The sequence below is a fragment of the Xenopus laevis genome, chromosome 4L (genome assembly GCF_017654675.1).
Source record: "Xenopus laevis strain J_2021 chromosome 4L, Xenopus_laevis_v10.1, whole genome shotgun sequence".
NCBI lineage: Eukaryota > Metazoa > Chordata > Amphibia > Anura > Pipidae > Xenopus > Xenopus laevis.
The window spans coordinates 89,798,959-89,867,949 of record NC_054377.1 but is presented as its reverse complement, the minus strand read 5'-3'; the positions used below and the strand labels follow the sequence as shown (position 1 = coordinate 89,867,949).

General features: G+C 38.0%; 1 protein-coding gene across 1 annotated transcript; it reads right to left on the bottom strand.

The window, feature by feature from the left end:
• Window positions 1–10,391: 10,391 nt before the first annotated feature.
• Window positions 10,392–43,067, bottom strand: slc5a9.L (solute carrier family 5 member 9 L homeolog). Its single transcript, XM_018258397.2, has 15 exons — window positions 42,722–43,067; window positions 41,309–41,380; window positions 33,969–34,073; window positions 33,660–33,824; window positions 32,736–32,841; window positions 31,652–31,732; window positions 30,617–30,822; window positions 29,275–29,410; window positions 27,051–27,158; window positions 25,588–25,738; window positions 23,820–23,988; window positions 22,607–22,822; window positions 21,027–21,153; window positions 19,111–19,182; window positions 10,392–11,294 (listed from the first exon to the last, which is right to left on the bottom strand). Exons 1-15 carry the CDS (start codon window positions 42,833–42,835, stop codon window positions 11,086–11,088), a joined length of 2,037 nt encoding a protein of 678 aa, XP_018113886.1. The 5' UTR covers window positions 42,836–43,067; the 3' UTR covers window positions 10,392–11,085.
• Window positions 43,068–68,991: the final 25,924 nt, after the last annotated feature.

Genomic DNA, 68,991 nt, shown 5'->3' with positions numbered 1-68,991 from the left:
TCCGGCTGCAGCTCCACCATCATTTTTAACAGATGCAAACATTACACTGTGAGGCTGTTATGACTAGTTCTATTTTCACTGAACATTTTGCCTTTGAAGATTATAGTTACAGAAACGTATTGCATCGAAAAATACCCACTCATGATTTTAGGTTTTTCTTTGTTTATTTTGAAATCTATGTCAAGCAAACTTGAGGGACCATTGTTAAATAGAATGTTAGCTTAGATGATTGTGATAATGGTGTCCTGTTTATGATCTTCTTACTTTATGGAGACTGCAGGAAGGTTGGACATGATAATGATGGTGCATTCTGACATCATAAAGTACACTGTCACAAACTTGAGCAACTAAAAATGAAATCACAATGATGCATACAGTTTTTTATTGACATTGTTTGTCAATGTTTTTACATTGTAAAGGAGTGGTCTTTCACCCAATTTGGGCACTAACAAATAGGGAAAATCTGACTGATCTCATTGTTCAGTCGAAAAATGGTTCAGACGCAGGCGTCAAACTTTTATGGACGTCGTGGATGGTTACGACGCCGGCGACTATTAATGGACACCCATTGATTTGAATGGGCATTCAATGTCGCCAGCGATTGGCAAATTTTTCGGCCATTTCTCGAATTTCACAGGAAATTTGCAAATTTCGTGGCGAAGTGAAACGGGAGAAATTCACCCATCGCTAGTAGGGAGAATCCAAGTTGGCAGCTGGTATCAGCCCAGGTAAGGGTAGCCATAATAACAATAATAAAGTATATGCTGTTTCAATTTAACTGGATAAGATACTGCAAAAAGCAGGGAAAGTAAATAAACAATGATCATTTAGAAAACAAGAATGTAATTGTACATGATTATAAGGTAACCAGCAGGAGCACTCCTGCCATGAATTTGAGGCAAGAGGAGGCAGTGCCCTGCAGGTTACCTTAAACTCATGTACAATTACAAAGGAAGAAGTTTGGCAAATTCTGATAGCAAGGTACAAAGGGGTAATGTAAAGGGTTTGGTCACAGTCTAGGTGCCGATCAGGGCAGGTAGAGTTCAAGAATAGTCACAATAATATGCCAAAATCCAACACCAGGAGATCAGATCAGTAGTAATGAACACTGACAGATTCAGGCTGAAAAAGACCAAACAGGCCACCTCAGTGGGAGTTTTAATTCATTTGCTTCATGTCACTCTCTTTGATGCTATTTAGTTATGCCTAGACAAGTATACACTTGCCAGAATAGATGCAGTGCTATAATATCATAGCAGCTTGACACTCCCAGAAGAGAGAGATACCCCTGTGCATGGCAACCTTATACAAAATGTAAAATACATACTCTCCTATTCACCAGAAAGTATCCATTACATGTATGCTTAGCTGCAGTGCAGATCGCAAGGCGCCATTTAAGAAATACTTGATAGGCGTGAGAGCCCCAAAACAGACCCTTTGTAGGTATGACCTTTTTAGAATATTACAAAAAGAGCAGGGCATGCAATGCACTATGAGGCACACTTGAGGTATGCACCATATACACCTACATATCTGCCTAGCAATCCTCTGTTCTAACAGAAAATGTGTCCCTACAGAACATGGCCAAGGGCAGATGATATCTACATGGGGTGAGAATTACTTACACAGTGTATAATCTTGTGTGAGGGAAACTCAACTAACAATGGAAAACCACCAATTTCCTTATCCAGAAAAGATAATCCCAGTGAAAATCAGAGCAACTACCTAAGGAAATAGAACCCTTGTTGGATGGCAGAACATAATTTTGGGTAAGGTATTACTGGTTACCCATAAAGGTTTCCAGGTCCATAAATAAAACAACCAAAGCAATGCTAAAGGTCATCCCATGAGCCATGGAGGCAGGCTGCCGCACCTGGGCAGATGCTCTGAATCACACAAAACCAGTCTGCCTTCATCCTGCACATAAGGAACATATCTATATGTAGAGAAAAATCAATCATCCTACACCATATGAGTTCCATCAACCAAACTGACCCTTGGACTGGTCATATATATCTTCCAGTAAGTGTCAGATGGGCTTCTAATCCACCAGCCTAGAGCCATATTGGGTCTAAACTAAAGTACTTGAAACCAAAGTGTATCAGTAGGGGCTGAGCCTCACAAGGAAAGACATACTTCAAAAGAACAACCTAACGTAAAATCCAGAAAAACAAAGCAAGACTAATAGGAGTGGCATTTCTAGAAAGTTACAAATAGGACCTTGATGAATGATGGAAAGTTACAAATAGCCAGAGCACATCCCACTGCAGAACAGAATGAGAAAACATTGCATCCCAGCCCATTTAACTATATTCATTAGGGCTAATGATCTCAGGTGTGCAAATAGCTAGAACTCAGTACCACTACAGACCAGCATAGGATCATATTGCATACAAGCCCAATTTATCATTTTCATTAGGGCTACTGGTTTAAGGTGAGCAATTATCTAGAGCTCAGTGCACTGCAGAACAGAATAGTAACACATACATTATCTGCTGCTCATTATACCAGGCTGTAATCAGGTCCCTAAAAAGTCACCATATTGCATGAGACCAGGTTCTAATGACAGTCAGACAGGCTTCACAAGCTTACGGAGAACAGCAGCACTTACCTGAGGCTCCTGGAACCGCATTCTGGTCTGAGAGTGAGCGGGACCATCTCCATTTCCTAATGCTGGGAGTTAATCAGCCAGCAATCACCTGATTATACTCAGCTGGGGGTTACATAGCCAGGGGAACCCACTGATTATACTCAGCTGCCGTCTGCATAGGCAGGTAACCAAAATCAACTGCTGAGGTTACACCAATTGGAAAATTGGTGTTAGTGCCTCCAGCAAGGGCCCACGTCTGCAGCCATTTCTAGTTGAAAGGCTATAGAGCAAACTTTTTTTTTTTTTGAATCTACCTCCATATTAGAAATGTCTGTTGAGGGATGGAGCTGGCAATGAAACATTTCCTCCATTAAAAGAAGCAAATATCCCCTGTACTGTGAACAAAGAAAACAAAAAGTAACAGGAGGCAGTAAGGTTCAGGTCTAACTAATTATGCCTAATTACAGACTGACCCTAAGCTAACTGCTATGTCCCTCGCCCATCAGTAAAAATAAAAGGGGGTGTAAGGGCCATATACACCACTGCTGCCGGACGCCTTTTAGGCAGGCCAGGAGGGCACCTGGATGGTTGGGGACAAGCAGGTGCCGCCAAATGCTCTGACAGCAATACAGGAAGATGACACGGGAAGATGTGGAGTACAAAACAGAGCAAACCAGTGCCTTACCTGTTCCAGGAGCTGAAGCGCAGAAGACGACTCCAAGATATGAGGTAATGTGCTGGGGAACAAAAAGGTCCCATGGACCAAAAAACACTGTCCTAGGATGCCTTATGGGCAGGCCTAATGCTTTCCCAAGGTTAAAAAGGAACATTTTGCTTCCAACAGGAGCAGAAGAACCAAAAAAATGCTGGTAGGTGGGTGTGGTTATTTTTTTTAAACACAAACCACACCCACTTGATAAAGGGCTGGTCAAGCCCTAAAACGTTGCTTCACTTGTTGCACAAATAAATTGTATTTTCACTATATCAGAGTGCTGCTGAAATAAGTTTGGAAATAAGTTTTTTTTAAAGATTTCGGGAGGATCCTTCTGATTTTACAGAGTTCATCAAGGGAAGACATAATGGTTGAGTTTATAGAATATGATCAGCTTAAAGATACATTTGTGTTATGGAAATTATTGTAATAGTCTACATATTTCTTACATTAACCCATTACCCTACAGTGTTTTGCAGCATCCTTTCCTTAATCATACCTCTTCTAATACAATACAGCTTTCCCTAGTAATCTGTGATTTTGACAGGCTTGCCAACAGATAAACATTAAGCATTTTCTGATGGACACCGTACTAGCTCTGTACACTTAAGAGAAAACATTTGCTGGTATCATTAATAATATTTGCTGCCAGTGTTCCTGAACATCAGTTCCAATTTTGAAAACTTGCAATGCAAAGCAATGTTCTGCTATCAGGATGGCTTGATTTATCCTAGCGAGTGAGAGAGCAGTGGCTGTTTGTCATAATGTTGATATGTCATTTCTGAAAAATTTCATATACAAAATAAAGCGCAGTTTCATGAGACTTCAGTGTCTATTTATCATGCTCCATGACTCCATTTCTAAAGGGACATTGTCATATTTGGATTCATTTGCAATGTGTCTATTATTTCAAAGTAAGGACAAGATCTTAGTTATTCCTTTCATTTTAAGATGTGCTGCTCCCTAATTCACCTTTAGACTAATGACATATGCTGTATTGTCACTGTAACTTTTCTTTTGTAGAACCTTTGACTTCACCCAATAGTTCCTGTGCAGATTAGGAACAACAGCAACAATTTTCATCAAAAGGACAAGGTAAGTGTAAATCACCCCAGTGATTACAATCGCTAACCTTGACCCCTGAGCCATTGCTTCTCCTAAGTTAAAAATGCACCAGCTTGGGTTTGGACTTTAGCCTGGATCCAACAGATGTTTAGGTTAATAAGAGAAGTTCACAAGCTTAAGGGTAGAATGCCATAGTTTCCGTTCGCCCGACGCCCTGAGATGCGCAGAATCTAAGGTAAGTAATATGAATGTCAGATGTTGTCGCTGCATGCATCCGGCACGACACAATTGTTGGATGAACACACAACATGTAGCATTCGCATCCGACAGTTGTGGACGTCCGACATTCCTATTACCGCAGATTTGGCAAATCCAACGTGACGCCAACAATTCATCTCAGCCCGCCAGAACGGAAGCTATTGCACTTAAAATCCCCGTGGAGTTCTACCCTTAACGGAGAAGGAAAGTCGTTTCACACTTGGGGGTGCCAAATGTTAGGCACCCCCAAGTGCATGTATTTATTTACCTGGAAACCCAGGCTGGTGCTCCTATCAGCAGAAAACTGCACCATCCTGGGGTTATTCCAGCGAGCACCACGGAGCGATCCTCTTCCGGCTTCTGCTTTTTTCAAATTTCGTGGGGCAGGCGCATGTGCAGTAGAATGAAACAGCCGGCTTTTTAGTTAAAGTTCGGCTTTTCACTCTTGCTTAATTTTGCATTAGCAATTGAACCACTAGCAGATAAAATGAGGGAAAAAGACGCATATTATTCTGTGCCTTCAGTCAATGGAAGAGAAAAGTGCTTCTTTTCTTAGATCTTTCTTTTAACTAAGCAAGAGAAATAGTGAAAAATAGTGATAGTGACTATAAACCCTAACAAAAGCTATTTCTCATAAAATAGGATTTCAGTTATAGTGATAAACTGCCAGTTTAGGTCTTTAAAAAACATTTCGGTCATATGTTCTGTATTATTTTTTATATATAAACAAAGATATGTAGGATTGCTAAATTGTTGCTATAACAGCATTTATTTGGGTAGGTTATCGGTCAAGGGTTTTGTAAACAACTGAAATGAAAGGGATCCATCATACAATTACTGATTTTATCAAGGGACAAATAACTCAATTATAGCAATACAAAGCCTAAATACAGAATATATAGGCCCATGTAACTGGCCATTATTCTTGTAATGCTTTCATTATTTATCTTTGGCAGGAAACAATCAAAAGGCTGGCTGTCTACATTTGTCTTTGGGGGTTATTACTATTCAAATCACTTTCTGCAGTTAGCACTTTCTTTACTAAAAAACTTTTTTAGTTATATTGCCGATTAGGTTAATATAAACCACAGGTCATTTCCATTGTATTGATCAACCTTAGATAATAGTTTGGGATATTCAGCTGAACCAATCACACTTTGGATTAGATAATGATCAGATTTGCAGTGTTCTGAGTCTAAAAATGTAAGATACTGAAAATTAAGAACAGTAAGCCGTTGTCACAAGTATATCATTCAATTAATTGAATTCGGCGATTATTATTTTTTGGTGTAATATTGGGTCAGATTTAATTCTACAAAAAAACATTATTTTATGGTTTATCATATAAAAATGTATGGGTGAGATTCAATTTGAGGAGAGGATACTTTTCTCCTACCTCAGTTTTTTTCTATAGACGTCATGTGATTAACAGTGACATCGTTTTTTCTCTTTGAATTGCATCTGGCTCTATGGAAAATATCTGGAATTGAATTAGGAGATAAGCTTCTCTCATCAAATGGAGTCTGGCCCATTGTGTGTATTCAGTGTTGATATTTTTACTTAGCCTCTCCCTCTGAAAAAGCGTACACACATGCAAAGTACTACTGGTAGATTATATGGGTCATTCAAGAGCAGTTGCACTGCTGCCAATTTCCCTGCAGTGAGTAAAACGCAAAATAATTAAAAATTGTATTCAAGGTACTTGCACCAAAATGCAAAATTTCCACCTCTGTATAGTTGTGCACAGCATTGTTCATTGGAAGTAAATGAACCCTTATATATTGACGTATTTGACAATAATTATCTTCACCCAGGGCCAGATTTACATAGCGGGCACCCCCCAGACCCGCTGATGTTTATCACCCGGTCTCCTCCCTTTTATTCACGTAAATTTTCATAATCTGGACCGGAGCATCGGGGATTTTCGCACGACTATTTTATCTCCTGCGCGTCCTCAGTGTTTCTGAACCAATGTCGGTGTGGTTGGGAAGCATGCCGCCCCCTAAAATACTGCCGCCAGGCCTGGATTTGGGGAAAGGCCACCTAGGCCCAGGCCTAGGGTGGCAGGATTTTAGGGGGGCGGCATGCTGCCCAACCACACCGACATTGGTTCAAAAACACTGGGAATATGCTAGAGATACAATCATTTTTTAAATTTCCCATGCGCCAATCACCATTGATGATGAAAATTTGCATGAATAAAGGGGGGGTACAGGGGCGACGAACGGCAGTGGGCCTAGGGGCACCCACTATGTAAATCCGGCCCTGACTGCCGCCCTAGTCCCAGGCCTTGGTGGCCTCTCCACAAATCCAGGCCTGTCTTCACCTGGCTTGTAATGCAAAATCAGCTACTTTTATTAGGGTGAGGTGATACTGAAAGGCATGAACTATAGTGAAACATTTTTCTAGAATGCATAAGGGTATTGCAGTGCTTGCTTGTTGCATGTGGTCCTATCCTTATTGATCTCTGCTTTATATAAATTGTATAAAATTGTGAGCATGTTTCATTTTGTGCACTATATAATACACATCGCAGATACTGGATCTTCTGTAAAGCTCTTTTTATTCACTAGACATTGCTGCCATCTAATGATTAGTCAGTATACTGCACAGAATAAGCTTATGTCAAGTAGACAGGAACATAGTGTCAGGGGCTCCACTGTATGCCATGCCAATAGACAAAGTAAGTGTTTCACAGGGAACTATGCTTGTTATTACTTTGCTTGGCCTTGTAAGTAAACTAAAATACCCATCAGGTTGCCACTTAGCAGGTTTTATTAAAAAAAGGTTCAATTAAAAACGCAATCTCTCAGAAACTGAGTTGTTGCCTACTTTCAATTTTTTTTTATTCCTTATCTTCCGATTTAAAAATTTTGCGGGGAAGCAAATATTCATTTGTTGATCCATCAGATATAAGCACAAGTCGGCTGGGAAAAGGATTTTATTTGTGCCTGAAAATAAGCCAGCTTAAGCAGATGTTACATGTGTTATGCAAAATAAATATTTGCAACTTGATAATAAGTGTCTAATAAAGAATATTATATTGTAACAACCATTTTATTCACTAGGTGACATTCATCCTCTGCATGTTGCTTGTTCAGACATCTTTTTAGTTTCAGGAAGGAATATTAGCAATGTGTTTGGCTGCATGGGACAAGGAAAGGGTAGTGTTGGTTGCACAGGTCTAGTCACCCAAAGAAATGAGTAAGCTGGACCTAGAAGAAGGGGGATGTAGGATCATAGCAGCAGCTCTGTGCTCTATGCTACCATACAATGATATTGTATGCTCTAAATGTAGCAGCCTAATATGTCTGTTAAATTCTCCATGGCTTCCACGTGAACAACTGTGTCTGCACAGAAATGAAAATACTTTGTTTTTATAGTAAAGACGGATATTAGTATTATTTAAAATGTTGTAGGTCTGAAAAATGATTAGTATACATTTTCAGGGACCTTTTTGTAAGCTACAAGGACCTTCTTCCAGTTGTCTCTCTTACCAAATGGCACTTAAGCACTTATGTGGTGGATACTTTTAAGTCTGAAATTTTGTGTATGTGCCCCTTGCTTTGTATGTCACTATACAGTTTAGTTAGATCAGTTAGGAGTCTCTCTGGACTTGGACAGGGGAGTCAATCATGTAAACTGCACCTAGTTTGTGATGGCAAATTTGTCCCGTTTTGCTTCACCCTGAATTTTGCGAGTTTTCCGCCGGCAAATTTTTGCCTGCGAATTTTATCTGCAAATTTATTTGCCGGCGGCGAAACTCACGAATTCTCAGAGTATTCACCCATCACTAGAACTAGTCTTTGATGGCTTATTACTATTTCAATTACATAGCAATGTAAGAATTAGTATATGTTATTATAGACCTTTATGAACTGGATATGATGGATCATTTCAAGTGAGGTATGAGTATGATAAAATAAGAACTATTTTTTGTACTGTATGAATGTATACAGGGAGTTTAAGTGCTCTTATATTAGTGTCTATCCTCTCTCCTGTCTGTAAACCACACTAAGAGCCACCCCTTTCTTTTGGGTTTTCAAAAATGTAGTGCTGACAAAGCAAATGTGCCTGAAAGACAAAGCAGAGTAAAGAGAAAACAAATGTAGCATAACTTTTTCCCTTTATCAATATTACTCTTTTTCTGGTTTAGCTAGCGCTACTTTTATGCAGGGTGAAACAACAGACATTAATTATCCATTTCCTTACTCTTAGGGGCATATTTATCAAGGGTCGATTTTCGAATTGAAAAAACTATGAAGTTTTTTTGGGTCGAATAGGTCCGAGTTCGATCGAATAAATCTGCATTCAGCCGAATTAGAATGGAACGAATTGAAGGAATACCGCATTCGATCAAATTCGATTCAAAGTTTTTCCCAAAAAGAACTTTGATTTCTCAAAGTCCACCAATTAATTCCAAAAGGGTTCTAGGAGGTCCACCATAGGCTAAAACAGCAATTCGGCAGGATGGTGAATGGTCGAAGTCAAATTTTTAAAGAGACAGTACATGCTACATTTCGATATTCGAATTTTCGATTTTTTTTTCAAATTCGAATCGAATTTGGACTATTCCAAACTATTCCAAACTAGTCGAAGTACACAAAAAATAGCTCGAAATTCTATTTTTTTTTTTGTATAATTTTTTATTTAGTAAGAAAATTTACAAAATTAACATCTGCCTAACGCTATTTTTGATTAAAAATAAAGAAGCTTGCTTAGGTTAATGTTTAGGTGAAAGAAATGATTAAAGGAACAAGAATGAACCAGTGCATTATACACTTTTAAATATAGAAGGATGTGCTTGAAAAATTAGTGTTTGGGGTTGATTTATTGAACATTTCAGCAAAAACCCTACTAGTCTGCCCATCTGTTCCACTTCCTGCTGCCTCCTTTCCCAGGCTGTGCAGGGGACCCGGTAGCAATTAGCACACCACACTATTGGATAGGAACCAATCAGCAGCTAGACTGACCTGATAAGAGAACTGAAGCCTGTCTTTTCTTGTGCGACTGCACGGTTGTAATTGGCTATCCCCTCCTACTGTGCTTCCGGCTAGGATCGTTAGAACACGCCCACCCTTCATTTGAAACACAGCCCCAATAAAGGGGTAATTTTTGAAGTTGAAATCATATTTAGCCCACAATAAAACCAGCACCATATATTATTCATTATTGCCTACAAGGTTGGTTTGTTTTTTGTACCGTATACATCTAAAGAAATGTTAAATCCAAGTTTATAATAATGATATCAGAATTTTTCGATTTTGTGAATACACTGGTGTCATTGTAATTAGAGGTATTAAGTCCTCTGTATATGGTTAGTCCAAAGAACATAGGAGTGGCCAACAAAGCAAACTTGTCAGGCAATGCAGAGTAAAGTGAAAACAATTATAGCAAAGAGTGTTGCATCATATTCTTATTCTGACATAACTTCAGACAAAGCTATTATAGTCTAATAACACATATATAGTAACTTATGTCTATGTAGCTCAAACCCCTTTGCTGTATCTTTTGTTGAAGCAAAGAGAACTGAACTGAGAATGGGCTAAACTAGGGAATATGTTTGTCAAGTGGTTGTCAAACATATATGAAATCCATTGAAAAAATAGACCCAGTGCTTCCTCTTTATACCCATTGCTTTTTAGTGCCCCCTTTCTGTATGTGAAAAACAAAAGAACCACATGAACATTTATTATATAAAAGAGGTTGAATAAACCATATCAAAAGTGTTGTTAATAATGTTAAGCTCAAGACTATTTAACGTTATTTCAATTGGCAAAATGCTTTATTATGTATTGCTAAATAAATTCTTATGAAAAAAATGCATTATTATTTGTGAAAACGTTTTATAAAAGGACATTTTTAAGAAGGAGCATGCATGGTCCATGTTGCAGTTGGCTATATTATTTACACATTGGACAAGTGTGCCCCTGTAATGTACTCAAACTAAGATGAACTCAAGGTCAGTTCTTGGAAGGGCAATAGGACCCTAGGCACATACAATTGCTAAGTCATTTAACGTAGGCCCTGCAGAGGTGTCGAGAGCGGGTGGGAAAGAGGAGTTACCAAGCATGGAGCAGCAGTGTCAGTGGACAGAGGAGGTGCCGTTATATGGCGGCCCAGCTCTGTTACATAATATTTCCATTTTAAACTAGTGAAAAGTCAACTAAGGTGTCTCTGCATGCACAGGAAATAAACCTGACTGTAACAAGAGTGGAACTACACATCTTATGTACAGGTGGTCATAACCATGACAAATATGGTAGATTCCCAGCCATGGACTATGAATTGACCTGTCTGCCCATTGTGTCCTTTCATTTCAGTTTATCCCATTACAATTGCATTTAATCCTTTGAAAGAACACAGAGGTAAAATACTCCAAAGAACGCAGTTTAGTTATTTTTTCTTGCTCCTTATCAATTAAAATTTCCACCCACCTAAATTTACAATTCTTATTCTTTTACCCAAAATAGCCCCACAGAAAGACATTGAAAGCCAAAAGAACGATTGCATTAATATCACAAATATCTCTCCAGAAAGGCTTTTCTTCAATGCTGGTTAGCTTCCTTTGCAATATCTTTTGCTCTTCACTTGACAGTTTGACTTCTGGATGGATGGATATTCCGCAAAACCAGAAATATATTTTCTTCCACCAGGCATACTTTGTAACTTTAAAAAAAGAGAGAGAAAACAATTTCACAAAGTAAAATTTTATCTTTTTCCGAATCAATATAAAGGTTTTGTCCGGAAAAGGGATCAAAGTGGGTGGTGTTTAGGTTGGATCAGGAGTTTGTTAGGGCTTAATTGGATGCAGACATGGCCTACATTTTTAAGTGAAAAGCAAAGTGGGATAAATATACAAATGAATACTGTTGCAGGAGAATTTGTGCAATAACAAGAATTCAAAATAAAACATGATTGAATAAGATTGCTTTATTAGCAATTTACAAAAAATGTAATAGGGGTCATTTACTATGTGCAAGGCAGGGTGAAATGTGCAAAAAAACAGACTCATGATTTTTTTGGACTTTGTGCCCTACCCTGCAGTTGGTAGAACAGGTCTGTAAAGCCATCTATATTCACACCATGCATACAGGGCTACCTGGATTCAGCAGTGCTGTATTCGTGAGGGGCAGTTGGCATAGGACATGTAGACATACCTCCTCCTGCTGCATATATGTCCCGTAACTTGTTCATCATTTAGACATATTAGGGTTTCCGGTGCTGTGCTCTGCACTTAGCACTGGTTGTCCAGTCTGGCAGGTGCAAAGTGCAGCCAGACACTGGGCAGAAGTGTTTTATAAATGACCACTAAGGTGAGCATTTTTGCACCACTTAGTTCCCTTGAACTTGTTTCCAGGGTAAGAGTAAACAAACCCTATACTGGTTTATGCAGCCAAAATAAATTATTTGTGGAAAGGAAACCAGCATAACTGGCATATTAAGTCCAATTTAATTTTCAGGCAACAAGTGTCATAAAATTCACTTGTGTAGCATAGTACAGAAGTACAACAAATACTAGTCTTTAAAGGAACAGTTTAGTGTAAAAATAAAAACTGGGTAAATAGGCTGTGCAAAATAAAAAATGTTTCTAATATAGTTAGTTAGCCAAAAATGTAATGTATAAAGGCTGGAGTGACCGGATGTGTAACATAATAGCCAGAACACTACTTCCTGCTTTTCAGCTCTCTAACTCTGAGTTAGTCAGCGACTTGAAGGGGGGGGGGTCACATGGGACATAACTGTTCAGTGAGTTTGCAAGTGATCCTCAGCATTCAGCTCAGATTCAAAAGCAACAGTTATGACCCAAGTTCCCCCCCCCCGCAAGTTACTGATTGGTCACCAGGGTAACTGAACGGAAAAGCAGGAAGTAGTTTTCTGGCTATTATGTTAGACATCCAGTCACTCCAGCCTTTATACATTACATTTTTGGCTAACTTAACTATATTAGAAACATTTTTTATTTTGCACAGCTTATCCATTTACCCAGTTTTTATTTTTATACTGAACAATTCCTTTAATGTCATAATATTTAAATAAAGAATGTCGGCAAAAAAGCAGACACTTTTTGTATCAGCAGAAAAATAAAACAAAATTATTATTTAAAATATGCACATGAAGACTGGTGGAATTTGTATCAATGTAGTGAAGTCTAAAGTTTTAAATACATTTCTGGTTATCAAATATAAAGCCAATCTATATGCAGAGATCTTAGAATCACTAGACAAGCAAGGACCTGTCCTAGCAGAATCAAAAATGGATCCATTTCTTTGGAATTCATCTTTCCCTACCCTGTGAACATGAAGGTGGAATATAATTGAAAGATATCAGACCTCATGATAAGGGATGAGGTGATTTTGCACTATATACCACCACAATGCAAACCAGATTTGCTCTGTTATAACCCCTTTGACAACAATGCATGTTTCTATTTCACACTTACAGGGATGCTACAATGCTCTGATAGGCTACAGATGTCTTATATTGGCACTCTATTTTATCACAGACTTACAGTATACCTTCCCTAGTCTAGACTGAAACCTTACACTTGTTACGGCAAAGCGAGTGTGGGAGCTGCTTAGCGAGTGTTGCATGTGATCGAAGTGTTGCATGTGAATTAAGTGTTAAGCAGCGTTAAAAACCTTAAGGTGTTGGTGTTTGCTGTGCATGCTGGGAGTGCTGGGTGCAAGGAGGGAGTAAGTGCAAATAACTGACTGCTGTGTGTTATGTGAGTTATCTGACTGAGACAAACAGCTTTTTCTTTTCTCTCTTTGGGGTAAACTAGTTGATACATTAAGTGCATTTACTTTCTTTTTGTGTTTTAGCTTTAGAGGTCTAAGGGGAACATAAAAAAAAAAAGTTAATAAGGGTTTTTATTTACTGCTGGTAGCAAATAGCATTTTTTTTTCTCCTTTCCCTCTTTCTTCTAATTAAGGGGGAGGGGTTAATCAGGTAAATTCTGAACAGGCTTTGAGTGCTCTGGTTGAAACCTTACACTTGTTAAGGCAAAGCGAGTGTGGGAGCTGCTTAGCGAGTGTTGCATGTGAATTAAGTGTTAAGCATCGTTAAAAACCTTAAAGGAGAAGGAAAGCCCCAGGGCGCAAAACCCCTCCCCCCCTCCCCTGTGTTGCCCCCCCTCCCTCCTCCCCCCTGGCCTACCTGTCCCCCTGGGCAAATGCCCCTAACTTGTTACTCACCCCTCTGCGCAGGTCCTGTCCACGGAGTTCACAGTCGCCATCTTCTCCCACGCGCGTCTTCTTCCTGCTCTGACCGGCGTCTTCTGGCGCATGCGCAGTAGGAACAGGTACCGGTACAGCTCTATTGCGCATGCGCCGAATGTCACGAAGTGAAATCGGAAAACTTCGTGACATTCGGCGCATGCGCAGTAGAGCTGTACCAGTACCTGTTCCTACTGCGCATGCGCCAGAAGACGCCGGTCAGAGCAGGAAGAAGACGCGCGTGGGAGAAGATGGCGACTGTGAACTCCGTGGACAGGACCTGCGCAGAGAGGTGAGTAACAAGTTAGGGGCATTTGCCCAGGGGGACAGGTAGGCCAGGGGGGAGGAGGGAGGGGGGGGCAACACAGGGGAGGGGGGAGGGGTTTTGCGCCCTGGGGCTTTCCTTCTCCTTTAAAGGAAAACTATACCCCCCAATCAATGTAGGTCTCTATTAAAAGATACTGAGTAAAACAGCTCATGTGTAAAACCCTGCTTCATGTAAATGAACCATTATCATAATAGTATAATTTTTTAGTAGTATGTGCCATTGGGTAATCATAAATAGAAAATTGCCATTTTAAAAATAATGGCCGCCCCCTGAGATCGTAAGATTCACTGTGCACATAAACAAACCACATGTAAGGTCACATGAGCCAATTAACAGACAGAGTTCTGCCTTTTGCTTCCTCACTTCTTCCTGTTACAGTTAGTGTTGTAGTATTTCTGGTCAGGTGATCTCTGAGGCAGCACAGATAGAGTCACGAAATGGTGGTTCAAGGCAAGAGATGTAAAAGGGCAATATTTATGTAAATGTATATTCCAGTTTGGTAAGATTTTTTAATATGTCATTCAATTTGATATAAACTATCTGTTGCTTAAGTATTCATTTTTGGGGTATAGTTTTCCTTTAAGGCGTTTAAAACTGAAAAGGTGCGGAATTACATTTGGGAGACTGTAAGTACCCAGTGTAAATATGAGTGGGTTTGCTGGTATTACTCAGTGTGTGTCTTGTCACATGTATGTGGTGTTGGAGCAGCAGTTCCATGCAGTATTTACATGTGAGAGATGTCGGTGGGTTTTCATCTTGGAATCTGAGCTGCAGACTCTAAGGGGTGAACTTGCAGCACTGAGAGCATCGGCAAACGAGGGGGAGGAAAGGAGGCTCGCAGAGCAACCACTGGCAGGGGCTAGTGGAGTGGGGGGAGGAGAAGGGGCAGTGGAGGCTAATGAGGGAGGAAGGTTTGTGACAGTCAAGAGGGGAAGTAGGGGACAGAAGAGTAGGGGGGCTGGTCCACAGTTTGTCCAAAACAGCAAATTCGCCGTTTTGGCTGAAGATGCTGGGGAGGAAAACTCCGAACTGGCTGGAATGGAGCAGGCTGACTCTCGGAGCACCCCGGGAGGCAGTGGCTCTAATACGGGTGGTGGGGGGAGTGCAAGGAAGGAAAGGCAGGTTCTAGTTATAGGGGATTCAATTATTAGAAAGGTGGATAGGGTAATCTGTCGCAAGGCCCCTACATGCCGAACAGTCTGCTGCTTGCCTGGTGCTAGGGTTCGGCATGTGGTGGAACGAGTTGACATTATTGGGAGGGGCTGGGGAAGACCCAGCGGTCCTGGTACACATAGGTACCAATGACAAAGTTAGAGGAGGTGGTGAAGTCCTCAAAAATGATTTTAAAAAACTAGGTTCAAAGCTGAGGACGAGGACTTCCAAGGTAATTTTCTCAGAGATATTACCTGAGCCACGAGCAACGCTAAGGAGACAGCGGGAGCGTAGGGAGACTAATGCGTGGCTGAAAGATTGGTGTAGGGAGGAGGGTTTTGGGTTTTTGGAGAACTGGGCTGATTTTTCAGTCGGCTACAGGCTCTTTGCTAGGGATGGGCTGCACCTCAATGATGATGGGGCAGCTGTTTTGGGAGAGAAGATGGCTAGAGGGTTGGAGGAGATTTTAAACTAGGTGTGGGGGGGGGGTTCAGTAAAAGATTCAGTGGAAGACAGGTTAGATGAGATAGTGGGCAAAGAAAGGGAAAATGGGGGAGGAGATTTGGCTGGGGATACTGTTAAGGATAGGGAGGACCACATGTCATATGTTCAATATGGTGCCAGTATTAAATGTATGTTTACAAATGCCGACTGGTAAAATGGGAGAGCTGGAGCTGCTGGTGATGGAAGGAAAATATGATGTGATTGGTGTGGCCGAAACATGGCTGAATGAGTCGCATGACTGGGCAGTAAATATCAGTGGCTATACTTTGTTTCGGAGGGACAGAGGCAATAGAAAAGGAGGAGGGGTATGTCTGTATGTTAGGCAGGATTTAAAAGCTCATATAAAGGAGGAGGTTATGTTAGAAAATGAGGGGCCAGAAGTCGTATGGGTGGAGTTCTTCACCAATTGTAAAGAATCCAGCAAATAATTGTAGGAGTATGCTATAGACCCCCTAATGTAAGTGAGGAGGAAGAGACAAAGCTCCTAATGCAAATAGAAAAGGCTGCTAGTTTAGGTAAAGTAATGATAATGGGGGATTTTAATTACCCAGATATTGACTGGAGCAACGGTACTGCTAGATCAGTTAATGGGAACAAGTTTATAAACTTATTGCACGACAATTTTTTAGCACAGGTTGTTGAGGAGCCTACCAGAAAAAATGCTATTCTTGATTTAGTGATCTCAAATGACCCAGAACTTATAGCAAATGTGCAAGTCATTGAACCCCTGGGTAATAGTGACCATAATGTTATATCTTTTAATGTCTGGTGCAAAAAACAAAAATATACTGGGGCAACAAAAACCATGAATTTTGCCAAAGCTAGTGCCTTGAGGGCTGCCCTACAGAGCATTGATTGGGGCATTAGGTTTTCAGCTAAAAACACAGAACAGAAATGGTTGTCCTTTAAAATGATATTAAATCATTACTGTTCTCAATTTATTCCCTTAAGGACTAAACGTAGAAGCTCTAAGAATCATCCTGTGTGGCTTAATACAGAGGTAAAGATGTTAATGGGAAAGAAGAGAAAGGCATTTAAAAGCTACAAATCTGTAGGGACAGAAGCTACATTTAATGAATATAAACACTGTAATAAATGTTGTAAATCAGCAATCCGGAAGGCTAAGAAAAGAAATGAAGAGTTAATTGCGGTGGAGGTGAAAACTAACCCTAAAAAGTTTTTTAAATATATTAATAGTAAAAAGATGCAGGTTGAGAGTGTTGCTCCATTAAATAATGGTACCAGTATGGTTGTAACAGATACAGATAAGGCAAATGTGTTAAATCAGTTCTTTTCTTCAGTGTATACAATGGAGGAGTCTGGGTTCACAGGCTCACTTAATAACTGCACGAATGGTTCAGCTCAATCTAGTCAGTGGCTGACTCAGGATATGATTCAAAAAGCTTTAATACAAATTAATGTAAACAAGGCTCCAGGGCCTGATGGCATACACCCCCGGGTTCTAAGAGAGCTTAGTTCAGTTTTAGACCAGCCCTTATTTCAGATTTTCTCAGATTCACTGTCATCTGGTATGGTGCCTATGGATTTGAGAAAAGCTGATGTTATGCCAATATTTAAAAAGGGATTACGATCTCAGCCTGGCAATTATAGGCCAGTAAGCTTGACATCTGTGGTGGGCAAATTATTTGAAGGCTTGTTAAGGGATCACATTCAAAATTTTGTCCTAATGAATGGCATTATGAGCAACAATCAGCATGGCTTTATGAAGGATAGGTCATGTCAGACGAATTTGATTGCATTTTATGATGTGGTAAGTAAGATTCTGGATAGTGGGGGGGCAGTAGATGTGATCTATTTGGATTTTGCCAAAGCGTTTGATACTGTGCCCCACAAACGACTGCTTTCTAAACTAAGGTCTGTTGGGCTTAATGAAGTCGTTTGCACGTGGATAGGAAACTGGCTACAGGATCGGGTACAGAGAGTGGTTGTTAATGGGACATTCTCTACTTGGAGTAAGGTTCTTAGTGGGGTCCCCCAGGGCTCAGTATTGGGTCCACTTTTATTTAACTTGTTCATTAATGACTTAGGGGAGGGTGTTGTAAGTAATGTATCAGTGTTTGCAGATGACACAAAATTATCCAGCCCAATTAATTCCATCCAGGATGTGGCATCCTTGCAACAGGATCTTGACCAACTGGCAATCTGGGCAGCTAAGTGGCAAATGAGATTCAATGTTGATAAATGTAAAGTCATGCACCTGGGATGTAAAAATATCCAAGCCACTTATTCCCTTAATGGGACTGCACTAGGCAAATCCATTATGGAAAAGGACCTTGGAGTCCTTGTAGATGATAAACTTGGCTGTAGCAAGCAATGCCAGTCAGCAGCATCAAGGGCAAATAAGGTCTTGAGCTGTATTAAAAGGGGCATAGAGTCACGGGAGGAGGGGGTCATTCTTCCACTGTATAGAGCACTTGTAAGGCCCCATCTAGAATATGCCGTACAGTTTTGGTCTCCCTCACTCAAACAGGACATTATTGTATTAGAGAGGGTACAGAGAAGGGCAACTAAGCTGGTAAAAGGTATTGAAAATCTTAGCTATGAGGAAAGACTGGCCAAATTGGAGATGTTCACGCTGGAGAAGAGGCGCTTAAGGGGTGATATGATGACTATGTATAAATATATAAGGGGATCATATAACAATCTCTCTGCTTTATTTACCAGTAGGTCTTTCCAGCTGACACGAGGTCACCCATTCCGATTAGAAGAAAAGAGGTTCCGCCTAAATATTCGGAAGGGGTTTTTTACAGTGAGAGCTGTGAAGATGTGGAATTCTCTCCCTGGATCAGTTGTACAGGCTGATTCATTAGATAGCTTTAAGAAGGGGTTGGATGGCTTTTTAGCAAGTAAGGGAATACAGGGTTATGGGAAATAGCTCATAGTACAAGTTGATCCAGGGACTAGTCCGATTGCCATTTTGGAGTCAGGAAGGAATTTTTCCCCCTCTAAGGCAAATTGGAGAGGCTTCAGATGGGTTTTTTGCCTTCCTCTGGATCAACTGGCAGATAGGTAGTTAATAAACAAAACAAAAAAAAAAACAAACAAAAAAAAAAAAAGGTTGAACTCGATGGACATGTGTCTTTTTTCAACCTTACTTACTATGTTACTATGTTACTATGTTACTATGTAGACTGAACATGAATTTACAGTGCTGCCAAAGGGAGTGTTGGAGTCTGACACAAGGGAGTAATGTCTGCCTATATATGGGGCACTGGTTTCTTTTTATGGCAGGACATTTTGCACAAATTGCATACATATATACCTTCATGTTCTTCTTTCTCGTCTTCCAGAACAGAGTCATTGTCAAGAACTTTTTCAGCTGAAATCATTCCTGCTTTTTCAGAAAAACAGACATCAAGTTAGTTCAAAGTTAGTAAAATGTTAAACTTTTACAAAATGTTAAAATGAGTATATAATTTGAATAATAATAATAATGAGTTTGGGTGTTCAGGTAACTTTAAAGAAAGTCTCTAAAATAATAGAGCTTTATTATACCCCAAAGTTGCTAAAATTCTGAAAACACGCCATCTCAAACCTGTTGAGGTCATGTAAAAGTCAATGTCAGCTGTCCCTGAAATTGTTTCTTGATATCATGATCTGTTCTGGATAATCCAATAATGCTGAGGATTTTGTCCGATAATCCAAAAAAGTCGAGTTTTTGCAGCGAAAATTCAATAAAGTCCAGTTTTCGGGGCATCAATTGTACAATGCTAATTGACTTTAGATTTTGTTGCTCCAGTTTTTCCAAGAAAAATGATTGATAAACGAGTTAAATTCGTGGAAGGGAGTTTGGTCATAAAAAACTGAGATTAATTCGACTTAGTAAATAAACCCCTTAAACTCTATTAAAGTCTATAGGACAAACTGGAACAGAATTAGGAGAAAAGTTATGAGTGGTGTTGAATAGAACATTTTTTAACTGAGCTATTGTTGCTAGTGAAGTATAACCTTGACCCATTGCAATTTGTTCTTAAATTACCTTGAGGTTTTTAAAAGTAGTTTCTTTATTATTGCTGGTGATACTAAGTTGAATAGAGGAGTACAGTATATTGTTGCTTTTCAGAAAGATTTGACAAAATTGTAGAACTAGGCAGCAAATTGGCAAAAGAGAAATTGTTGTTGATCAATGCAAGTTTATGCGCTTGGGTTAGTAATACACAAAATTGTAGTCTGTTGGACAACATTAGTGATTGTTTTGTGTATCGCTTCAAAGAAAGAGTTACAGAAAGTCATTGAACTGTGCTTGCTACATGGTTAACCAGAGACCATAGACTAACCATGCTTTGATACTATCACTGATGTTAAACTTGCACCTCACAGTGAACCACATATAAAACAATTATTCTTCTGCATAATGTATTTTTGCTTAATTTGTCCACAAGGACCAAACGGAGAGTAGCTTCAGTTTCACGTTTGCCCTGTTTAGCTCAAAACCATACATTTTTGTGATTAAAACAATTAGAAAAAAGTATGTTTAGCACAAGTCCTATTCATTGCACTCATGTTAAAGGGATACTATCATGGGAAAAAAAATGTTTTTCAAAATGAATCAGTTAATAGTGCCACTCCAGCAGAATTCTGCACTGAAATCCATTTCTCAAAAGAGCAAACAGATTTTTTTATATTCAATTTTGAAATCTGACATGGGGCTAGACATATTGTCAATTTCCCAGCTGCCCCAAGTCATGTGACTTGTGCTCTGATAAACTTCAATCACTCTTTACTGCTGTACTGCAAGTTAGAGTGATATCACCCCTCCCCCCCCAGCAGCCAAACAAAAGAACAATGGGAAGGTAACCAGATAACAGCTCCCTAACACAAGATAACAACTGCCTGGCAGATCTAAGAACAACACTCAATAGTAAAAACCCATGTCTCACTGAGACACATTCAGTTACATTGAGAAGGAAAAACAGCAGCCTGCCAGAAAGCATTTCTCTCCTAAAGTGCAGGCACAAATCACATGACCTGGGGCAGCTGGGAAATTGACAAAATGTCTAGCCCCATGTCAGATTTCAAAATTGAATATAAAAAAATCTGTTTGCTCTTTTGAGAAATGGATTTCAGTGCAGAATTCTGCTGGAGTAGCACTATTAACTGATGCGTTTTGAAAAAAACATGTTTTTCCATGACAGGATCCCTTTAAGCAAGGAAGTATATTACCCCTTTAATTAGTACCTGGCTCTTTTTCTATAGCTGGTATTTCAGTAGGTATTTCAGCAGGGTCAGGCATCTGTTGCAAACTATTTTCCAAATCTTCTTTGTATATAGAACTTTTCCTCGTCCACCAAGTCATACGGGCAAGCTAACAATACAACATGAAATAAAAGGCCATAATAATTAAGTGAACTATCATGTCTTCACAGTAAAATATAGCTTTGTCCAATGATCCCTCCCTTCTTCCAAAGTTTAGGCCTGGCAAAACGAAATCACTAATTAATTGATTAATTGTTAACATTTTTATATTTAATCAAATGTTGTGTGCACTTTGTGAATCATTTTTTTAATTTTTTTATGTGCCCTATTACCATAACTTGTGCTAGCCCAAATGCAGTCAGGCAATAGTAGAAAACTTAATATATCATCATATAATCTCACAATTCATACTAAATTGAATGTATATTGTAGTTAGTCCTAAACCTTGGTGTGAAATTTTGTATTAAATAAGACCTAATGAGAAAATGTTTATGGTTTATCACGTAAAAAATAGGAGAAATTCCATTCAAGGAGAAAAATAAACTTTTTTTTTCAGTTACATTTTTTCCCAGACTTCAAAAGAGTTTTCATTTGATAAACAGTGAGATATGTTTCTATGTGAAAATTTGGAATTGAATTAGGAGATAAGCTTTTCTCATCAAATTGTATCCGACCCAATATTCCTAAAAAATTAATTAGAAGTATATGAGAAGTACTATGCAGCAGATTTAAATTATCCATATGTATCTCTCCCAGTGTACTGTAAATTATAAAGCTGAAGTATCCCTAAATGCTTCAGGTACAGGGAACCGAACAAAAACGGAAAAAGAAGAAATAGTTACATGAATAGTTATATGAAACCAGAAAGCTTTGTTTTATAATTTTTTACCCAATGAAAATATCTTTTTTTTCTAATGGAGCATTCACTCTTGGGGGCAGATTTATCAAGGGTTGAATTTCGAAGTAATGAGAGTTTTTTGAACTCCCATAACTTCGAAATTCTAATAATAAAAGACCAAACGAAATGTATTAAAAAACAAATCAAAGTTTTTTTTGCTGGTGAATAGGTATTTGATCCTTCAAATCTAAGTAAGATCGAATTGACTCTGCATAGGCTAAAAGAGCAATCTGGCAGATTTTAGATTGCGAATAGTCAAATTTTTAAAGAGACAGTACATGATAAATTTTGATATTCACATTTTTTTTCAAGTTCGAAACAAATTTGGACTATTCCCTAGTCAAAGTACACAAAAATAGAATTTAATTAGAATTTTTTTTACTTTAGATTGTCAATTCGACCCTTAATAAATCTGTCCCTTGGAGTTTGCTGACTAAATGTTATATAATATGTACATGTGCCATTCACCCATTTCCCCTATTACTTTAACTGAAGGACAAGACAGAGCATGCTAAACCCAAAAAAGAGACTTGTACTTTACACCGGTCACTAGCAAGGCAAGGCATTTGATATAGTGATCCCTTTGCACATTGTGGTGTATTTAGCATTTGCCCCCCAATAGTAAATGAGCCACATAATGTTAAATATCAAAGTGTATACTTACATCCTCTTCAGGAATGGCTGGAGTGCAAAGGCTGATCACAATACAAATAACAGCTGTCAACCCAAACAGAATAAGTGCAAAATATAAATAATGAACATCTTTAAGTATAGAAGGACGTGTGTCTTCTTCACCACAGGAAGGGGCTTGATAAACAAAATCCATTATCATACGGACTAGTCCCACCAGCAATCCAATTATCAGACCCCAAAATGCACCCTGCAAAAAAGTACAGTGCAAAATTAAGGTTCAAGATGATCAGTGATCAGGGCTATTATCATCTACTTGCTTGAGGTGTGATGGATTGGAGTTAGGTGCCATGATAACCATGCCAGGGAATAGTTCCCAAGCCATGATACCCATGTCAGGGAGTAGTTCCCAAGAGTCTGTTAATGGGCACTGGAGCTGGATATCTGTAGAACAGAAACTAGGGAGCCAGGATTCTTGTTTAAAAGAGAAAGTGGACTAGATATGTTCACTAATCCACTGATAAATTTACAGTATGAATATAACCAACTTCTTTTTTGTGTCTTTCCAGCCTTAGCCAGACATGGACCCAGCCCCTACTCCCTGACTCTACTTATGAGAATGTGTATAGTTAACACATACTCCGGTACAGAAGTATTACCCCTAATTGCCAGTGAGGGACCCCTGTACCAAGACAGAAACCTCTCAGATTTCTCAAAGTCCAATGGGACACAGTGCTCAAAAAGGATCTTGATTAGGAGTACAGTTTTCATTTTAATGTGCCTCTGGTAATGATTCTTGAATGGATTTGAAAAATGGTAGAACTTATATTTTCAGATTTTGCTTATATTTAAAAAATATTATGAGGATTGTCCTTCAATATTTCGAACGCAGCATATGAAGTTAACTGTTAAAATATATTTTCAAGGAGTAATTAGGGATTCACAGAATCCATTATTTCTGGTCTCAGTCAAATACTAAATCATCTAAGAAAGTTTGAGAGAATACGAAATCCTAACTCTGCTAAGTATATTCAGATTTTAATAATTGCATTATGTATGAGGATAAAAAATCATGTTCAGTTCTCCAACCCTATAAAGTCACTTAAATTTAAGGGTATGAATTGGCACTGATGAGTCTATTCCTAGAAGCTAAAAATACTTTGTCCTTTTCACAAATTTGCAAGAAATTGCAATTGCAGAAGATGTAGACTAAAACAAACTAACGAAAACAATGCTAGTGAACTTACTGGTTCATTTACTCTCTTGATAAAAATAGCCAAAATAAAAATGGCGGTGATTGGTGGAGAGAGATAACTGGTCACAGACTGCATGTAATCAAATAGCAGACCACTGTTTGCTGCTTGAATGATGGGAATCCAAATGATGCTTATAACCACAAGAACAAAAATGAAAACCCTGTGTAGAAAACAGTGAATGTAAATTCAAGTCAGATGCTTTAAAGGACAAGGAAAGGCAAAAAAATAAAATCCCAGCTTTACTTTCTTTAATGAAAAAGAAACCTATCTCCAATATACTTTAATTAAAAAATGTGTACAGTTTTTATAAGAAACCTGACCGTATGCAGTGAAATTCTCCCTTCATTTACTGCTGTGGATAGGAATGGTCAGATGGTCCCTAACTGCTGAGCAGGGAAACAATCATACTTATGAACAGCAGGGGGAGCCCCCACCTTACTTACCAGCCATGCAGAACTCAAGCAGCTTTGTTTATGACGATCCCTAAGCAGCCCAGACCACACTGAGCATGTGCAGGGTCAGGCAAAGATGTTTAACAAAGTTACAAGATGACAGCCCCCTGTGGCCAACTTTAAAAGCATAAATCATTTGTTTGATTAGGCTTGTGGTGCAGTAAGTTCATGCTTATACAAAATACAGCATTTCTTGCCTTATTTTAGACTTTCCTTGTCCTTTAAAGAATCAATATACATATATTGTCAATTTGAGACAAATAGGTAAGCCATATATTGGCAACTTGAGCCAAAAAAAAGGCAATGTGGTCATAGTTTACCCTTTCTACATCAAGTCAAAATTACGCAGAATAGTTTTTCACTACCATCCCAATTTAGGGGCTCATGTTACTGGTGCATATTGTATCTCTTAAACTTCTCAACATTTGCTTTTACAGTTCATTTTCTGATTGAGCTCTAAAGAATCCGTGATTGGCTGAATGAATATAGAAATACTTTGACCACAATCCATTTTAAAATAAAGTAAAGCATTGTTTTACTATTTTCTATGGTTTCTCATATTTATAAAACCGAAGTCTGTTTTGTGTGGAAAAAATGATTTTGCTAGCTTAGGAAGCATAACAAACTGCAAATAATAAAATTAGTTATACTGTAAATCAGTTATTAAATTAAAAGTGATCCCCTCAGATGTTGTTGGGGCTGTCCAACTGTCGCTCTCCAAACCAAGTTCATAGCTCTCAGCCTACTTAAAAGACTCCTTGTTTAATTGCAATTTTGTTTGCATTAAAAATGTTAGAAGCTACTGTAGATCAATCTGGAACTTAAACCACTGTCTGTTGGCACACACTCTACCAACACTCAAATGAATAACAAACACAACTGTTTTACAGATTGCAGAAGATTCAGTCAATGGCTAATGGTCCCTTTTACAATAAGAGCCTGAGGGTACACAGATTGTTGGCTCCGCTTCTCTCAGCCTGCAATTTTTTTTGCAGGCTGAGAGAAGCAGATCTGCTCCCCTATGCTCCTTGCACTGACAAGTACAGCTTCCACCTCCACTCGGCGACATGAAGCGGAGTCTATCAAGGATCGGCCCAAAAATTCTTGGCCCCGCATCTTACAGCTGAGCAGAGGCGGAAGCTGTACTTATCAGTGCAGTTTTACTGAGGTGTGTTAAGGAGCAGATCTGCTTCTCTCAGCCTGCAAAAAAAAATGCAGACTAACAGAGGTGGAGCTAGCCAACGTTCTGTGTGCCCTCAGCCTTAGTAACAGTATTTCAGTACTTAAGTAATTCCAATATAATCAACCTGCCAACAATCATGAGCTCTTGTTCTTTGGCATTCCGTCGTATATGCAACCACACATCTAGCGTAAAAATTGTGCTGGCACTATTAAATATGGATGTGAGAGAACTCATAAGAGCTGCCATGATTACAGCAATCATTAATCCTTTCAGCCCTAGAAGAGAGAAAAGAAATCGTATTATAAGCTTAATGAGGTAAAACAGGATTCAGCAGTGAGAGAGGAAAAAAAATAAAATTTATTTTTATTAGCAAATGCCCTTTGTACCCAAGTTTAAAATTAACATAATATTGGCCTTATTTATTAGGTTTTATTTTGTTTTGTTCAGTGGGCTGTTTGCCATAGTCCAGTATAAAAACTAAGTATGTCATGTGACCATAAATATGTTGACAAATGAAAATAGCTTGCTCACACCTTTTGTGTGCAGCACATACAAGGCCTCATTTATGAAGTGCACTTGCAGTCATGAAACTTTTGCCGCAGTGATTGAGTGGATTAGTGCCATTTAGGACAGGCACTTGTATTTGAAGTCACTCCTTGCACTTGCAGGTTTGGTTGCACGTAAAATTGCACAGCAGTCTCCTGCTCATTTTTTCATTGAATTGGCACTGGGACAGATTTGAGGCTCCTGAGCTAGAGAGTCTGTCACCTCAGGTGGCAGAATGGCCATTATGATGTATGATTTATGATGTACTCATAAAGGGGGATCTAAATCCAAACAATAATTTGATTTATACTTACTAAAAGTTCTTTTAAGAGAAATTTGCATTTTTAGACATCTAACACCAGGCGTTCAACTGAGTTTTGACCTTCAAAGACAGCTGTTAATCTGCAAGTCTGGTATCAGAGGCCTAAAACAGCTAATAACTCAGAAACAAAAACAGAAAATTCATGTAAATTTCAAAAGTGCTTAGAGGACCACTATGAATTTGTTTGCATCAATTAATTTGGTGTTAGATTCCGTAAACATTTTTAATATTAGGGGTAATGTTAAAATTTGTATAGTATAGACCGGGGATCCCTGAACTTTTTTACCTTTTACATTTAGATGTAAAAAGAGTTGGGGAGCAATACAAGAATAAAATGTTTTCCTGGGTGATGGAAAGTAAGTGCTTTGATTGGCTATTTGGTAGTCCCTATGTGGACTATCAGCCTACAGGAGGTTTTGTTCGGCAGTACACCTGGTTTTTATGCAACCAAAACTTGCCCCCAAACTAGGAATTCAAAATTAAGCACCAGCTTTGAGGCCACTAGAAGCAACATCTAAGGGGTTGGTGAGCAAAATTTTGCTGCCAAGCCACTCATTGGGGATCACTGGTATAGACATACTATAAACATTTCATGTAATGCTATATAACAATTCTTTATTAAGATTTCGGATGACTGTTGTGTGAATGGAAACCTAGAAAAGACTGGTGATTTTTCATAAACGCTGTCTTACTTTCTGTAACATAAACACAAATCTTACCAACAGGCAGGAGTGTGATCACCAGTTTGGGATATGCAATATTGCTACAGCTCAATTCAACACCACAATACTTGAGACACTCTTTTGGATCAACACATCCCACTTCATCTGTAGATAAAATATCTAGAATTACACATTATGCAGAGTACCAATCTCTGGAACAATTTCATAAGGCCATACATTATAAGATCCACTAGTATGGAAAGTTCACTAAACACGCAGATCTTTCCCCACAATATGCCCACCAGAAGTGGGTGATATCGGGTTAATGTGATCATTTGGCACTAGGGCCCCTAGAGCCCTAAAATAAATGTGTAGCTGTGTTGGCTGACTTGGGAAGATTGTTTTACAAAATGTCTGTAAAATTCAATGTTTTGGAATCCTTTGGAGCGTTTCCAAAGTAGTATAAATACCTGTATATACTTGGAATGGTATGACCTCCATCAATATATATTGTATAGTTAAAGCAATATTGTGTTCAGTGTCTACATTCACAGACTTTCCAACTATGGGCCACATTTAAATTGATGAGAAAAGCAGATTTCCTAATTGAATTCCAGATTCTCCCATAGAGCCAGATGCATAAATGACAAACACAAATGCTGGCGCTGAAATAGGAAAACTCCCAGTTCACAATCTATGGTCAACAGTTCCTTGTATAGACATTTTCTAGTTTTGACACTCGCTCACCGTTAAAAATCTGTGGCCCGGGTGCCTCATGCCCCGGACCCCACACTAGTAAATTCGGAGCGGTAGAAACGCCCCTCACATCAGGTTCAACAAAATATCTTACCCAGGATATGCTGTGACCCAGGTGCTGCCGCCCTGAGTCCGTCACCAAGGAAAACGTATCCACAACTTGCAGGTTATTGGTTGGACAGCGCACTCCAGGGTCCTTTTCAAACAGAATCGCTTGTTTCCAGAGTATAGTTTAAAACAAATTTCCTTTATTTAATTAAACATCTTGGTACACCATTACCATAGCGCCATGAGGTCTGACGCGTTTCGTGTCACTGCACTTCATCAGAGACCAGTCTCTGATGAAGTGCAGTGACACGAAACGCGTCAGACCTCATGGCGCTATGTTAATGGTGTACCAAGATGGCGCTATGTTAATGGTGTACCAAGATGTTTAATTAAATAAAGGAAATTTGTTTTAAACTATACTCTGGAAACAAGCGATTCTGTTTGAAAATGACCCTGGAGTGCGCTGTCCAACCAATAACCTGCAGATGCATAAATGAGAAAAACTTCCTACTGTTTATCCCATGAAAACTCATTTGAAGTCTTTAGGGAAAAAACCAGAACTGAATTATGAGAAAAGTTTCTCCTGAAATTGAATTTTGCCCGTAAATTTTCCCGTAATAAACTTTAAAATGACATTTTCTTATGGAATTACATATATTATAACATCAAATATAAAAAAAACAAGAATTCTGATGCTACCTACTGTCTCATGTATACGGGTGTATATATATTGGTGTATATATCTTTGCAGTATCTGCATTTAATGCAAATAAGAAGATAAAATGAACCCTATTACCATTTTCACTATAAACATTACAAATGAAAAAATAAAACTAATTGTTTTGTCACCAATATGAATTTATGTTTATTAAAATCAAGTACAAGGTTCTGTTATATTTTTACAGAGAAAACAGAAATAACATTTTTACATCTGCAGGAGATGGCTTTCCTATATTTTGGAGTGTCTGGTAAATCTGTCACTAATTGCAGCTGTATGAATGTGGGCTTATCAGGGCATTTTGCATCAAGAACAACTTTTCCACCCAATTTAGTTGGCGCAAGTAGGAGCACTTGTTGCCACAACTTGCAGGTGCCAAACTATCCAAATCACACTTTTGTGCTGCGTCCAATACTTATAATAAACTACAAAGTAGGGGAACTCAAAAGTGGAGATTTGGAATCCAGCCTAACGATGGTGTGCCCTTTTTAACACAAGACGTTATGTTGCTCTTATGTTGCCTCAGTCTAGAAAGAACCACAAGGTCTAGCTTACCAATAAAACAGTCATTAAAAAGTTTTGTGAAATAAGTGCTTTAAAAGATGTTGGTAGGAATTTTAAGACCACTGAGATTTTTGAATGATTTAAAATTCAGCAATTGTTTTTTGTCAGTTATCCTAAAAACGGTGTATGGGAATGTTGCTTAGCATATGTCACTAGAATTACCAGTAAATTAATTTTGATACACAGGAGCCTTACCCGGATATAAAGCCCTGCTGATCATCCCTGGCAGCGCTACAAAAAACATGGGCAATATTTTCAAGTAACCCCCAACTACCGAACCTCCTTTGGCATGGGATAGGTTTTTTGCTGCAAGTGATCTCTGTACTATAACCTGCAAACGAGATTATGGAAAAGTAAAATACATTTTATAATGTGTATATTTCAAATATCTACTGTGCAAGATCTTCAGTACTTATTTTTCTAACCTCTAGCAGAAGACTGAATACAATTAAGATAAGGATCTCTTGCTTTTCTGATCCAAGCACATGTGCAGTATGATCCTTTAGTAGGATTTAGTAGGGACATGTAAGGTGACCATCTGATACTGTCAGGCTCTTTGAAGTGTCCATGTCCTACTGCAGTATGGATATCTTTGATAGAGGGGTGAGTCCCGGGATACAAGCAGCTTGAAAGGTTATACTTCCATTAATTTACCTTCACCCAACTTTCAGTCTTAATCTGATTTAAAATTCCCTGTTAGTACTGTTTGACTGAGGCCACTAATAATCTGGCACTATTGAAATGTGCCCCCTCTGGACATTCTGTTTTCCTTTATTTATTGTAAATGTGTACACTACCATTCTGTCGCAGAGATTATATCTAGTTTCCCTTACATATAGTGCTATAGTTGGACATTTTAGGCACATAATTAGATACAATTTATTAGAAAAATGTCAGGAGTAGGCACCCTGCGTTGACTGTTACGTTTGGGAATGTGGTCTTTGTACATTAACCATACTGTAAATGTTTCCTTGAAGACGTTTCACCAGTCATTCATCTGTCTTTATCAATTCAATAACACAAAAAAATCTCTAATCTTGCTAATACAATCAACACCTAAATTTATGACATTATTGTGGATTATGATAAACGGATTATGCTGATCGGAGCAATATTCCAGAGAATATATATTCTCGAAGGAAGATTTACAAGTTTCTGAATTGAGAAAGCCAGTTGGATGACTGGTAAAAACGTCTTCAAAGAAAAACACAAAAAAGTCCAGTTTGACTTATTTCTTTTTTTTTCCTCTTTATTTATTGTGTTTTTCCAACAAATACATACATTGTATTTTCATATACTTCTCTAAGGAGTAAGATCTAAAATTAACGATTTGACTTATTTCTATAAATATACCATGACCTGGATGAATGACAATCTTCACAAACATGTAGGTACAGTTATTTATGTATTCTTAGATATATCAGGTAACCAACTAACATTATCATGTTACACACACAAATTATGTTTCTTAATTGTGGGTAACATGGTAGTAAATAAATATGTGGGTGAACTTCCTTAGGTAGTGAAACAAACTCACCTGATCAGTGCACCAAACCCATGTGGCTAGCACAGTCAAACCAAAGATGAGACCAGGCCAAGGCAGGTCTCCTGTGATAGGATCACGAAAGATGTGAAAGGCATCTGCACGTGGTATATGGCATGTTGTGTTTGGAACAGTTATCTTTGGCATTGCTTCCATGTACTTCTGTTCAAGTCCAGGGTACCAACCAACCTTCTCAAAAGCTGCAAACACAAAAAAGCATCAACAAAACTAGCATATCAATAAAATGTTTTAAGCAGAGTTATTATTTCAGGCATTTCAATTGTGGATACAGTATCTAAGCTGTTGGTTTATTTGCATTTTTCAAGCCAGGCAATAATGCAGAGTTCAGTAAATCAGAAAGGACCTAGAGCAGTGATCCCCAACAAGTAGGTTGCAAATAACAAGTTGCTCACCAACCCATTGCAAGTTGCTCCCAGTGGACCCAAAGCAGTTGCTTATTTTTGAATTCCAGGCTTAAAGGCAAGCTTTAGTTGCATAAAAACCATGTGCACTGCCAAACAGAGCCTCCTGTAGGCTGTCAGTCTACATAGGGGGCTACCATAGAGCCAATTACAGCCCTTAATTGGCATCCTGCAAATTTTATCCATGTTTATGTTGCTCTCCAACTTTTTTTACATTTGCATGTGGCTCACAAGTTAGAGGTTGGGGACCCTGATCTAGATTGTAGACCTGTATTTACTAACAGGTATACTTGCATTACCTGCAGAGTCATTATATACTTCTCAAGAAAAACAAATTCTATTTTTAAGTTGTGCTCAGATACATTGTATTATGTACCTGTGCCACCATAAAAAAATCTGACAAACAGATTTCTATCTTAAAAATACAATTATTACTTGTACTAACATTTTCTTTTTCTGAGAGAACGGCACACAATATTAGCCTATTTATTTAAGACAACAACAGAAATATCAGGCTACCTAAAATTCTTACATGAACAAACAAATAGGGCTTTAGCTAAATACTAAGAGCATGCTGCACTCTTTTAGACAATAAATACATACTTACATATGAACATGAGCACAAAAGCACCAACCACCATGATGACAGTCTGTACAGTGTCTGTATATATGACTGCAGTCAGCCCACCTTAAGGAGAGAATGGTCATTTAATGATGTTTCAATTGAATGGCATTTTCCATTTCTGTTGTCCTTTATTTGTGGTCACTGTGCGCAAACCTGTGTTCCCCTCATGAATACAGAGCTGCCTAGGTATTTTCAGTCCAGCACTACTGTATGTGCAGAGCACAGATGGAAGAGCACTACTGGGCTTGATTTTGCGCCCCAATAGTGCTATAGCATTAGCATGCAAGCACCCACCTGAACAAAGTAGCCTGGAAAATGTGTGCCCTTTTAGCACATACATGCAGCAGTAGCAGTTATATCAATAAGTAGCTCCATCTGTGAATATTAGCATTGGTTCATTTTCAGTTAAACAAACAAAAATTATGCGGTTCGCATCGGAGCTCACCCGGAAATGCTGTCTTCCTAGCCGCAGCCTGTGCGAGATGCCAGCTACTCCACGCCGGCATTCAATGCAGAACAAACGGTACTCTCGCATAGTCGGCGCCGATCCAGGACACCATGTGAGGACAACAGCGTTCGTGTAAAATTTTTGGCTTTATTTCAACAAACACACAGGTGAGGGTTGCAGGGGTGGGTGTACAAGGCTGACTAACGCGTTTCTTGCCGGATCTCCTGGCACTTCCTCAGAGTCAGTAAAGATCACGTGACTCAAGACTTAAATAGCAAATGTGATTAACATCAGTGCTAAAAATACAGGTGCATTTTAATTATATGTGTGATTAACACTCGTATTTAAGATATCTAAAATATCAGTATTTAAAATATCCGTGCTGCTCATATTTGTTATACAATGTATTAAGACAAACAGCAAAGAAAATATACCGTAAAGCCGAAAATTTTACACGAACGCTGTTTTCCTCACATGGTGTCCTGGATCGGCGCCGACTATGCGAGAGTACCGTTTGTTCTGCATTGGTTCATTTTCAACTTACCATTTAAAAACCCAAGGTAAAAAGTTGTCACTTATATTTTGAATGCTCTGTAGTAAATTGTGCTTGATAGTTACCAGCTATTGTGTAAATTGCTGTTACAGTCAGTAATATCACAGTGGATAAGTAAATATTCCAACCCAAAGATACTTGAATGAAGAGAGCACCTGAGTAAATATCTGTCTGAAAAACAAAAGCAAATATCAACACAAACATGCAGTAGCTTTTATATTTTTTGTTTATGTTGCTGATATTGTTGTTTAGGTCCCACTGAACCCATCTGAAAAGGTAAGCTCTCCATATTTATGATTTGTTTGTTTATACCCTTACTACCCATGGGAGGTATTAAGAACTGTATACAGAAATGGCCCTTCCTTCTCCTAACTGTTGTTTGGTTCTTAGGTTTACAGTTAAGGATGTGTTCATTATACAGAGGGTTGAACAAATAAGGGTAATTTGTAGTGATGGGCGAATTTGCGCCGTTTCGCTTCGCCGAATAATTCGCTAATTTCACGCGAAATTCGCGAAACGGCGAAAAATTCGCGAAACGGCGCCGTTTTTGGCGCCGGCGTCCGTTTTTCGAAAAAAAAATTTTGACGCCGGCGAATTTTTTGACGCGAATTTTTGCGGGCGATTTGCGAATTTATTCGCTGGCGGCGAAACGCGCAAATTCGCCGCAAATTTGCGCCTGGCGAATAAATTCGCCCATCACTAGTAATTTGATTAAATATCTTCTCCTTCTCTCATAATCAATATGAAGAACCAAGAAGTGTGGTGAAGTGTACAGTTAAAGTAGTTTTAATTGTTCTATAGTGTTTAGTGCAACAAATAACAAAACAATAATATTTGATCAATAAAAGCTTTAGGCATATTGCATTTTCAGCACAAACTCTTTGTCACTTCTTCACCATCTGCTTCAGTGTTTTTTATTTAGCACAAGTGATGTAGGGCCATCTTAATGCAAAATTAAATGAATAAACAGTACATCTGCTCACACGTACCGATATCTTGGTAAATATGTAGAGTATAAGAGACAGCACAGATATGTAAATACGGATCCTGTCTCCTCCAAAACGTTTCTTCAGGTACTCTGGCATGGTGACCACTCCGGAAGCGATATAAACTGGCACAAAAATCCACCCAAGAGCAACCAGTACCCACGATGCCTTTCAAAAGAAACCATGCAAGCAAGGCTAAGTAAGTTTAAATCCCACCTATAAATGCACACCAGTAAAGATTCAGCTGATATCATTGTGATATCATTTTTAGAACTTATATAGAATATACAGTTGGCTGGTAGCAACTCTTACATTCCATTCAAAGCCTCCAACAGCCAGTCCTCCCGCTGCTGCAGAACCTGCCAATCCAATAAACAATCCACTTCCGACATTACTAGACATCAAAGATGCTCCAATCTGAAACACAAGTTGGTAGAATTCTTTAGCCATGTGGAATGGTGGTTAAAACAGAAACATTGTGTAATGAAGAAAACAAAAACATCATGACGGTCAATCTAATCTCCTAGTAATCACATGACTCTAACCAGCAGCACTAAGACCAATGGCACACACAGTGTTTCCTAATAAGCATGGCATTGGTCCATCAGCACCCACATGGGGCATATTGTGATGTCAAAATGCATATTCAGGGGCAGATTTATTATGTGGTGTAAAAAAACTGGAGGAATAATTTGCCACACATCCCCAGGCATCAGAGTGTAAAAAACGGCTTTGTTGCCATGTAAGTCATATCATGTCAACGCCATTGTCTGATAAACTATGCTATTTCTTGACTTGGAGGATGTATAGAGGGCCATGGACAGACAGCAGGAGAAAAAAAGTCATATGCAAAGCTGAAACAGCAAGATAGGTTGTCAAGGACTTTCCTGAACACTTGCAACATTAGCACTTCTATACTTGTTTCAGCTGTTTAAAAGTAAAACTAATTAGTTAAAAGGTTTGAAAACTTCTGCAAAGGCATGGGGGATGGGGTTGGATTGCAGATCCAAGGAGTTCTTGAAGAAAGAAAAAGAAAATTCCACTAGATGAATACAAAGCAATGATAACAAAAAATAAATGTTGTGGCCCTTTTCACATTATTATTGCTTTAACAAGGCATCTGCTGCAAATGAGTCAAGGCAGGAAGTAATATTATTTATGGTTTTATTTACTGAGCAAAGGACATCTCAGATGAATGTGAGACTGCATAATCTCAGAATTCTGCTGACCATTTATTTGCTACTTTGCACTTTAAATATAGTGAAACGCTGATAAAGTGTAATTGTAGGCAATTTTCCAAAGACAATGCCAAAATGTCATTGGTTTTGAGACTTAGTTTCCCAAAATACTTTGCATTTTTCTTCATAGGTCTGCTAATTAGCTACATTGTTTCAATAGTCAGAAATAATAGTTATAAACTTAGTTCAAATAAGTTTAAATCCAGAGACAATTTGTAATGAAGTATATTGAACAGTTTCTAAGAATTATGTTATTTCTTAAGTTAAAATGTTATTTTTAAGTTTATATCCGCTTTAATTAACATCAATATATATTATTTTGTGATTATCTGAGGGAGTGTATTTCCTTGTTCACAAAGCAACATTTCATGTTTTAGGACTGTGATTCTACATATCTTTATAACAAAGCAGTTTGTCACAGTGGACACAAATCCTTTGTAGCCATTCCAGTGCTAGGAATTTTACCGGACTCCGTGGCACCGTGGCACTATAATTATATAATTGTATAATGTGAAAACTTTCCTGGAAAAGTGCTGCATCCAAGAAATCAGGTCCAGTAAAGTAATATGTGATGAGTATACATATCCAATATGGTTCCAGCACTTCCATGAGGTTGAATACATTTTTAGCTTTGTACCCTGTTTCATTCCTTTAACTGAAAATAAATTAAGTTGCTATTGTTATTATAGTATGAGCCTCTGTCACGCAATATAAGCTGTAAGGCTGCACTTCCATGAAAGATTGGAAATCCAGCACCAGATGATCTATTTATGATGCCTCGTTTTTTTCTTGTCGAGTTTTTAAGGGGAAAACTCAAATTTTTAGTGGAAAAAAATAAAAAGTTTTAGAGATTTATTGTGCTCCAAAACTACTAAAAATCCAAATAAAAAAAACTCCAGCTAAAACCTGTCAAAGTCATGTAAAAATCAGTGGCAGATGTTTCTTGCCTTCATGATCTTCGAGTGTTTCAGGCTGGTTTTCTTCGATAATCTAAAAAAGTTGAGTTTTATGGTTGCCAAATCGAAACAGTTGCACAATTCGATTTGACGCACAATTTTTTCCCACACCGACTTTTTGATCTGATTTTTTGATAAATTAGGCTGACTTTTGTATTAATAAAAAAAAATTGGGAAAATGTGTGTCTTAGTAAATACCCCCTAGGTGTAGAGTGCATAATGATGTGCAAATTCAGGGGACACCTAGGCACCTCCCCCAGCCATCCTTAATGTATATAGTGCTGCTGAATGCAAGCAGTGCTGTATTCATATTCATTGAATTGTTTCCCTGAATAAAAATTTTTCAATATTTATTAAGTGTAAAAAGCATAAAAAAACTTTAATGCAAAACGTCACCATCTAAAAGCTGAAAAGATTGTGTCATATCAAGGGGAGTGGTCATTATCCAATTGTAAAATCTTTACTTATTTCAAGATTTTAGAGGTTTTGCTTGCACAAAAATTCTTTAAAAAAAAGAGACTTTAGAGGTTTCTTATTATCATATTCTTTCTGAGTTTTTGTTCATTCATGCTTTTTTATATTTATATTTTTTAATAAACAAAGGAAATGGTTGAAAAAAAACCTCTAAAACTAAACAAATTTTTGTTTTGTCAAATTTGAGTTTTGACAAATAATGCCCTATGTAAATAAATCCTGCTGAGCTGGGACCCATGCAGTACTTTATAGACAAACGTCTGTTTTTGCTATGGTATCCCCACAACCCGAGTAATCTGTCATATAAACACTATATGTGGTGCTACACAAGACTATATTTTTAGACAGGAGCTGAAATTGGCTGAGGTTACTTGATAAATTGTAGGGGCAGATGTATCAAGGGTCGAATATCGAGGGTTAATTTATCCTCGATATTCGACTGCCGAATTAAAATTGTTCGACTTCGAATATTGAAGTCTAAGGATTTTGCGCAATTCGTTCGATTAAACGATTGAATCCTTCGAATCGAACGATTCAAAGGATTTTAATCCATCGATCAAAGGATTATCCTTCGATCAGAAAAACCTTGGAAAGCCTATGGGGACCTTCCCCATAGGCTAACATTGGCCTCGGTATGTTTTAGGTGGCGAACTAGGGGGTCGAAGAAATTTTTAAAGAGACAGTACTTCGATTATCGAATGGTTGAACATTTGAACGATTTTTAGTTCGAATCGTTCGATTCGAAGCTGAAGGTCGTAGTCGAAGGTCGAAGTAGCCAAAAAAAACATTCAAAAATCGAATTTTTTTACCTCTATTTTCCTCTAATCCTTCACTCGATCTTAGTGAATGGGCCCCCTAGAGTTCAGTTTCAACAACAACCACTATATCACATGATGGAAATCCCTGTTCCACAGTAAGGGTCTGGCCACACGGGGAGATTAGTCCACCGACTAAAATGAAAATCGCCTGGGGGTAGGCACTCGGAGCACTTTGTTTTCTGAAGTCACCCAAAGTTTCCTTGTGAGGCAATTACGGGCGACTTCGGAAAACAAAGCACTCCAAGTGCCTGCCCCCAGTCGATTTTTTTTTTTTAGCCAGGGGAAGGCAGATTGGGGAGATTAGTCACCATGAAGAAGAGGAGATTTGTCACCTGGCAACTAATCTCCCCATGTGGCCAAACCCTAAAGGCCACAGTAAATGGGATTAAACACAATCATGAAACTGCTTTGTCATGAAATGGTTACATTCCCTCACCTAATCATTGTTAACTTGCCCTTGTCAAAACTGATGACTAAACAAACCCAAAACATTGATTAACTTTCTCCTGTAACATGTGTCACCTCCAGGGTTTTTTATTAACAAGCCTATTAAACACATTAGTGTCCTGTTAGTGACAGGACATAAACTCTTTATAGCTCCTCTAACTGCTTTGCCTGGTAGATCAGAATATACTATGTTTGGGGTAAATTGTATGTTCCAGTTATATCTCTACTACTAATTTTTAGGCTAGTGGTGGATTATCCACTGCTGCAAATGTGTTACTGTATAACTTTACTATTCTGTAGCTACTCTAAAGGAATTCTGTCATGATTTGTTTGGTGTAGTTTTTATCTCTCATGTATTATACCCCAAAGCTGCTAAAAATCTGAATCCAAAAATACTCCATCTAAAATCTGTCTAGGTTATGTATAAAGGTGGCCATACACGGGCAGATAAAAGCTGCCGACAGACCGAGTCGGCAGCTTATTTGCCCGTGTATGGGGCCCCCCGACGGGCTTCCCCGATCGAGTTCTGGCCGAAAGTTGGCCAGATCTCGATCATATGGGACTTAAAATCCCGTTGGATTGCGGCCGCATCTGTTCGTTGATGCGGTCCCGTGATCCGACTGCCCGTAAAGCCACCATAGGATCCCATCATTTGGCCCTAGGGCCCACAATCTGATCAGCCCATTATTGCCCACCTCAAGGTGGACATATCGGGGAGAGATCCGCTCGTTTTGCGACATCGCCAAACGAGCGGATTTCTCTGTGTATGGCCACCTTAAAGGGATACTGTCATGGGAAAATTTTTTTTTTTCAAAATGAATCAGTTAATAGTGCTGCTAATCATGAATCAATTCGAATCGTACTACTTTTTTCGGATTGATGCTCCGAAAACTCAACTCTATGGAATTATAGCCGCGAAAAGTCAAATTCAGATTATCGGATGTCAAGAAACATCTTCAGGGACATCTGCCATTGACTTAAAGGGATACTGTCATGGGAAAATTTTTTTTTTTCAAAATGAATCAGTTAATAGTGCTGGTCCAGCAGAATTCTGCACTGAAATCCATTTCTCAAAAGAGCAAACAGATTTTTTTATATTCAATTTTGAAATCTGACATGGGGCTAGACATTTTGTCAATTACCCAGCTGCCCCATGTCATGTGACTTGTGCCTGCACTTCAGGAAAGAAATGCTTTCTGGCAGGCTGCTGTTTTTCCTTCTCAATGTAACTGAATGTGTCTCAGTGGGACATGGGTTTTAACTATTGAGTGTTGTTCTTAGATCTACCAGGCAGCTGTTATCTTGTGTTAGGGAGCTGCTATCTGGTTACCTTCCCATTGTTCTTTTGTTTGGCTGCTGGGGGGAAAAAGGGAGGGGGGTGATATCACTCCAACTTGCAGTACAGCAGTAGAGAGTGATTGAAGTTTATCAGAGCACAAGTCACATGACTTGGGGCACCTGGGAAATTGACAAAATGTCTAGCCCCATGTCAGATTTCAAAATTGAATATAAAAAAATCTGTTTGCTCTTTTGAGAAATGGATTTCAGTGCAGAATTCTGCTGGACCAGCACTATTAACTGATTCATTTTGAAAAAAAAATTTTTTCCCATGACAGTATCCCTTTAAGTCAATGGCAGATGTCCCTGAAGATGTTTCTTGACATCCGATAATCTGAATTTGACTTTTCGCGGCTATAATTCCATAGAGTTGAGTTTTCGGAGCATCAATCCGAAAAAAGTAGTACGATTCGAATTGATTCATGATTTTGTCTTGACGTTTTTTCACATCAACTTTTTCAGTTTCAAGTTAAATTTGTGGATGGAAGTTAGGTTGACTTTGTTTTAATAAAAAAAAAAGACAATTCGAGTTTTAGTAAATACCCCCCTAAGTGTGTTAAGGAACTGGAATAAAAACAGTGGAATTAAAAAAAAAAAAAAACGAAAGATCAGCTCTATATTTTCTAGAAGGATTTTACTGTTCAGTTGAGGTGTAAGAGAATCAGCAACCCTGTCTATTGCTTTCATACCAATGCCAGTAAATGGTACAGCTTCTGACTGCAGCAAACCATGCGGTGTCAGTGATTGTATGGAAACTGGCAGGATTTGCTTAAGGAAAGCTTCCATTCTAAGAAAATAATAATATTCTAAGATAATAATAATTCCTTATATGTGAGTTATATACCCTCAAAGAATAAATGAACACACTGATCGCATTTAGCAAATGTAAATTTGCTGTTCACCAGAACCCCAAAGTGTAATCTCTGTGCAATCATTTCTATAAAACAAATTTAAAAGCCTTTTTTAGCAAGCTGTACTGGGAAATAGCACCACCCACTAAATGGCCTCAGGCAGTACATTTAAAGGACAAAGAACCCATTCTTTTCAATAACTCCACTAGGTTTATATCAAGAAAAAGTGCATTTGAAACTGACTGCTTCGGTCGAGAATCCTCCTTCACTTACTTAATTTGTGGCTGCCATCTTTCCTGAGCTGCTATCTTCAAGATATTTGACTTTGAAGAATTACCCATGAGAAGCATTTCCCTGCCCTCTCACCCTTGTGCGTAACAGTTTCTCGAGTTTCAGCACACAAGAGCAGCATCTATGTTTAAAAATGTGTAAAAGCTGACCACACGGGAAACCATAACAACTGCTATAAGCAGTTCCGATTGGTTACAATTTTAAATTGGGTGGACATCGCTGGGTCCATGAATGTGAGCGTTGCTATCCACATAGGAGAAAGCACGCACATGATGAAGATGATCTACACAAGCGCCTGTTGGAAAGTCTCTCTAATGTAGGGACGCACCGAATCCACTATTTGGGATTCGGCCGAATCCTTAGTGAAAGATTCGGCCGAATCCTTAGTGAAAGATTCGGCCGAATACCGAACCAAATCCTAATTTGCATATGCAAATTGGGGGCAGGAAAGGAAAATTTGGAAAAAATTCTTCTTTTGTGACTAAAAGGCATGTGATTTCCCTACCCACCCCTAATTTACGTATGCAAATTAGGATTCGGTTCAGCAAGGCACATGGATTCATCCGAATCCTGCTGAAAAAGGCTGAATCCTGGCCGAATCCCGAACCGAATGGATGCGGTGCATCCCTACTCTAATGTGCATGCATTAGGTCTTGGTAAAACAGTGTTGCATTGTGAGATTTTTCTGTCCCAAACTAAGCCCTTTTCTGAAAACTAAGGCTATGGATCTACTGAAGGTCTTAGAAGCTGACCGAAGCAGGAGCACTATTAAACACTATTGAGGTATGGCTATCCATAGAAACATTATTGTGTTTCACCTTTACTTGTCCTTTAAATTGTCAGAAACTTATAAAATAGTGTGGAAAAGCCAGTGATCTCAAACCAGTAGCTCGAAAGCCACATGTTGTTCTCCAACACCTTGGATGTTGTTCCCAGTGGCCTTAAGGGAATGTGTTCTTTTTTTAAAATTTCTGAAGCTAATTTTGGAGGCATAAAGACCACGTGTACTGCCAAACAAAGCCTACTGTAGCATGCCAGTCCACATAGGGCTACAAGATGCCACTCACAGTCCTTATTGGGTACCCCATAGGAACTTTCTTCATGCTTTTGTTGCTCCCCAACTTTTTTATATTTAAATGTGGCTCACAGGTAAAAAGGTTGGGTACTGATCTGGACAGTATACCCTCTTTAGAGCATCTCATTTCACATACAAGCACAGATTATCAGAATCATACTCACAGGCCACCAAGTCATGGTTCTCCCAGCAAGAAAATATCCACCCACTGTGCCACGGCTTGCACGGATTGAAGACTGGAATAGATGATTGTAAAATACTTACAATATATGTGTGTACTGATATGAATAATAATTCAGAAACTTGATGTTGTCTAAGATAGCATAAATCCTTTTTCATCAACAATAATACATTGTAAGAACATTAAATGCACATTTTTATTGTTCCTATTGCCAGAAGGATTAAAACAGCAGAAAGTGAGGAGGAGCTTCATTTTACTTCCTCATCTGCCAATGCACCATACACTAGCAGATACCGACCAGTGGCAGGTATGGTTCTCAAGCCAGCCAAAATATTCATAGTATATGGATATCAGTTGGGATCGGTGGGCTGCCATATACGTACTTGAAAACATGACATTTTATTGGGAGGTGTGGGGACAGATTAACGGTGGCCATACATGGGCCCATAAAAGCTGCCAACAGACCCAAGTTGGCAGCTTATTGGGCATCCCCGATCGATATTTGGGGGAAAGTCGGGCAGATGTCGATCGGACGGGACTAAAAATCCCGTCAGATCGCGGACGCATTTGTTCTTTGATGCGGTCACGTGATCCGACCGCCCGTTACCCAGTTAGGATCCCTCAAGGTGGGCATATTGGGGAGAGATCTGCTTGTTTGGCGACATCGCCAAACGAGCGGATCTCTCTGTGTATGGCCACCTTAAGGGCTCTTACTCACTGGCGTTCTGACCTGCGCTCCCCTGCGTTCCGTTTTTTGGCGTTCAACGCAGGAATAGACGCATGTCATTATTTCAAATGGGGCTGTACTCACTCAGGCGCGTGTAGGCGCCGAATGCAGGAAAAATGCAGCATGTTGCGTCTCAACCTGCGTTCGGCGCCTACACGCGCCTGAGTGAGTACAGTCCCATTTGAAATAATGACATGCGTCTATTCCTGCGCTCCCCTGCGGCTGAACGCCAAAAAACGGAACGCAGGTCAGAACGCCAGTGAGTAAGAGCCCTAAGCCTTGCTGTTGCACAGGTAATGAAAGACACTTTATCTGGAAAATCTCATGTCGTCACCATTTCAGATAAGGGAGGGAGTGCTAATCCATTGATTTAATCATCTGTAATTTGATTGTGCAAGCCAGATTGAATCTGAAATAGCGCAGGCACTTTGGGGCTAAAATATATGTGCAAGTGTTTGTTTGTATATAAATACATTATAGATAATAATAATGCTAATAATAAACATAGTGATGAAGTGCTACCATAGTCAACATAGTTTTGTAGCGTTCACAAAAAAAACTACAAAGTTATTTGTAGTACTGTATGTGCTACTCAAATCAAATTTACTGACAGTCTGCACTGATAACATTTGTTTACAAGAACTTCAGAGAAAAAACAAACTGACTCACCCATATTCCAACTCCAAGAACAAAGACAAAATAAACAACAACCACAATGATATCCGGTACACCAAATTTTACATGTTGATCCTCTTCTGAAGGGGTTTCTGTGCTATTCTCCATGGCTTGCAACCAAATGAGAACTGCCTCTGTTAGACTATATAGTACTTTGTTAAGGTATTACCAGTGAGTTACTAAGTAACAGGCTTTATCTATGTTAATCCAACTATCTAACAATTATTGATAATGTCTCAGAGGAATCAGCCAGTTGTAAATGTCTGTAAGAGTTACTGGTCTTCACTTTAACAAGTAAAGAGACAAATGCAACAATAAGAAAGATTAAAGGCTCTGTTTCAGATGTGTTTAAAAAAAGCATAATTGCTATTGTAGCAGAGTGAGGTGCTTAACAAGCGGACCAGCTGGGTCTCAGGTGGCTAATCAGTAGCTCTTCAGGGTAAGACTACACGGATCGCTGCGACAAATCGCATCCCACAGAAATAAGGAAAGTGAATGCATTGTTGGATGAAGTCGCAATGTTGATCCGATGGGATTGTCGGATGCACACGCTGTATCTGCATCCAACAGTCATGTCGCGTCGGATTAACGCTGTGACTTCATCCGACATTTATATCTCTTATCTTATTTCCTTCGCATCGATTTGTCGCCGGCATTTTGACGCAGCACGTCGGATCGCGCTGAAAACGTCCGTGTAGTCCTACCCTTACACTCAGGCTGGTCAGTCTGTCAGGAGATCTGACTGAAGCTCCCCATAGACGCGACGATTTTTCTTGCCGAACGATCGTACATCTTACGATTTTTCGGCCGACATCTGTCAGGAAATTGATTGGCCAGGTCAAAAAGTCTTTGTCGGTCCCAGTGCAATCTATCTATGTTTGCAGGACCAAGCAGGCAGCTCCCCTTTGTTTTCCTGGCAAATTGGTCTTTTTAGTTGATGGTAAATTCGTACGATCGTTCTGAGAAGATCGTGGTCTCACGATCAGGATCTGATCTTTTAAAAATCTCAACATCTATGGCCAGCTTTAGTGAGAGGTCTGGTAACCAAACATGTAGAAGTCTATGCATATGTACACACACACAGTTACTAGCTCATACGTCTGTAATTTTGCTGCCATTGTCTTTTTGCTGTATTGTTATTGCTGCTGAAAGCTATTTTTATTGTTTTTGGAAGCAAACTGCCTTTATTTGCAACCTGTCGCTGCCGGCTGTATAAAAGACTTTTGCTTTCCTAAAACTCTGTGGGAGCCTGCCCGGTCTCTGTGCCCCAAAGACCTGCAGCAATATTTCAAAACAGGAAGACAGTGCGCAAAGTACAAAAAACTGCAGATTGTGCCCATTTTTCCATTTGGCTCCCTGCATACCTGCTTGTTAATGATCCCTTATTTATATGACCGACAGAATGCACTGTAAATGTATTGAATATGCAATAGCTATCCTAAGGGGGGAAGGGTTGATCTATAGTTTTTTCGAGTATTACATTTTAAAAATCTAATAAAAATATATTGTGAAGGATATATAACTATATAATCCTATTGCAACACAGAAAATTATGTTTTACAGAATTGTTGCGATTTATTGGGATTTTGGTGCTAGTGGAATATGGCAACTATCTGAATGGAATAAAGTGATTCTTTCATATTCACATGATGTTGCAATACAGAAACTTCAGTAGCAAAGTGACTTCCTGTAGTTAGTGTCAGTCTGCTTCTGTATGTTTTGGTTTTTGGTTTCTAATATCCTGATTGCAAATGTAGGGAAGGGGAGTGTGATCAAACAGGATAAGCACTGTTTTAAGTACTGTTTTTTAATTGTATACCGACTGACTTCAGTGCTGCTCTAGTAAATAATGCAAAAAACATCTTTAATCTCAAAAGATCCTACAGTAAACACTTTACAATGTGTTATCCTAAGATTATACTGCAGCTTAAACAAAAGGATAGTTCTGAAATGTTGACTCCTGACAAATATGAAGTAGGCAATGTGTAAATAGTTTCCTGGATACACATAATACATGGACATTTATGCAGTGGCCTCTTCAGATGATAAGTAAAAGCTCTGATATTCCCAGTAAATATAATTAATGGCAATAGCAGAGGTTTGCTTTGTGGAAAGATTCATGATTAGCACTTTAAAATGCATTTCTATATATTTTATTTGAGAAGGCCTTGAACTGCTTTGCAAAAGAGACACCTTGTCTCTGAAGCCCTCTGTAATAGTCTGGAACATTTCCTCACATTATCTTATTTGAAGCATAATATGAATAATTTGCTTCATAAAAACACACACATTGCCAACATCCTGATTAGTGATGGGCCAATCTGATCCATTTCACTTCGACGAAAATTTACGAAAATGCATTTTTTTTTCATGAAACATTTTTCAAACTGTGCAATTTTTTTTTTTACAATACTTTAGAGTGTGTGTGTGTGGGGGAGTATTTTTGCAATAGTTAAAATATTTTGCTTATCCCTAATTTGACTTATAACAAGTCATCCCCATAAATGGGTTGAAATAGAAGGCTATACCTTTTATCTTTCCAAAAGACTTCATTCCATTTACACAAAATAGTGCATTCTGTATATAAATGCCAATATTATTCCACTGAGTCAGACCTCGTCCTGTAGAGAAAGGCAGGTGAGAATCCGCTTCTGCCCTTCTGCCCACTGTGCCGGCATCCAGAAACGTCTGCTTGGGTGCAGGCAGACATGGCCACTTTTGGCACCAAAACGTAGTCTTTTGGATTTTGCACCACAATTCACCACTTCTGCCTGCGTTTATGCGCAGCCCAAGATCCGACTTGTCTGGCCCTATCCTTGTTTTAATCCCTGAAAACAGACTAAGAGCTCTTACACACGGCAATTTTTACCTGCGCTCCCATGCGTTGTGCTTTCTTCCGTTCAGCCGCAGGGGAGAGCAGGAGTAGATGCAGTCAATTATTTTGAAGGGGGCTGTACTCACACAGACACATGTAAGCGCCAAAAGCAGGTTGGGACGCAGCATGATGCATATCACCTGCGTTTGGCGCATACATGCGTCTGTGTGAGTACAGCCCCCTTCAAAATAATTGACTGCATCTACTCCTGCTCTCCCCTGTGGCTAAACTAAAAAAGCCAACTCAGGGGAGTGCAGGTAAAAACAGCCGTGTGTAATTGCCCTTATTTTGTGATTGCAGTGCTTCAAACATGTGAAACTAGGAAACTTTGATCTTTGACACCAAGCACAAAATTTAGCCACATTATATCTTGCATAAACAGAGACTTATGCTGTATGTTCTCCTTTGTCTGACTGCTGCGACTTTCTCTTTCTGATACGGATAAACAAAGGGCCCAGGAAGGTTATATATGAGGTGCAGGTGTTCATGGGCTCACAATCTGCAGTAAAGATTATACAGAAATTCGAATTACCTTAAGGGAGTTTTTGATGCAATATTGTAAGGAGTTGCTGTATGGTTAATACAGGGTCAGACTGGGGAGCTCACCGGGGCTGCTGTTTTAGGGACACTCTCCGGGCTCCCTGCCACCACCCTTATTTACCGTGAATGTGCATACTGTGTTTTTGCCACAACTGGCCCAGGAGAAGGGGGATCGGCAGCAGAAAGAGGATTCGTGCAGGGAGCGAGTCTGGGTAAATATCTCACACTGTAGATGGCAAAAGTGAAATAATAGGGTAGCGTGGTGGAAAGAGTTAAAGGGGTGGTTTACATTTAAGTTAACTTTTAGTATGGTATGAAATGCCTTATTCTTAGCAATTTTGCAATTGATTTTCATTATTTTTTGTAGTTATATGCCTCTTCTGCCTCTTTCCAGCTTTCAAATGGGTTCACTAACTCCTTAGTTTATTTTATTGTTATTACTTTTCATTACTTATCTTTCTATGCAGACCCTCTACTATTTTTATTCCCATCTCTCTAGGTAAATAAGACCCTAGCAACCAGATAGCTGGTAATAGACCAAATGGAGAGCAGCTGAACAAAAAGCTAAATAACTGAAAAAACATAAACATTTAAAAACGAAGACCATTTGCAAATTGTGTCAGAATATCAATGGCTACATCATAGTAAAAGCTATTGTAACGGTGAACTTGCATGATTGCATGGTTTTCCTCACGATACTGTAGTTTCCTGATAAAACTGATCACTACATGTATGAATGTATGTATGTGTTAAAACCCTGGACTGTAAATTCCTTTTTGGGAGCTGTGACTGATGAATGATCTCTGCAACTGTTATAAAAATATATAATGTGTCAAATATGTTTTTGTATATTGTTATGTAGCACAAAACAGAATACAGAAAAGACAGAACATTTGAATTATACTAATTAGTGTCATTAGCCTTGCTGCAACCAAATATATGGTAATTACGAGCACTAACATGGTAGGCCTATGCATCTTTATATTCTTGATGTGGAACATTTTTCCATCCTTAATATGTTCACCAGTTTGTTCTCCAGTATCTTAAAACTTTGAAAAAGTAACACTTTTGAGGAAATGTAAACCACCAATGCAAAGTGCTCAGAGCAACTTTGAAATTTAGTTATTTCTGTTCTGGCATTCATGAGATTAGTGTAACTCTGCCAATATCATGAATGTGTAACACACAGGGCCGGATTTACATAGTGGGTGCCCCTAGGCCCACTGCCATTCGTCGCCCCTGTCCCCCCCTTTATTCGTGCAAATTTTCATCATCAATGGGGATTGGCGCATGGGAAATTTAAAAAATGATTGTATCTCCAGCGCATCCCCAGTGTTTTTGAACCAATGTGGTTGTGTTTGGGCAGCATGCCGCCCCCCTAAAATCCTGCCACCCTAGGCCCGGGCCTAGGTGGCCTTTCCACAAATCCGGGCCTGGTAATACAAGCATTTTTTGCTCTGTCTGGTGGGGACTGGACACAGCTCAGGATGCAGTAAGTGTCTCCGGATGGTGCTCTGCTCAGTTCTGTTGCTCAGGACTTTTCCTTTAGGTACTGAATACTTGAATAAAACACACAAATTAAACTTTGGAAAATGTTCAGTTGATATAACAAAAATATTTTTTTTGTTATCGAAAACATGAAAACTAGTGATGAGCGAATAAATTCGCCAGACATGAATTTGTGGCGAATTTATGCGTTTCCCCGCAAGCAAATTAATTTGTGAAACTGTGGCAATAATTTGCCAGGGAAAAATCTGCTGCGTCAAAAAAAAAAAAATTGTGGCACGCATAAAAATTGTCTTATCTCATTCAGGCTCTTGTGGTTTTAAAGGCTAACACTCAATTATCCGGTGCTGGCCTGGTTCAAAGTAAAGAGAAGAAACCCACAACAGGTAGTGTAATTAGATGTTATGTTTGCCATAGCCCATAATCATATGAGTGATAAGGTCAGACTGTAATTTGGAAAGACATTGTTTTGCCTTTTCCATTTGAATGCAAATGATGTTCATGCTATACAGAAAGTTGTGTATTATACTATTTAACCAGCAGATGGCAGCTAAGAAATGTGAATCAGAAGTGTTCAAGCTAGTTGTATTTGCCCATGTCTAAGAAATCAGGAAAACACACAATAGAGAGAAAGCTGTAGTTAAGGTCCAAATCATTTCTTTTTTGATATATGTGCCTATTTGGGGTATTTCTGCTTCTCTACTAAGTGTCACAACTAAATGTCATATAATGCATTACAAAGCTGAGATAGCAATGCACCGTCTATGCTTGATTATTATTAATATGGAGACATTTGTTGTTCCCAATATTTTTCCCAAAAATCAAATAATATGTATTTGTATATGTATTTGTCCTGATTTAATGAAAAGATTTGTACACATGAGAGAAAGAATGCACAACATGAGATTTAGAAACTTAAAGTTTAAAAGGATTTAGAAAAACAGCAACGTGAAATATTTAGGAAAGTGAAATATTTTCACAAAAATGTCAGTTAAAATAAGTTTTATACAGAATGCTGGATGAATAAGAGTTTGAACTGGCGTGGCATGAAAGCTGAGGTCTATCATCACTGCCAGTAAAGCAGACAGAGATTCTATGGGTTAAGAGAACTTCATTCCACACATGCTTTAGGAATGCAAACAACACATTTTAGGCTCAAAAAGGTGCCAGAATTTGTACTCGTCAGTAAAATAAGTAACTAGAGACCAAGCTAGAAAACCATGCCAGAGTACAGATGGAGCCAAGTTGATTTGTGAGTTAAATGTACCATAGCTTAAGATTAACTGAAGAATCTGTGTTATCTAAAGTCATCTTAAATTTAATGAATTTACCTTATAAAGAAGCATGCAATCTGGCATTTGACTACATTAGGTAAGTATACTGTGCACCACCTACACTAGTGGCACATTTTAGAGAAGCTGAAAAACAAAATCCTGCCTAGTTCAGGAGGATGTTGACTCATATCATATTTATAGTGACACTATAATCAAGTACATTTACATTCTGTGGCATGGTGTCTGGGAATGCACTAGAGGGAAGGTACATTTCTCCGAGAATGCTCTATGAGACCCAGAATATGAGGAGGATAAAAGAGGATGTGTGTATTCAAACATCTAGCACAGGTGTTGTAAATGTCATTATCTGGGGGGGGGGGGGTTGTGCTCTCTGCCAAGGGAAGCAGGAAGTAGAATGTGTGGGAGGTACTTTCTTGCTGAGACAAGGGGGGATTTGAAAAACTCCCAAGAGAGCCAAGTCTATAAATACAGATATATATGTTGCTGGGATGCTGGGTTTTCATTTGGAGGGGTTGAACTTGATGGACTTTGTCTTTTTTTCAACCCAATGTAACTATGTAACTATGTACTAACTATAGGGGGTATTAGCTGGTCTGGGATAAATCCTGAAGGTTTGGACAGTGATAAATATCAATGATTATCAATGTTGGTCTATTTACTCTGCCAGTTGGGTTGGTTCTTAAAAATCCCATAAAACTGAACTGTTTCTGACACTATGGTGACTGGGTGTAAATGTGTTTTGGCCAATCCACCTCATCAGTCCATATATGCAGTAGCAATGTGGGATAATCAGATGTAGAAGAACTCCAATTTGTATTCAAATACACTAAACTTTATTGGGTCATCTAAACATGCACAAGTACAAATCACAGCAAAGAAGGGAGAATGCTTGACTTGTTGGCCATTTGCTCCATATAGTATTCTTTGATTTCCCTTTACTTCTTTTTATTTCATTATTTTCCCATGTTGCTATGTTAATAAATCAGTTCAGTTATTGTTCAAGAACCCACTGACTCCAATTATTGTGCACTGCATACAGTTACAGTTAGAGTAATGGGGCCGCTCAGTTTACTATAGCCGTACAAAAGCATGAAATGAAACTACCTGGAAAATAGTTAAAGGGTGCTGTCATTAATTAGTGATGGGTGAATCTGACCCGTTTCGCTGAAAATTCATGAAAAAATTCACTCATTATTAATTACAATTAAAAGGGGTAACTTGCTGATAGGCACATGTAAGTCAAGTAAAAGTCAGAAGACTAACATAAAGATTTAATGTGCAAATAGAAAAAATAACTGTACTCTGGATTTCAATGGTTAACAGTAAATCTTTTCTAAATAGCTCTATTGTACATTACTTAACACTACATATATTTTCCTGGCACTAATAAGACATTTTTTTAGATATAAAATTAATTTTTGGGAACTTAAAGCTAGTTCTGGAGATCAAAAGAAAGTTCTGCCTTGCAATGCAGTAGAAAAAAATATTGGACATGTATAACTAATCACATAATGGACATGTACAACTAATCACATAATGAATTTCAGAATGAATATGCGGACATAACAAAATCATTTTTTTCTCCTTTACAGGCAGATGTTATGCAGCTTAGACAGACTTCCACCATTCCTGTTTAGGACGGACGTGCTTAGCAATCTAAATTATCAGAGGTTTTGGAAATGCTTTGAAATGCAAAGTCTAGTGATTATAACAAAACGTGCTAACATTTATTTTAAAACATTTGCTTTGAAATCTAAGCTTCACAGAAATATCAGAACAGAAGTTTTGATTCTATACTGTGGATAAAGTTGTTTCATATAAAAGTCTTAGAACAATTATTCCGCAATACAGAATGCAAATACCTTGAATTCTGTATTTGCTGTTGCACCATCTTGTCCAGTTGTAGTATATCAGGTTGTATTTAGCATGGAGCATGTGTTACACACTTTTTCTTAGATGTGTTATTGCTGTGAAGGTGAAGGAATGGTATTGTAGGTGAACTGTAACACTCATAGACAGAATCAGTTGGAAAGAGAATTGGTTGGATGCCAGTAGAACAATCAAATATTAAATAAACCCAATAGGAATGTTTTGCTGCCAATAAGAATTCATTATATCTAGTTGGGATCTAGTTAAATGATCTGTTTTATTATTACAGAGAACATGGGAATCATTTAAAAAATATTTGGTTAAAATGGATTCCTTGGGACATTGGTGTAATAAAAAAAAAGAGCTTTCTGGATAACGGGATTCCAAAAAATGGATCCAATGCCCATACACAAAACTTATTTAAGGAAGAATCAGACTGAAAGTGAAGGTTCCATCTCAGCACAGGAATGACATCTCAGAATTGCAGCAGATGCATTCCAGGGAGAAGGATATCCTGGATCCCTTTCCATTTTGGTCCCTGTGCAAGAAAGTTAGTCAGTCACCTGGGAATTATTAATCCACATTACTTCTCCTGGTTGGAACACATGGCTGCTCTTGCTAATTAACCCTGACTCACACCCAGATAGTGTGTGTTATATCAGTGAGTTAGCCTATCTATAATTTTATCATCATATTCATGATATCGCCTTACCCTGACTTTCCATAAGGTAAAGCCTCATCTTAGGCTTCTGACTACTTCAAGCCATCCAGGACTTCTATCTGTTGCCTCTGTGAAATCCAGACAGGAAGTAATATGGGAACACTAGGTAAAAAGGAAATACCCATAATACACCTGGCCAATGAAAATACCTCAGTCCCACAGGGCATCAGTCACACCTGCAGGATAGGGAAATGTTAATATTCCTTCACCTGTATAGTACATGTTAAAAAGTAGAGTTGCCATCAAATATTTATTTGTATCAACAGTTTCCTACTAGAATACTAGTTTTTTTGCTAATTTGGGCTTAGTTACATGAACGTTAATGTGTGTGTTGTTTTTCTCTCCTTTATCTTTGTAATTCTTTTTAATTAAAGGGATACTGTCATTTCTCCTTTGAGAAATGGATTTCAGTGCAGAATTCTGCTGGAGGAGCACTATTAACTGATTCATTTTTAAAACAGTATCCCTTTAATAGATCACAACCCCAAAGATGTTAAACAGTGCCCTCTTGGCCACTTAACCTATCTCCTTGCTGTGAAATTATATGGGGATTTTTACTTTGTAGGAAGATATGGTAGAGTGGCCAGAACACTAAAGAATAGTATTCAGTATATTATGAATGGCTGAAACTACAAGCAGAGAAGCTAGGGAAACATTGTTTTATATTAAGCATATAAGAAGTAATAATAAACACAAAGATTTAGAAACTCAAAGCACTAACAAAAACTTGTATAACAAACTAAATTATACCAGCTTGTATAAATTTCTTCATTTTGAATCATGCAAACAAAACAGATATAAATAATTACATTAACAAAATGTAATCTTGATAGTGGTCACAAGAAGTCAGTACAGCTTGGATAAGAATAAGCCAATGGCTGTTCTAGGCAAAGTCAAGGAAAGTTGTTTAAGTAGGTTGGTATGGAAGTTCACAGTGGCATCAAGGAAATTTAAACTAAAGATGGAGCTTGATGGTTAACCTTGCTTGTAATTATGTCTCCATGCATTTCACAAAAGAATGTACACAAGCTGCATATCTATGAAGGATCCTTATACAAATGTATAAAGATATGAGGCACTTAAAAGTTTGAAATAAGCTGGATAACACTTACATCACTTTAGAAACACTTTCATCTGATAGCACTCAATAACGCATATCTTATTATCCAAGTGTGTAATCAAGTATCTGCTGGGAGCTCATCAATAGTCTATCTCTAGTGACCTTTGACATACTGTATGATTTTCAAAACATGTAATGTTACTCTGTTTTCCCGATTAAAGTGATGAAGATGACCCCTCAAATGAAATGTTCTAGCCTTAGCTCATAGGTTTGTTTATTTCTTTCATTAGAAAAGCTAATTTTTTCTCACTTTTAAATGATGGCATTCTTCTGCTTCATTGTGAAGCAGAGATCATAATTGTATTTTAACCCCCATTATGTCCCTCTTACAGCAGCTATTAATGTCACAGTCTATTTAAGATGGTGACACCATCACTGTTTTTTACAGAAGGAAGCAGAAAGTGAGGACCAGATAAAATCACTTATTTTTTAAAGCTATATGTATTCTGTAATCATTTTCGACTGTTCTTTAAACCTCTCCCTTAGTAACCTTTTTGTTTGAACAGCATATTATAGAATGTATTTACAAGTAAAATATAAATATATATATATATATATATATATATATATATATATATATATATATATATATATATATATATATATATATATATATATATAACCCCACTCCAGAATATAGAAAGCATGCACTGCCAATGGCTGTCTGTGCTTTTGAACTGGTAGATTAGAGGGGTACGTTCCTATAAATTATAGGAGTTTGTCAATATCACCTTAACTTATTACAAGCTTAATAAATGTTTGTCTTAGCCTTTTGGAAATGAAAGTTTGGTTTATTATCTAATATTGATGAAACCGATTGAGGTGTTAAGTGTGTTAGATTGATAAGTGGAGAAAATTTCAGGCTGCTGGGAATCATTCAGTATTCCCTAGTTTGATATTTGATAAATCGCCTTTATTTTGTGTGCAATAAAATATCTTACTGTGAAAGTTTGTTTTGTTCCAAAAAACACACACACCACCTTTGTACTTGAATCCCTCATTAGTCTTTTATGTCTGTACATTCTTTTGGATATGAATGGAGGCTCTAAGATAAAGTAGTGTTATGAGATATGGTATAAAGAGGGCAATGAGCAGCTCTTGTCCTATGAATATATTTAGGAAAACTGTTCGTTTAGCACTCATCACATTTCTCAGACAAGTGGTGAGAGGATAGTATGCATTTAATACATAGTAACATAGTAAGTTAGGTTGAAAAATGACACATGTCCATCAAGTTCAACCTTCTTAATCTATATTTAACTTGCCTAACTGCTAGTTGATCCAGGGGAAGGCAAAAAAACATTTGAAGCCTCTCCCATTTGCCTCAGAGGGGAAAAAAATTCCTTCCTGGCTTGGATAAACTTGTACTATGAGCTATCTTCCTTAACCCTTTATTCCCTCACTTGCTAAAAAGCCATCCAATCCCCCTCTTAAAGCAATCTAATGTTTCAGCAAGTACGGTTCAGGGAAATAATACCACATCTTCACAGCTCTCACTGAGAAAACACCCTTCCAAATCTTTAGACAGATCCTTTTTTCTTCTAATCGGAATGGATGCCCTCTTGTCAGCTGGAAGGACCTACTGGTAAATAAAGCATTAGAGAGGTTATTGTACAAACCCCTTTATACACAGTTAAGATATCACCCATTAAGCACCTCTTCTCCAGCGTGAACAACCTCAACTTGGTCTTTCCTCATAGCTAATTTTCCATACCTTTTACAAGCTTATTTGCCCTTTGCTGGACCCTCTATAATTCATTAATATCGCGTTTGAGTGCTGGAGACCAAAACTGTACAGCATATTCTTCATGGGGCCTTACTAACACTCTGTACAGTGGAAGAATAACCCCCTCCTCCTGTGAATCTATGCACCTTGTTTGTCCTTAAAGGCCATGTAAAGTCTAAAATAGAATAAGGCATATAATATAATATTTTGTATACTAAATATAAACATGAACCTACTGCACCACAAGCCTAATCAAACAAATAATTTATGCTTTCAAAGTTGGCTACAGGGGGTCACGATCTTGTAACTTTATTAAACATCTTTGCAAGATTAAGACTGTGCACATGCTCAGTGTGGTCTGGGCTGCTTAGGGATCATCATAAACAAAGCTGCTTGAGTTCTGCATGGCTGCTAAGTAAGGCGGGGGCTCCCCCTGCTGTTCATAAGAATGATTGTTTCCCTGCTCAGCAGTTAGGGACCATCTGACCATTCCTATCCACAGCAGTAAATGAAGGGAGAATTTCACTGCATACAGTCAGGTTTCTTATAAAAACAGTACACACTTTTTAATTAAAGTATATTGGAGATAGGTTTCTTTTTCATTAAAGAAAGTAAAAATGGGATTTTATTTTTTTGCCTTTACATGCCCTTTAAAGCTGCTGACTGGCATTGCTTGCTACAGCCAAGTTTTTTATCTACAAGGACACCAAGGTCCTTTTCCATTATGAATTTTTCTAATGCAGTCCCATTTAGGGTATAACTAGCTTCCATATTTTTACATCCCAGGTGCATGATTTACATTTATCGACAACGAATCTCATCTGCCACTTATCCACCCACATTGCCAGTTTGTCAAGATCCTGCTGCAAGGATGCTGCATTCTGGATGAAATTAATTGGGTTCCATAGTTTTGTGTCATCTGCAAACACTGATACATTACTTACAACCCCCTCCTCTAAGTTATTAATGAACAAGTTAAATAAAAGTGGACCCAGTACAGATCCCTGAGGGACTCCACTGAGAACCTTACTCCAAGCAGAGAATGTACCATTAACAACAACCCTCTGTACCCTATCCTGTAGCCAGTTTCCTACCCAGGTGCAAATAACTTAATTTAGCCCAACAAATCTTAGTTTAAAAAGCAGTCGTTTGTGGGGCATAGTATCAAATGCTTTGGTAAACTTCAAATAGATCACATCTACTACTCCTCACTGTCCAGCAACTTACTTACCTCATCATAAAAAGCATTTGTCTGACATGACCTATCCTTCATAAAGACAAGCTGATTGCTGCACATAATGCCATTCACTAGGACAAAATTTTGAATGCGGTCCTTAATAAGACTTCAAATAATTTGCACACCACAGATGTCAAATTTACTGTCTTATAATTGCCAGGCGAGATTGTAATCACTTTAAAAATATAGGACTTATATCGGCTATCCTCCAATCCATAGGTATCACACCAGATGAAAGCGGGACTGAGAAAGTCAGGGGCTGGTCTAAAACTTAACTAAGCTCTCTTAGATCCCATGGGTATATTCCATCAGGCCCTCCCAATAACCTGTCTGCTCATTCCACCACATGTGAACCCTAGCACAGACAAGCAGCAGCCTTACGACCAGATTACCCTATCCACCTTTCTAATAATTGAATCCCCTATAACTAAAGCCTGCCTTTCCTTCCTTGCACTCCTCCCCACTGCCCATATTAGAGGGTGCTATGAGAGTCAGCCTGCTCCATACATGCCAGTTCAGAGTTGTCCTCCCCAGCATCTTCATCCAAAATGGTGAATTTGTTGCTCTGGACAAGCTGTAGAGCAGCATCCCTACCCTCCAATCCACTACGTCCCCTATTGTCTGCCACAAACCTCTCCCTCATTAGTCTCTACTGCCCCTTCTCCTACCCCCACTCCACTAGCCCCTGCCAGTGGTTGCTCTGTGAGCCTCCTTTCCTCCCCCACATTTGCCACCACCCTCGGTGCTGCAAGTTCCCACCTTAGAGTCTGCAGTTCAGATTCCAAGATGAAAACCCACCTGAATCTCTCAAAAGTAAATACTGCATGGAACTGCTGCTCCAACACCACATACATGTGACAAGACACACGATGAATGATACCGGCAAATCCACTGGAATACGTTTTGTTTTGTATTTTTACAAAATTAACCCTACCTTGCAAAGTCACTAAGGTTTCACTGCAAGGTTGTTGCACTGTGAAAGAGTTTATTTGATAAAAGGGATTGGAGTGCTTTGCACAAAGGTATTTCATTGGGGTTGTGGTTAAGTTCCAAAGGTTTCACTATTTATTGTTGTATGGCAATAGTAGTACATGCTCATTGTTACAATCTAAACATACTAGAGCTCTGTTCTGCAATGTAAATACTCAACATGACTCAAACATGGATACAGTGTCACTGCATAATTAGAAATGTTAAACAAAAAACAAACAGTGAAGAAAAAGTCTGGGCTAATAAACTTACTTTCCAAGAGAATGAAAAAACCTACTGCTAAAAGGAGAATAGTTTGTAATTAATTCTTTGTATTCAAGGTACACTCAATTTGGTGGTCCTCTGCACATATTTTTCATAGGCTGGCACCCCCCCTGCTTGGCTGCATTATCTTGTGAAAATTGTCTGAAGAACAAAGCATTGGTCTCACAGGCTGATCCTCCCTAGCTGTAGCTTTTATAGGGCAGAGATCTCCTAGACCAACACTCATTTTTAAAAGCATAAGGCTAGCATTAAAAGAACATTGCTTGGGGTCATCAACCACTGTGAAATGTGGCATGCCTTCATACAGAATGGGGCTACCCTAATGCTGAAAGGTTAAAGGTAAGGGGTAGGAAGGCAGGGAGTACACAAATAATTAGCTATGCATATGTAGTAAGGAGGGAGGGGGTTAGTGTGGGTATATAGAAGGGATTACAGGTGTGGCTACTTAATTTTCTATTGATAAGCATGTAGGGAGACATGATATCTTGTCACGGCTTGCAGAGTGGGAAGGGAATGGTATTCCTTGCTTATTACAGTTTGGTTTGGTACCTCCTTGGGTATTGGTCCTAGAAGTTAGGGAATGAGGCCTGTGCTGCTTTTACTTACCCATTAAAAAATGGTGGCTGGCATTGTGGGTGGCCAGTTCATTCCTGGGGTGGTGTTTTACTATTTGGTATTGCAGGTAACGTTTTTTTTCACCCTGTTAGCCTGTTGAGAAAGTTATAGGGAAGAACTTTTGATATGAAGCATAACAAAAGTGGTGTAAAGGTGATACCTTTATTGGCTAACTAAGATGATAATCACAGCAAACTTTCAGAACATTGCAGTTACTTCTTAATCAGCTTTGAAGAAGGAACTGCAATGTTCTGAACGCTTGCTGTGATTATCATCTTAGTTAGCCAATAAAGGTATCACCTTTACACCTCTTTTGTTATGCTTCATATCAAAAGTTCTTCCCTATAACTTTCTCAACAGGCTAATAGGGTGTCTGCTTGCGTTGAAACTGTAATGGTCACAGTGCAGAATAGTTAAAAGGGTTTTGGGAGTACTGCAAGAGTAAGTTAAATAAAATGAAAATACTGCTGATCTGGTAAAACTACTACTATTATTAGCCTTTGAGTACTCCCACAACACCCTTTGTTTTTTTTTCTTTTCTTTGTCATAACAGCATCATATGATTTATGGAATAAATAGATTATTTGAATCTCCTAGCCAGGTGACTTTCTTGACAGCAATCCAATCTTAAAATATGTTAATGAAGCAGTGACCACCCTTAATTAATTATAATACAGTGTCAGGTGTAATAAAGAAGTGCAGAATGTTTTAAGGATCCGTGACAATATTGCTGTTTTAATTGTAGCACATGCTGCATTGCCTGTTATAATGGTGGTCACCCAGTTATGGGGACACATAGTTTAACTAAATACTTTTATATGCTTTTTTCCATTCATGATTATGAATACTGTCTGGATACTTGAAGATATCATGGTCATCCTTGGTGTAACTTACCTGATGGTTCTTCAGCACATCACACTTCTTTATGCACTTCCTTACAGAGATTTTTTTTGTACTGGAATATCTTTTAGAGTGGACTAGAGGTGGGCGGCTGTTGTTCTGTTTTTGGCATCAGCATAACCCCAGATCGAATTGGCCATCTAACATTTCTATCTATATTCTTTTTAAAGACAAGAGAAAGTCACTTGATTTCCCAACACCTAGCTTATGTACACAAATAAAATTAATGCAAACAGAAAAACTAAATTATAACTACATCAAAATTGTAAATATTTTTTTTCCTTGACGCTACCCTGTAAACATTGCTCAGAAGAACAAATCTCCCAGGATTTCCATTGCTGAACAATTACTTTAGATGTAGCTCAAAACTTTGTGGCTGTGTGGTGAGGTCAGGATACCTGGGAATTCAAGAATGAAGCTTACATACCTCTCAGGCTCTTAACAGAGTGATTCTGGGCCTGTTAGTCCAGCCTGGGTGTTTTAGGTCTACCTGAGGCAAGACAGCTCAACCACAACAGAGAGCTCCAGTCTGGATGAAAAAACACAGGAAAACTGCCTGTGTGAGCTCACTGAGAAGCTTGTATTCACAATAAGGTTGGGACTTTCAACTGTTTATTTGGTTTATTTTTTGCAAGTGAAAATAAACTGCCTGAAAGATACTGCACTCTCATGAGTTGTGATTGTGCCGTGTGCTGCTTTACCCCCAGAAAGCTGGTCCCAGCTACCTAACCCCTGAAAGTGTTTATACTTTGTCTTCAAATGCAAATAACTCCGTCGAGAAATTGCCACGTTCTTCTATTTGTGTTCAAACATGAAGCCAAATTTGTTTTTGGCTCCACATTCGATTTGCTAGTACCGAGCCTGCCAAATATCAAAATATCTTTCAATTTTTTTTTTGTTTCTTTTGTTGATAGTGTCCATTTAAACAAAAGTTAAACACGAGTTCTAACTAGGTGTAAAAAAATCAGGAAATGTATTCTTGTAATGAATACTGATTCTTGACACAACAAAGAAAGTAATAACAATTCTTAATTGCTATGGCAAATGGGTGATTCTGAATTATGTTTATAAACTCCAAAAATTCCACTTTATGCTAATTACATTTTAGAAGATTTAAGGGCTTTTTTACTATTATTAAGCACAGTGGAAGGTAATTATATGGGTGCAGGATCGTACCTATTAAAATGCATTCACAAATACATCTGCACCTAATTGCACTCATCGATATGTGTCCTGTGTGTCAATCTGGCTGTGCAACTGCTGGTAAACAAGACTCAAGGTGAAACACATGCTTGCACAAGGGAGCTTGGATCTAAAATTTGCCATGTCCAGGTGGTTCCTTTGCACATTATGCCTCATTAATAAGGATATGCCAAGTTGGTAGTTTATTGCCCAATATATGTATATTGGGCAATAAACTACCAACTTGGCATATCCTTATTAATATGGTCTCTTCAACCAATACCTCGTCTGGGCTTGTCATATATTAGTTGTGAAGGCTGAAAATGTCATTGGGTACTGTAAGAACGGAATCAAACAGTGGATGTACTCCTCTCTTGTTGAGATATGTTACTTTTAGGTTTGCCACATTAAATAAGGTAATACTTTTTGTAGTTGTAATGCTTAATTTTTTGTATTTATCCAATCATTTGCATTATGAAAGTGAACATTCCATTTTTAATCATTTTCAAAACAAAACATGGTTCCTAGGAGAGTAGTTTATTTAAAAGCAGCTGTTACATTGGGTCCAGGCATAAAGGCATGCCTAATGAATAGGCAGGAATGCATAGAGGATTAATACATGTCCTCAAACAACCAAGACAATCTGAAGAAACATTTCCAAAAAAGTAACTTCCATTCAACATAATGTAACAAGACAAAATCTGAATTCCTCAGGTCACCTTAGAGAGGAATTTATCACTACTAACAAAGAAGCAACATGCATTTGTGGAATTTTAATGGGATTGGTGATAACATTTTTTTATGAAAACTATTTAGAGAGTGTCACCCTAATACTTGGATGAGATTCCTTTTAGGTTGAATGAGAGCATATTGATATGAAGAATGTTCTTGCATTATGTATTGGATTGAACGGTCATCAGAAAACATATGCATAATGGCCACATCACCACCATGTAGCCTTGATCACAAATCAAGAGAAGGAACTGAAGCCATTACAGGGTGCAGATACAATGTTTAATACAGCGTGGGGCATGACTACTATGCATTAAAAGTGGGAATGATAAGTGATTTCTTTTTTTTTTAAAGTATATTTCAAATCTGCTTTATAAAAGAGCCATCTCATTAATCTGCCATTGTTTAATTTTTACCATACAGTTTTATTTTGTTGGAAACTATGGGTCTTTTATTGATAAATGGTAAATATATTTTTTAAAATGGTCTTGGTAAGTAATAATTTGTAAGACCCATAAATACTTTTAACCTTATTTTAAATTTAAAGAAGAACATTAAAGCGTGGTGACGTCAAGTCATAAATTTTCAAAACAAATTATAAAGCCTATTATGCAAATTTTTTTTCATAAATCAAGTGGTTTTTATGGAATATAAAAAATTTGATCTTTATGTACAGTATAAATTAATGATATTAAGGGGCAGATTTATCAAGGGTCGAATTTCGAAGTGATAAATACTTCGAAATTCGACCCTCGAATTGAAATACTTTGAATATCGAAGTCGAAGTATTTTTCACCAAATTTGGCCATCAAACGATAGAAGTAAAATCGTTCAATCAAACGATTAAATCGTTCGATCAAACAATTAAATCGTTCGATTCGAACGATTTTATCGTACGATTGAACGATTTTAGTTCAATGTGTGAAGACTTAGAAAAATGTTGTAGAAGGTCCCCATAGGCTAACATAGCACTTCAGCAGGTTTAATTTTTTTACTTCGAAAATTTCCTCAAATTCACTTCGACCCTTGATAAATCTGCCCCTAAATGTTATAGACTCTACTCTTTTAACTTGAACCATAAAACAATCTTTGTGCATTTTGTGCTTGTGTTAACACCATGGTGTTATAATACAATATACAGGTATGGGATACATTATCTGGAAACCTGTTATCCAGAAAGTTCTGAATTACAGGAATGCCATCTCCCATAGACTCCATTTAAATCAAATAATTTTAAGTTTTAAAAACTATTTTTATAATATGTAATAATAAGGCAGTACCTTGTGCTTGATCCCAACTAAGATATAATTAATCCTTACTGGATGCAAAATAATCCTATTGGGTTTATTTAATGTTTAATAATTTCTTAGGAGACTTAAGACATGAAAATCAAAATGACAGAAAGACCCATTATCCGGATCCCAAGCATTCTGAATAACAGGTCCCACAGCTGTCAGCTTTTTTATTTCACAGTACATCATGGATGATTGTTCTGTGCAGAATGATCCATAAGAAAATATCTAGCTGTTTTGTTGGTGAGTTTGGAATTTTCACAAAATGTCTATGAATTCTTTACAACAGTTAGTAATATTGCATATCAGGGATTGACTGAATAATATGGTAGTGGGATGTGAGGCACTTACACAGTGTCACGAGACAGGGAATTTGGCATGGTGTACAGTAATATGTGGGAAAACAGATGTGCACTGCACATGATAACTTTCTGAAAACACCAAAGCAAAAAGGGTTTAGTGTGGGGATTCAGAGAAGATATAAATCACAATTACGTTTATAACATTTGTGCCTCATGTTCTCACTCAAATGCATGTGTATGCCTGGTTCTGACTGCTTAATTGAAGAAATCTTAACATATGGATGATATGCCCGTGCTTTCACAACCTGAACACTTTCACATTTCAGTCTGGAAGAACAAAAAAAGGGAAAAAACTTATTCAGCTTTTTAAAGGGGCAGGATGCCCCCTGAATTAAAAAAATAAAGTATGAGTTAAACATTTTGTAAATTGTTTTAATCATGAAAAATCAGTTTTTTTAATATCTTCAGCTCAACAGGTCAAATAGGGAAACTAATGCTACTCCATATTTGGTCCTTGAGAGGTAGATAATTAGATTACCAGTCTACAACCCACCTCATTTTACTCTTGTTGTGACTTTTTTTTAGCAGAAATCCATTATGCAGGGGGATTATATGTAATACTCATATACAAATCTATTATCCATGTTTTTTTTTTTAGTAGAGGTCCCCAAACCAAGAAAGCATTAAAACTCTCCAGAATCAATGTGTATCAGGGCCTCATTGCCTTTTGGACCTGGTACTCAGGAGCAATCTGACTCTGGAAAACACGTTGGAATAGCAGAAATTAAGGTGCCCGACAGGGTGTGGTCCTGATTAGTGATGGGCGAATTTGCGCCATTTCGCTTAGCTGAAAAATTTGCGAATTTCGTGCGAAATTCGCGAAACGGCAAAAAATTCGCGAAACGGCGCCGTCTCGTTTTTCAAAAAAATGTTTTTTGACGCCGGCGAAATTTTGCCGCAAATTTTTGCGGGCATTTTGCGAATTTATTAGCTGGCGGCGAATCGCGCAAATTCGCCGCAAATTCGCGCCTGGCGAATAAATTCGCCCATCACTAGTCCTGATTCACGCAATAGTCAGGGCAGGAAGAAATCAGGATAATCTGGAAAAAAGCAAGAAGTCCGTAACTGGACAGTCAGACAGAATGAAACAATTTAGTGTGTAACGTCACTTAAAAGTTCAGATTTTTCTCTACTGTGCATGCACGATGGCTTAAACACCAATGAGAATTGCTGGGCATTGGCACAGGTGGTGGTACGCAGGAATAGTATTCAGGGCTGGTGCACTTTTTAGCAGACAGGAGCACTGGCCTAGGACTAAGGTTGGCAATTATATTCACTGGGGCGCCTAACACATTGGTATCCACCACTGGATATAACCAGATTTTAGTTTTTTTACCAGCTTGATTTTAGCCTTCCCTCCCAGGGATGTTGCCATTTCCTCCCAGACTGTCTCAAGCTTCCTTCTCACCTACCGCAGATATTTTGTTATGTACCAAATTCCCTCACAAAAAGTCAGAAAGGGCCTGGCTCTGCAATCTAGTAGTTGGTGGTGTAGGGTATGAACACTGGACCATTAATGTAAATCTCTGCAACCAGAACAAGTCCTTAGTGTTTTTTGCATCTTGTAAAGAGTGACAGCACTAAATTATGCCAGCATTTGTATTTTCCTGTGCTAAGCACAATGCTCACAGCATTTTTATTTGTAATAGTTCTCATGAATAAAACTTGCTGAGTGTATATATAATTTTAGGTTTTCCAGTTGTTTATGATTAGAAACAACCATTCATTAAAGCTATTAAAGCACCAGACATTCCTAGGACAGTCTGTGGTTGTAGATCTGTAACATTTAAGAAAGTTACAGTCTACAAATCACAGGAGTAAGACACAACAGAAAATAACAAACAATTGAAGGCTATGATATATACATCACATTTATTGCTAATTATGTTTAAGCTAGAATGATGATTAAAAAACAGAATATATAAATTATGTTATGCAGAAATCAAGCTATATATGGAAATATAGACATATTTGAGTATATATTTGCTTTAAAGGGGACCGTCACCCAAAAAAATTATTCCAAATACTATTTTATCGTGTTAGGCAAGCAAAATTAACTTTAATTACACTGTATAAATTATTTGAATCTTGTTTTCATCAGTCTGGGAACTCGTAATGATAGCAAGCAGGCAGGAGCCATTTTGTGGACACTGTTATTAAGGCAAGTCTTGTATCATCTCAGAATCTTGTTTGTGCACCAGAATGGGGGACCCACCTAATGTCCATCCCCATGCCCTGGCTACACAATTAAATGGTTAAGACTACTTGTGGAATATAGGGAGAGAAGTGACATCTAGGAAATGCTGAATGGAAAGTGAAAGAAATTGTCTGCCCAGCCTCTATGCCTAATGGTGGCCATACACGGGCAGATAAAGCTGCCGATATCGGTCGTTTGGACCAGTTTGACAGCTTATCTGCCGTGTATGGGGGCTTCCGACGGGTCTTCCCGATCGATATCTGGCCACTATATCGTTCGGGAAGGTTGGATTTTTACCCGACCAACCAGTCGGAGCCGCTTGGCGCATCGTAATTCGATCGTTCGGCCATACGGCCGAACGCTCGAATTACCCCCGATATAGCCACGCAGTTTAGTGGCATATCAGGGAAAGATCCGCTCGTTTGGCGATAGTCTATGGCCACCTTAAGGCCTAAGACATAGAGGAGGGGCAGGCAATATTTGAATATTTCATTGAAAGCTGAGATGTTTAAATGAGTTTACAACAGCTATGAATGCTTTAATTAAAAAAAAAATTGGATTTCATGTTTAACTTGAAAAGGACTTTTATTATACAGCTTTTTATGTCTGGTGACAGGTTTAATATGTTTTGTGTTATTATGGATAATATTGTGGGGTTCCATACCTAACTATATGAAGTAATACATTTTTAAATCATGAGGAACATATTACTGTGCCTAGTATTAAAGTGGATTTACAGTATTTAAAAACACTGTAAGGTGCGTTTATTTACCAGGTTCATTGTGAAATGTGCAGTTTCCAGATGCAATTGACCATGACATTTTTTAACCAGATTATAGCGTTTTTACCTGAATTGCAAGCCACAATTTAGTGTGATGTGTCAAAACAAAACCAAGCAAACCTAATTGTTTCATGATCAAAGCATTGGTCTCGAAGGCTGATCCTTCCGTGCTGTAGATTTTACAGCTAGAGATCCCCCAGAAATATAGCTATTTGGCATAAGACCACCATTAAAGGGAAAGAGACATGGAATGCTTTACTACCAAACTGCATGGTTGCATCATTTGCAGCAGGATACAGGTTAGATTAAGGGTGCTTACTTATTAACCATTTTTGTTTAAAAAAAGAAAAAAAAACCCTAAAAACTATAATAAAAACTAAAACTACTTAAATTTTTTTGTGATGACAAACAATTTAGATACACATTTATAGTATAGTTACCATTTGCCTCTACACTGTTTTTATTATCTTTTAATGGTATCTGCTCAATTAAGATATTCTGATTGCCACATATACAGACAGATTTCTTTAATTTTTTTCTGTAACTGGTATAGAAAGAGTATCTCCACAAATTAGAGGGGGAAGCATTCTAGATAAACTACTAAAGCAAGAAGCAAAGTGGATATTCTTTTTGGAAACTGGACAGCCATTTGGTATGAAATTGGAATACAATGTTTCTTGCTTTGTCTAAAACAGATAATAATATAACTACGTATGTATAACACTTACACTTGAATCCATCATCCTAAATTATAATATATTTATGCTGTTTAACTGCTGTATTTTGTGCTGAAAACATTCCTGTATATATATATTTTTTTAATCTTTCTACTTTGAATTGTTTATATTTGTATATATATGATGTTGAGATACCCTATCTACTTATCATGCTTTGGATCGGCCTCTCTAAACTTATGTATAATTGGTTAAATTCTGACCACTGCCTCCCTTTTTTTAATTGACAGTTCATTGCATGATGTTGATTGGTTTATTTTTGTGTCAATATGACCACATGTTGCTATGTTTGTTCAGCCTATGCTTAAGTGACCCCAGGCACGAAACGCATAAGGCCCTTTGCTGTGATGTTTTTTGGTTAATAAATACTTTTTTACTGCATCAACCTGTGGAGTGTGGTCCGGATCGTGCCAGCCTTTCTCTGTTTTGCAATTCTGTTTGTCTAGATGTGTGTTTAGTATAACTATACCTTCTACTGTACATTTATGCATATTGCTCTGGCCTAATCACCAAAATTATTTTTTCTTTTTAAAATATGCATGTACTGATACAGAAAAGAAATTCTAACATAAAATTAGTTATCATGCCTCTTCTCTTGAATTATTAACAGTACTAAAATTTATCACTTTACATAATATAAATCACTCTCTATTAGCCACTGTCTTTTCCTCTACCTGCTTTCTAACTTGTTTAGTCTAACGTTCTAACTCCCAATGCCACGTTCCCTGCCAGAGCTCAGAAGCTGCCAGCAGGACCCGATGCTGCACTGATCTCGGCTGCTGTTCAGTATTAAATAACAATATATTTTGCATGACTGAATATTTGGCTTGTAATTCAATCTTGTGCTTCACTTGCCGCTCATAAACCCATTAAGCTTTTGTGTCATCGACTGAGCCACTGTTGATTGAATTACAATCCCTGCGCAAGTCACATTCTAGAGGCCGGCATCAAGTGAGCTGATGATTAATGCACTTGGGTGAGTGTGTATTTGCTATTTCCTAATAGGCTTCTGGAAATCTTTATGGTGAAGGATGGAAATCTCATTAGGTTAAGATAAAGAGGAAATAATGACAGTCGGGGTTCAGTGGACTGGACTCCCATATTTCTTGTCTTTAAAATATAGTACCTGCTGATTTTATAAGCCTTCATTTAAAAGCTAAGGTCACTTGAATTTTTTTTTAGTATTGTGTAGGTCAAAGACATCCATACAGCTTAACCATTAACCCCATATTATTGTTATGTCACTTGCAGTTGTTTCTGAATTATTATATATAATTATAATATTTCTGTTCTGCATTTCATCACTTTAGGTGCAAACAGATAGCTTAGTAATAAAAATCTTGCCTCTAAGGAAACTTACATTTTATTTCTCTCTTTATCATCGTTCCAGCTAAATTTCATAGAAAGCTATGGTCAAAGACATTTTTCATTTTTTTCTGTATTTTTTTTTTGCTAGTTGATTTGAACATTTTTCATAGTGACTGAATCCACTTTCTTGGAAGCACTGAAAGTAATTCATAAAATTGTATGAATTTGTAAACAGTTGCTCTAACTGAATATTTTGCATAATAAATTGAAATTATTAATATGGGTCAGAATCTATTAAAATAAAGATATGCAGAATTAAGAAAAGATGCAATGTAATTTCATTTATTATACATTTGTTGCATTACATAATAGAAGTATTTTTTAAAAGCCTTTTTTCAAGGTGAATTATTTTGTAAAATAATGAGATTTAAAATAAATCCTTTTATATATATGCTGTTCACTGGCATACATTAAAAAAAATGTTTAATATTTTTCTCCTGGTGTTGAAATATTACCAGATTTGTAAATGAATGTTACAAATTAGCAAAGGAAAAATTATATCTGCAAAGAAAACTTTGTTTGCATCACACATTATATATTTTAGTTTAATAGCTTTTATTTAATGGCACTTTTTACCTTCACTAACAGACAGTTTGAGCTTGTAAGGAAAGGGCAAAGCTATGTCCTATAAACGTTGCAAATGACTGAAATGATTCTGTAATAGTTGAAGCTTATGATGCCGAAATTGATCTGTCTTTTTTTAAAATATGCCCATGCACCCGATGTTTAACTTGCCATCATAACTTGAATTAATAATTTCCCTGCCAACATTGTAGAAGAAAAGTATGTTGTCTAATGTGCACCAGGAAGTAAGTAAATGTCACAAGGCTATTGATTGTCCTGCATTTTTTGGCAGTGCAACCTGAAAATCCCTGCCAGTTGGCCACATACCTAAGTCTTGTAGGGCACATAAAGAAGTTTCCATAGTGAAAGAAAACATGCAGTATTAAAATATTCTTTGCCAATACCAAAGAATGTGCAGGTTACTTCCTTTGGTGAGGTTTCATAATCTTTGTTTGATTTTTTTCTCATAGCATGTAGCCTACTTAGGTAAAAATACATTGTAAATAATGTTTATCTTCTGGTATGTCTGCATCTAGAGAAGGAGTATCAACAACTATCTACAGGAGTGCAAAGGTTAATGATATTGTAGCATTTTGAATTTGTAGGTAGATGAGCTGGGAAAATTACATGTACTGGATATTTATGTGTATTAGGGATGCACTGAATCCAGGATTCAGTCAGGATTCAGCCTTTTTCAGCAGGATTCGGGCGAATCTTTGTGTGTGGCCAAAATCACGTGATGTTTCGTCTCAAAACAAGGAAGTAAAAATGTTTCCACTGTTTCCTTTCCTGCCTCTAATTTGCATATGCTCCTGCGATTATCGAATGGTCGAATATTCGAAAGATTTTTACTTCGAATCGAAGTCAAAGTAAATTCGAAGTCGTAGTATCCTATTCGATGGTCGTAGTATCCTATTCGATGGTCGAAGCATCCAAAAAATTACTTCGAAATTCAAACTTTTGTAACTTCGAAAATTCACTCGAGCTTAGTAAATCTGCCCCTTAATGACTAAAAAAATGTTCAATAGGATCAGTGCAGCTCCCATTGACTTCTATGGGACCTGGACAGCTTTTACTTGGAGAAGTTTTGTATTAGAGGTTTTGCTCGTTTGTACACTCAAATCTCAATTTTGTGAGTTTTCGAGAAATAAAAAAACAGGAATTTGTAAAGAAAAAAATACTATTTGTGAAATAAAAATCGGTAAATAGGTACATAGTAACATAGTAACATAGTAACATAGTAAGTAAGGTTGAAAAAAGACACATGTCCATCGAGTTCAACCTTTTTTTTTTTTTTGTTTATTAACTACCTATCTGCCAGTTGATCGAGAGGAAGGCAAAAAACCCATCTGAAGCCTCTCCAATTTGCCTTAGAGGGGGAAAAATTCCTTCCT

What these genes read in the sequence shown, in the direction of transcription:
- slc5a9.L (XM_018258397.2), bottom strand. Translation starts at nt 42,835, where the DNA reads ATGGAGAATAGCACAGAAACCCCTTCAGAAGAGGATCAACATGTAAAA. An exon ending in TTCTTGGAGTTGGAATATGG is followed by an intron (nt 41,381 to 42,721) that starts GTGAGTCAGTTT and finishes CATCTATTCCAG; the next exon opens with TCTTCAATCCGTGCAAGCCG. An exon ending in CGAGAAAGAAGAACATGAAG is followed by an intron (nt 11,295 to 19,110) that starts GTATATATGTAT and finishes CTTTTTTTAAAG; the next exon opens with TTACAAAGTATGCCTGGTGG.